At 36.4% G+C, this 72,089-nt stretch overlaps 1 protein-coding gene across 2 annotated transcripts; it reads right to left on the bottom strand.

Moving 5' to 3' along the window:
• Nucleotides 1-18,194: 18,194 nt before the first annotated feature.
• Nucleotides 18,195-61,791, bottom strand: LOC131033480 (probable U3 small nucleolar RNA-associated protein 7). Of its 2 annotated transcripts, none has more exons than XM_057964718.2 (8): nt 61,285-61,791; nt 60,643-60,729; nt 60,364-60,453; nt 33,363-33,495; nt 33,094-33,212; nt 32,601-32,668; nt 19,523-19,571; nt 18,195-19,394 (listed from the first exon to the last, which is right to left on the bottom strand). In XM_057964718.2, the coding sequence occupies exons 2-8, from the start codon at nt 60,721-60,723 to the stop codon at nt 18,378-18,380; spliced, it is 1,557 nt and encodes a 518-aa protein (XP_057820701.1). In that variant the 5' UTR covers nt 60,724-60,729; nt 61,285-61,791; the 3' UTR covers nt 18,195-18,377. The 2 variants fall into 2 exon arrangements, with proteins under 2 accessions (XP_057820701.1, XP_057820699.1); XM_057964716.2 differs by having other exon boundaries at nt 61,274-61,790.
• Nucleotides 61,792-72,089: the final 10,298 nt, after the last annotated feature.

Below are 72,089 nucleotides of genomic sequence, written 5' to 3'. Positions count from 1 at the left end.
CCAATTTTCCCCTTCTCGCCCTAATATACCCTGTCCAGCTCTACCCCTACTTCACCCCTCTCACCGTTGTGGACCCCGGGAAATTTCGAGCCTCACTGTTTCTCCATTTTAAACCCATTTATCTCCATTCTTTCGCCATTTAATCCATTCTTCTTATCTATCATCCCCACACTTCCTTCTATTTTTCTATTTTTAGAGAGATCACCCAAATTTTTGAAATTTTCTGCCCATCTCTCGAGGGAGCATACCAACCCACTAACTAGCATCTCTGGAGCATCCTTCTCATGACTATCATTTTTTCTTTGAAATGGCACAATGAACAACACTGTCTCAAAGAGGGGAAAATATAGACACATAAATCTATCCACTGATTAAATGAATATTTAATATTTATTTGATACACTAATATACCTCTATTAATTAAATTTACATTTAATTAATTCACCATTATACTATTCTTCTATCCTACTTAAATAAATTAATAAATTTAATTAATTCCCCTTTCCTCTTATTTAAATAAATTAAACATTTATTTAAAAACCCTAACCAAATCCCTATTTAAATAAATCATTATTTATTTAAAAAAATCCATCCACTTGCATTCACCTACAAATGTAAGTTGCACTCCCTATTTTAATTAAATAAAGCATTTAATTAAAAGGCCCATTTATCCTCACCCACTTGCCAAACCCACTTGTTCATTAATCCCCTTCTAGATTTGTTTAAGCCCTTATAAATTAGCCTAATCCCTCTTCTAATCATTTGCACAATTCTAAACCAAAACTAACCCCCAACCTATCATCTCAACCATTTAAGACTCTTACAAAGTCATAAATGCTTCCCCTTCGTCAACACACTAACCCACATGGTATTGACCCTTTAGTCAAGGCTTAACCATGGGTAAACTTTTCACAAGAGTTTACCCATTGGATAATAACCTTACTTTTGGATAATAGCTTTATCCAATAACCCAACCCACATGAGGTTACCCGCATGTCTTCTCAGGCATTAAATGCTCTTTCCCTCTCCTCTCAAGCCATCTCATGCTGACACTTGTCATCATGGGATTGGGTTGAAAACCATCACACGGATCATGAATCATGCAATCTTGGCCCTCCACAAACCAGATCAATCTTGATCGTCTAATCTTCTATTTTGCCTATAAATAGAACCATTTTCCTCAAGCAAAGGAGGAAGAATTAGAGCATTGTTACTATACTGGAATTAGCATAGATACTTAAGCTTTCTCATAGCATTACTCTTTGTATTTGCATAGCATTAGTGTTTCATTTTTCAACCATCTTGAATCTCCATTTGCAATCCATGGTTAGTGATAAAAATTGAGAGCTACACTCATTTGGATCTTGGAGAGGAGACAAACAAGGGAGGAACAACAAAGGCATCATGGAAGCATCTTAGGGAGTCTCTTATCCCTTCTTTTATTTTGTTCATGCTCCATTTATGCTTTTAATCTCCTTTGGTATGTATTGGAATGGTTCTTAGTTCATTTGTTTTAGGTTTTATGGTTGGAAACTAACATACTAACATTTGAACATTGTCTTTGGCTTGTCCTCTTTTCCATGCATCAATAACAGTATCCATGAAAGTTGTAACCCTTATTGTTTTCTTCAACCGGATTATAATTATGATTCACAACATGATTTCTGCAGAGACTTGCTTTATGTCCAAACCTCTTGCAACTATAGCACTGAATGCTTCTACAATTTACTGCCTTATGTCCAAATTTATTGCACTCAAAACAATAGCCATTAAAAGATGGGTACCTCTATGCATTAGGTTGTTGAACCAGTGCTCTTCTTGCATTAGAATTCTCATTCCGAGATTTTCTTTCATCTTCTGTCTTTTTCTCCACTTCAACTTTGACTTCTTTGTTTTCTCCTTTATCATTCTGATCCTAACACATACCGAGTAGGAAACCAAGTCTGGTTTTGTCTAAATTAACTTGTTGCGTGTTGATCAAATCTTCCATGAGCTTTCGATTGTCAAGGTTCTTATTTTATACTATTAGATTTTTCTCTTGCTCTAGATTTTCACATTCCTCACACTTATGTTTTCATTTTTCTTTCACGGATTGCTTTGTCTTGTATTTTTCTTCAATCTTCTGCATCAGATCTTTAATAGTCTCATTCACCTACTTCAACTGATTGTTAACCTCCTTATGCCTCAATTTGAACTTCCGGATTTTCTCTCTCAGCTTCTGGACACACTCTTTTGCTATTTTCACATTCTCCTGCAATTCTTCATTCTTTGATTCAACACTTTCCACATGTTCAAGAGTTGTCTTCAAATCTTAATCTAGCTGTAAATCTTTGGTCGTGCATATAGGTGTCATGATTCAACCAACACAGATCTCCCTCGAGCAGTTAAGCTTCCAAGCAAGGGACCAAGGCTCTGATACCAATTATTGACTAGGTTGAAAGCACCTGACTACTAAGAGGGGGGGTGAATCAGTAGTCCAAAAAACTTTCTTCTAACTTTAGCCTTCCACAAAGATATCAAACTTCATCCAACAAACTTAACAGAAATGAAATAGCAAATGTAGAATAAACATGAAGAACACAACCACGAGTCAAATACTGGACTTTATACATGGAAAACCCAAATGGGAAAAACCACAGAGAGTGTTAACTCTCAGGAGAATATAACTAGTTATATGGTATTTACAACAGGGGTGGGTCACTGCCAGATTAAAAAAGTGACTCACTACAGACTGCTCATTTCAAAGATACAAAGGAACGGTTCACTATCAGAATGCTCACTGCAACATAAAAGGTTGAACTGAAAAGGATTGCATCTTCAAATGCATGGGATCAGTTCTTAGATTAAGCTCAATTTACAATTCACACACTTTGCAGCAAATCTAATTAGAGATCAATGTAGAATTGTTCTTATAGTAGGTTTGATGAAGGATTATTACACCACTACAATATTGTTTGCCTTCACTGTTCGCAGCTCACACTTTACACACTGCTACCTTCTCTGCTAACTCTCCTTCACATATCACATGAACTTCCTTATAAATCTCCTTCTCACACACACCTTCATAAGGACAAAATAGTGTGTTGGCCAAGCCCAACACGTTATCCAATAAAACCTCGACCAAATCAACCTCCACAAGATATCAACACGCTTTCTTTTACATACCTCATTTGCCAATGCATATACCGAGATTATCAGAATGGTTCAGGGTCATCTGGACCCAAGAATATTGACCCATTATAAGCATAACATCTCCAATCTCCAAAATACAGATTCCACACATACCAAGAATGCCTCAACAACTTTCATGACCAAAATAGTTGATACCGGGACAAGTAACTGATACCAAAACTAGAGCAAGCACAATACAAAATTCCAGAGACAAAGATTTTTCAGATATCTCTCCATTATAACAACTCCATCTTATTACAACCAATAGTTATACCAGAACGCACAACACCAGCTCATAACTAAAAAAGAGTTACGCATACAACCTGCATACAATATTTGCCCATAACTGCACATACTAACTGCACATAGTATCCAGACCAATCCGAATAGCACGAAACTACACATACTGTCTAGTCCAAACCGGATAGTTGGTTTGACATCAATGACAACAATATCAACAATATTCACACAAGTCTAACATAGTTGATATTGAGTTTTATATGCAGTTGTGTTAAGATATTTGCTCCACGTATCTTTAATATTGTACATCTATTCATGTGGCCTTGATATGTTATTAAGAAGTGTTTAGAGATGCTATATTCATGATTTGGTGCTCTGGATTGCACTGCTAGGGAAGTTGTGTTCATCAGTGTGTGACAGTGTTTTCCATGTGAAATGCATGCTCCACATTTCTTTGTGTTATGGTTTCTAGTGTTGTGGTTTTGGAGATAAGGTGATAACGTCCTTAACTTCATTCTATTCAATTGGAATGTGTTCTTGGGCTTTGGGGTGATCCCATAATACAAAGGTTACACTTTTTGCCAAACTTGACATGGAAATCGGCATTTTGCATAAGATCTTTACTTTCTAAAACCTATAGAAGCTAAACCATTAAGAATTTGAAGATGAAGTAAACTACTAATTTGTGAGATTTTTCATATAGATTCTAAATATATTTTTTGAAAAATAATTAGAAATTAATTGTCCATATTGTTATGTAACTTTTAATAACTCAATATTTACAGTAATCCACATTTTTTTTCAGAAGTGACATTTGTTTGGTAATGCATAACATTTTTTTATAGCAAGAAGGAAACTCTAGTTTTTGAAATATAGAATTGTCACACCAATATCCAGTGAATGGATATTTTTTCATAGCTTTTTATTACATGCATTTTTTTTAGTTAATTTTTGAAGACAGAGTAATTTTAATTTGGACAAAGGTGTATTTTTTAATGCTTAAATTTTTTTGTATGCATTTGAATTAACTTCTTCTTATTGTGTTGAAATGAGGATATCATTACCTAGGGAAAAGATATTTTTTACAATTTTTTCCTCTAATTTTCAATTTTTCCACGTGTGAAACACAATCCTTAATATTTGATGAAAAACATGTTGAAATGTGGCGACTGATCAGCAAAGTACTGTGAACTTGATGATTGTTGAAATGTGGAAATTGTTGAAAAAAAAATTTGTCGTTTTTCATTGATGAAAAGCGACATTGTAATAAAACCCTAAAAAGGCCGACTTTGTTTGTTGCCCCAAAAAATGCATGTTATAAGCGGTTGGGATGCTTAAGGCATTGTAAGGTTGATGTACTGTTTTTGCTGGATAATAAGAAAGATTGGACGACCGTGTATGGTGGACGTAACCCATTCTGGGTGAACCACGTTAAATCTCTGTGTTATCTGTGTCCTGTTTTATTTCTTTATCTTTTGTATTTAAATCTGCATATAATTGTTAGTTCATATTTGCTTCGGATCTACTTGAAACCCTAACAATTGGTATCAGAGCGAGGTTTTCTATAAATTGGCAGGACTTTCAGATTTGAGTGGGAGCAATGGAGGATTCCAAATTCAAGGTCGAAAAGTTTAATGGCCAGAATTATCAGTTATGGAAAATGCAGATGGAGGATTACCTATATCAAAAGGATTTGTGGCGGCCATTGGAAGGAAAGGCAAAGAAATTGACCACAATGTCAGATGAAGAGTGGGACATTTTAGATAGAAAGGCACTGGGATCCATTCGATTGTGCCTTGCACCGTCTGTAGCATTCAATATAACAGAAGCAAAAACAACTGTAGATTTGATGGCAACATTGGCTAAGTTGTATGAGAAACCCTCGGCTTCGAATAAGGTATTTCTTATGAAGCGTCTGTTTAATTTGAAAATGAGTGAGGGAGGATCTGTAGCGGAGCACTTAAATGAATTTAATACAATTACTAGTCAATTGTCTTCAGTAAAAATTACTTTTGCAGAAGAGGTTAGAGCTCTCTTGATTTTATGTTCTTTGCCAGAAAGCTGGAATAGCTTGGTTATGGCTGTAAGTAACTCTGTCTCTGGTAAAAATACTTTGGTATTTGATGATATTGTTGGTGTTATCCTAAGCGAGGAAATGCGAAGGAAAAGCACAGGTGAGACTCCAACATCATCAGGTAGTGTTTTGAATGTGGAGAACAGAGGAAGATCAAAGGAAAGAGGAAAAGGCCCTGGGAATGAGAAGTCACTGAGGGAAGTCAAAGAAAGGATGCTCTCAATCTAGAGGAAAGAAAGATTGCTGGTACTGCGGAAAGCCTGGTCATCTAAAGAAAGACTGTTGGTCTCGGAAAAACAAAGGAGGAGACAAAAATGAAAATGACAGTAAGGAAGCTAATATTGCAAGTAATAATTTACAAGATGCTTTAATCTTATGTTTGGATAATGTTAATGATTCCTGGGTAATAGATTCTAGGGCTTCATTTCATGCTACACCCCATAGAAAATATTTTCTAGATTATGTTCAAGGTGATTTTGGACAGGTATATTTGGGTGATGATGAGCCCTGTCAAATTGTTGGAAAATGAAAGATAAAAATCAAGTTGCAAAATGGAAATGACTGGTTTCTACAGGAGGTAAGACATGTTCCTAATTTAAGAAGAAATTTAATTTCTGCAGGGCAACTAAGTAGTGAAGGTTGCATAGTTACCCTCTCAGACACTATGTGGAAGTTCGCTAAAGGATCATTAGTAATAGCTAAAGGTGCGAAGGTAGGCACATTATATCTGTGTACAAGTAACACTTACTCTACCCTAGCTGCTATAGATAAAGTTACTGTAGGGACAACAACAATAAATGTTGCAAGAACAGATTCGATAATGTGGCACCATAGGCTTGGGCACATGAGTGAGAAAGGGATGAAAACCCTTCACTCCAAAAATCTATTGCCAGGACTAAAGAAGATTGATTTAGAGTTCTGTGAAAACTGTGTTTATGGTAAACAAAAAAGAGTCAGATTTCTCAAGGTTGGGAAAGAGAAGAAGAGTGAGAAGTTAGAGCTTGTACATTCAGATGTATGGGGACTGGCTCAGGTATCATCTCTTGGTAGCTCTTGTTATTATGTTATATTATCCTGTTGCTTTATGTTGATGACATGCTTGTTGCTGGGTCTAACATGCAACATATAAATGATCTTAAACATAAATTAGCCAGGTCATTTGCTATGAAGGATTTGGGTGCAGCTAAGAAAATTCTTGATATGAGGATTACCTGGGACAGGAAAAATAGAACCTTGAATTTGTCCCAAAGTGAGTATATAAAGAAGGTGTTGAAAAGATTTAATATGCAGGATGCAAAACCAGTTAGTACACCTTTGGCTAGCCATTTCAAATTGACTAAGGAGATGTGCCCAAAGGCACAGGAAGAGGTTAATAAAATGTCTAACATTCTGTATTCATCAGTTGTTGGCAGTCTGATGTATGCAATGGTATGTACAAGGCCAGATATTGCACATGCAGTGGGAGTTGTGAGCAAATTTATGAGTAATCCGGGTATGGAACATTGGAATGCTGTGAAATGGATTCTTTGGTATTTGAAAGGAACTACTACGAAGGCATTATGTTTCAAAGGATCTAATGCTGCTCTGAGTGGATTTGTTGACTCTGATCTGGTGGGTGATATTGATTCACGGAGGAGTACTACAGGGTATGTTTTTACTATAGGGGGAACTGCAGTCAGTTGGATTTCTAGGCTGCAAAAGGTTGTTGCACTTTCAACCACTGAAGCTGAGTATGTTGTTGCTACAGAAGCTAGCAAGGAGATGATTTGGTTACAATGTTTTTTGGAGGAATTGGGTCAGACACAAGAGGATCGCCCATTGTATACTGATAGCTAGAGTGCCATTCATCTTGCGAAGAACTCTTCTTTTCATTCAAGGACAAAGCACATTCAGCTCAAGTACCACTTCATCCGGACTGTTTTGGAGGAGGGTCAGTTACGGCTTGAGAAGATTCACACAAGTGAGAATCCTGCCGATATGTTCACAAAGGCAGTTCCACGGGAGAAGTTGACTTCTTCATCAGTTTCTGTTGGTCTTCTTGATTGATAATTGTGGAATTTATACCAGTCGAGTCCAAGTGTTTTATCCAGCGGATGTTGCATGTACAGTGGTGTCATGTAGTATCAGTCTCCAAGTGGGAGATTGTTGAAATGTGGCGACTAATCAGCAAAGTACTGTGAACTTGATGATTGTTGAAATGTGGAGATTGTTGAAAAAAAAATTTACCGTTTTTCATTGATGAAAACCGACATCGTAATAAAACCCTAAAAAGGTTGACTTTGTTGCCCCAAAAAATGCATGTTATAAGCGGCTAGGATGCTTAAGGCATTGTAAGGTTGATGTACTATTTTTGCTGGATAATAAGAAAGATTGGACGACTGTGTATGGTGGACGTAACCCATTCTGGGTGAGCCACGTTAAATCTCTATGTTATCTGTGTCCTATTTTATTTCTTTATCTTTTGTATTTAAATCTGCATATAATTGTTAGTTCATATTTGCTTCGGATCTGCTTGAAACTCTAACAAAACATACATTTGTAAGAAATAAAACATAAATATATATTAATAAAATTAAATATATTAAAAATTATACTATTTGGAAAGCTTATAATAAGAACTAAATACTTAAAAATAAATAAAACTTCTAAATGAATTCATTTGACCCTCCAAAAGCTAATGTAAAAGTGGTTTTTTAACAACATTTTGATAGGTGTGAAGGAAACTCCATTGCAAGTATGATTGAGAAGTAGATAGGTTCTATCCAAGAAATTTTGATCTAAGAGACTTTGATCTAACTCTCCTCAGTTAATTACTTCAAATGGGACCTCTTAAAGCTTAAATCATTATATTTTCTAAAATATGTATGATTTCAGCAAAAATCAGGATGTACTAAAAAGTGTAACCCAATATTGTGAGATCACCCTTTGAAAGCATGGTTTCAAAGTTTGATGGTGTTTACTCTAGGTTTGGTCGACCTCAGGTGTTTACACTTCACATTATTTCTCTAATGGTTATGGATCATTTTGTAATGTGTTTGATGCTTATTTTGGTCTCGATTAAGATGTGTTGTGGTCCACTCTACATTCTTTTCCACCACGAGAATGTTTAGTGTCAACCTAATTTGAATTGTGTTCGGTTAAGATTCTTAGCCAACCTTCGAAGATTTTGCATATGTGAGGAAGATATAAATAAAGGATAATTTGTTGAGGATGGTGTATGTATATGTGAAGAGAAAATGAATGTGTCTTGTGAAAGAAAGTTAAATGCGATGAAGGTGTGTGAAAGAGGATCCATCTCCCTGATCGTTTGATGAGTGTTGTTTGAGTTGGTGAAAAGTGTTGAGAAGTGTGGACTTTCATGTGTTACCTACTGAAAGCAGTGAGCCGAAGGAATCTACAAATCTTATGGTTGTAGAGGTACATTAGTGGTGGATTCTTTCGCTTGTATTCTTCTTCATCTAGGAAGTGAGCCTTTCCTTATTTCCTTCGGGCAATGAGCCCTTTGGTAGTGAGCCTTTGGTAGTAAAAATCACCTTAACCAATGTCATCCTAACATGTGTTTATATAATGAGAATAATATTCTTTGCACGGTTTTTCGCCTAATAGGGTTTTCCATGTAAAATCTGGTGTTACCTTGTGATGGTGTGTTCTGTTTTTCATGTTCTTTCATGCTCATATCTTTCTGTGAATTAAGTCATAAATTTAAGTTACTATGGATCTAATTTGAGGAGAAGAGTTTGAGATTTGTTTGTACAATTGATTCACCCCTGAAGGAACACAATAGGACATTGAGAGGGGTGGTGAATTAGTATATCATTAAAACTTTGAAAAATTAGTGTGTAAAAACCAAAGAAGTAGATAAATTAAAAGCACACGCACACACAAGGAAAAGCATATGACACCAGATATACAAGGAAAACCTAATGTGGGAAAAACCTCGATGAGAATAGCTATTGGAGTCTACTGCTCCAATCCAGACTCACAAGAAAATCACTGATTACAATATGTTTAGGGCATCAACCCAAGGAGCACCAACCCCTAAATTTTGAGCACCTACTCAAGGAGCACCTACCCCTGCTCTGAGCACCCACTCAGAGAAATACAATAATATCAAATTTTCAAAATAAAATAAAAAACCTTGTTACAAATGTGTTTTGTAACACTTACAGATTCTACCTTTCTTTATTTGCAAATCAGTCTTCTTTTTCTAACCTCCTCTGTGTAACTAACATGTTGTGTTATCTGCCTTGGCTTTCCACTCTCTGGTCTCTGATCTTTGCTGCTCACTTTTTTTCTTTTTCTTTTTTCTCTCTATCTCACTCTTTGCAACTAAACTCTCTCATATCTCTGCACTTCAACAACTTTGCAACTCCTTATGTCTGAATGCACTTCTCTATTTTTATCACCATCCACTTGTTTGCCTCTTCTAGCTCAGCTACCTCATCTGCATCTGTCAAATCTCATCAACCCACACTTCATTCGATCATCTTTGTAGGCATAAGATTTTCCCTCCATAATGGATTCAAATATATCTTCTCGAGTCTCTAAGAGATCATATCTTCCTGCTAATTGGATACTCTGTACTCACCTCTCAGACAGATAGACACCCATATTATATGCATCATTTCTAACTTCAAATCATTCTTTGTGTACCGATTACTAAGTTTAGTAATCTTCATCTGCCCGATGAGATTCGATATCCTTCCTTGAGCCACACAAACAGTCTGTAGCTTGGTTGCCATTAATGCATTCTCCATCCTTCTGTCTCAACCTGCTCTGATTGGATCGACAACCACCTCATTTAAGATCCACCATCTTTAGGGACTGACCTCTGCACACCATATTTCCTTTCAACGTCCTTGCTTGCCACATGTCTTCATATTCGATGTCCAAGTCTCTCAATCAACGTCGATCAACTTCCATGTGAACCTCTGTATCTATTGGCATGCATTGGATTCGTTAAAATCTTCTCTTTCGACATCCAAATCACCTGGTCAATCTTGGTCAACAGCCACATGGACCTTTGTGTCTATCGGCATGCAAACATGGCGTCAAAAACTTCATACATGTCTTCTGGTCAACATTAGTCAACCATCTACATGGGCAATTCATCTATCAGGACGCATACATGGCGTTAAAAACATCCCGAACAGTTGAAAAGTTAATTAGAGTTTACCAAAAACCCTATCACTAAATCTCTGGTAACTAAAATCCCTTTGGCAGCTTCTCTACGAAATGGCAAAAAATATGGGCAATCAATAACACGCACATTATGCGCTTCCATATTGACATGAAAATCCTTCGTTGAATCTCAAAGTCCCTATCTGTCAACTTGGTCAATCCTACGAAATGGCAATGTCAGTTATCTCTCCACCTCCCGTGATTACATATCTTTTTTCGTTGAATCGCAAGGAGCATGGTCAATTTGAAGTTTGACTCGCGAGCTAATGAAGACCCCTTTTTCTCCCCGCGGTTACATAACTCTTTTCATTGTTTCTCGGGTGATCAAAACACTTTGGCAATCATCTCAGCAAAATGGCGAAAGTCCTCAACATCAATCAATAACACGCGCATTATGTGTTTTTCGTAGTTTCGCAACCCCCATTAGTCAGTGCAGAGAATTGTTAGCGAAATGGAGAAAATCAAAAACCTGTGTGTTATACGCACCTTCATTGTTTCGCGGATGCCTTGGTTTGCGTGAAGTGTTGCCCAGCGAAATGGCAATGACAATATCACAGTGTGTTATGCACATCTCCTAACTCATGTCGTTATTTCGCAATGGCCTTTGGTCAACGCAGAAACTTGACAACGAGATAGCGATAACAATAACACGACATGTCATGCACATATCGATGCAACAAAGTGCAACTAACACGACATATTAGTCAAACTGCAACCATACTTTTTCTAATTCAGATTAGCTCACCCAATGCATTCACCACACTATGACCTGTATCATCCTTATCCAATTGCACGTCCCAATGACACAATGCATGCTTTCCTTATGTATCCCCGAGTGTGACTAACACGTTGTGTTATACAATTCTGCAACTGCACTTTCTCTCTACATTTTTTTCTTCAGAATGTTGACATCAATGACAATCTAATTCCAACAACACCCCCCACCCCACCCCCTCTCAATTATCTTGTGTGTAAGAACATTCAACAAAATTACTTTTGGATCTCATTAAAAACAATCTTGCAAGAGAGTTTCCTCACAAAATACTATAGGACCTTATTTTTGTTGCAATGAAATAGTCAAAATTATCCACCACCTATCACAAAATTAACTTTTATCCACTTTTGTTAACACCGAGGATAGGGAACCTCTTGCAAATACCATGGAGGGGTGCAATAATTTGTGGATCAATGAACAATGCACACAAATCATATTTCTATTATTTTCATATCTAAACAATAACAAAATAATTGTTGCATATTTTTGGTTTCAAAACCATTACATATATTGAGGAAATCATTCATTAAATTCCTCATACAGTTCAACTTGGTTTTGATATTAGCAAGCTATTGAAATAATTCGTAACGATTTGAGCATTAAATATAGATTTCCTAATGTTCCTCTCTCGGTGTGAACATGGTAAAATTTTGCACTTTCAACTACAATATTCCCAACTCTTCTGGCTCATGATCTTGATTCAGACGAAAGACACCTCTCATTACCCTTTCATGGTTTTCAAACAAGTTTACCACAAACCCATACACGAACAAGAACACTCATTTGTTCACGTGATATGGTTTTTTGGATCACCACTAACCTTTTCAAGATCCATGAACTATATTACACTAGTGGTTTTGTTCATTACAATATTTTACACTAGGAGGTTACATAAGGAAATAACACACATAAGAATAGAAATGCCCATTGTTGTTGATCATGTCACTCAACCCCCAACAAAATAGGAAATTGTCACTATCATTGGAGATGGCATATTGGTGTCATATCCCATCCCTCCTCCCCCCACTCCCATGATGTGAATTTTTTAATTGTTAAAAAAAAAGAATAGATCACAATAGATCTCAAAATGCCACTAAAGTTAATAAGCAGCCTTGTCATTGGTGATTGACGAGAGGACACTAAATGTCGTCCTTCCTCCATTATCCCCTACCTCCAAGCTTGAATTTATTTAAAACACACATTCTTCATCACTAAGACAAGATAGCTCTTCATCATTGGCATAGATTTCCCAATCTTTTTCTTCGACCAAGGAAGCATGTTGATCTAATTTGTCATCTAATAAATCTTGGGCCATCTTCTTACAATTAAAAATTACATATCCCACTTCATTACAATAAAAACATTTTATTTTTCCTTTTGAAGGGAAGTGCTTGAATTCGTACTTTCTCTTTCTTTAGAGTGAACTTGCATTGTTATGTACATATAAGATTTCTTTGGATTCTAAGTGTTCATTATGGTCTTGTAGAGTTGATATTACTCCTCCAAGACTAATATTTACTTTGTTCAAGGCTAATGTTTACTTTGCTTAATGTAAACATCATACCAGACATATTCTAAGGCAAATTATTTAAAAGTATTGTTTTGGCATCATCATCCTTTAGTTTCTCAATAATGCAAGCTAACTGACTTAGGAGAGGGTGAAACTTACATGATCTGTCATTTTTGTACCTTTATCCATCTTCAATCTATACAATCTTTGTTTCAATGTCATTATGGCACTTTCTGCTTCAGATCTAAAAAGCTTGCTTAATGACTCTCAAATCTCTTTTGTAGACTATGGGTATGCTTTTCACAAACCATGGCCAATAGTCCCTAATACTTTTTAATTTTTAATAATCCACTTGGTAAGTTCATTTGTATTAATTGGAGATTTTTTATGAAATGCAACTACATCTATATTTGCCATGTATGAAAGTCTCTGACCTTCAAATTTTAGGGAAGTCAAAATGTTGAACACTTACTTCTTTCTATTACAGACTCTATGCTTGCATAATAGTAAAAGAAACAACCTCTACAATAATTTATTTCCACAAGCAATAACAGTAATCTATATACCACACTAGAGCATTCGTGAACATGTGGAAAATCTACCGAGATGAAACACTTTTGAAAGAAACTGAGGAATTCAGGCCAAAGAGATTTCATGGTAATAGCTTGGATGCCAAGGGCAAAGATTATGAACTGCTACCTTTTGGGTCAGGCAAAAGGATGTGTTCAGTTGGGCTTCGCCAATCTCCTCCATGACTTCCACTGGAGCCTTCTTAGTAAAAATACCCCCGAGACCTGGATAATCCAGTTTTCTGATATTAAGCAGTATGTGGCACACAAATATCTTCTATAGTTGATGAAAAAATATGATCACATAGTTGGAAACGCTTTTGTTGCAAGCGCAACATACATAAGGAAAAAATAGACCTGTAATTCATCTATTCTCTTACAAACTACAAGACATCAAACATCCCATATGTAGAACACAATCTTCACATGCTACTCTAACACAACTTAATCATAGTGGTGCAGTGGCTCAGATTAGCAAGAAAAAAAGGCACCACAGGAGAGGAGGTAATGCTTAGTCCTTCTTTGCTCTGAGAAAATCTCACGTCTCCCTCAGGTTAGCCATCTCTGATACCATACTAATTTCAGAGCTAAACACTAACAAAATAATTGTTGTATATTTCTTGCTTCAAAACCATCACATATATTGAGGAAATCGTTCCTTAAATTCCTCATACAGTTCAACCTTATTCTGATATTAGCGAGCTGCTAAATAACTTGTAACAATTCTAGCACTAAATATAGATTTCCTGACGATTTCAATATTTGGTGGCATAATATTGTCTTGCTTCATCCCTCTTGTTTGGCCATGTGTTAATGTGGCCACTCATGGAATCTATATGAGAGAGAAAATATTCTAATGAAGTGGCAAGAGTAGATCGATAGGAACTAGATCTACTTAGATTTTTCAATTTTTCGATCAATGTTTTGAAGTTATTTTTTCTAAGAGGTTTTCTTGCATCTTAGGAGGATGTTGAGGAGTTATTGGAGGAGTTTGCTAAGGTTGATCTTCATCAAGATTTTTGTAAATTGGTGAATCAAGTTTTTTATGAATCAGTGGGAGATTTTCAATATCTAAAAATTAAATAAAATTGAAACAAAATGAATTTTAAATTGCTATTTAATTCAATTTTATACTAAAAACTAACAAAACCTACCTCCTCAATCTCATAGATGTCAAGGTGACATTTTGATCACTCGATTGAATCCAAAATGTGTGTGCATACTCATGGTTTATCATGCACGATTGATAGGCCAAGCTGAAATGAACTCAAACTCTATACAATTTATTTTTATGTCAAATAAAATGCAAGCTCATTATAACATGCTCATATTATGTCCTAAATGGACCAAAAAGTGTTTGTGGCCACTTTGGGCCCCCATAATTTTTTACACACCCTTCAATGCTACTCAAATTGAGTAAGAATAGAGGTGCACCCAAGTGTTGACATTTAGCTCTCTCAACTCTTGTGACATGCTCTAGATTGTCTTTGAAGGGTGACTAAATATAGATTGATGAAGATAGTTGGTGGCAATGGCTTAAGAGAGGTCGAATTTATAGATTTGAAAATGGAAGTATTAAGCGGTTATGTATGATTGAAAATCAATGGTGGAGGATTAGTGAGAGGCAAGGGTTGAGGAGAGGATGTTAAGTCACTATATTGATGGATTTGGGAGGAGAGAAGATTTGAGAAATGACTATGGGCTAGGATTGGCTTGACCAAATCCAATGGTTGACAATGAGTTGTCTCACACGTGAGAGGATTCATATGGAAGAAAAGGGATTAAGGAGAAGTGTCCTCTCACATATGTGTGAGAATACATTAAGAGGAGGAAATTTGGCATGTCTCTTCTCACATGTGTGGGAGATCACATGGGGATAAATTATGGAGACATAAGACTTCTCAAACGTGAGTTACATGAGCTAAAATGGAGGGTTTAGATTTTCTTGAAAGAATGAATGGTCATGATTTTAATGTGTTTTTTAGTATAATTAGGATTAGACGTTTGATTAATTAGAGTAATTACATTCAAGTATAGGCAAGAATTGATTAATTAATTAATTTGATTTAACTAACTAAATAAAATTGAGGTGAATGAAGGGAATTAAATGAATGTTTTGTATTTATTTAATTATTATGGGACAGAAAGACAAAGGTTGAACTTAATTAAATATATTAAATATATATAAAATTATTTAATTAAGGGTGAAGAATAAGGATAAAAGATTAATTAATTAGAATTTATTTAATTAATAATTAAGAATAGGATAAAGTCTAGTGTGGTTGTGTGTTGACAAATTTAGGTGTCCATAAGTACTACAACATCTAACTTAAAGCTTAGGGATTAGTGACATCCTTGTTATCAAATGAAATGAGGTGTAACTCTATGGACAAGTGTCTTATTGTGAAAGGTTGTTCCTAAGATTGTAACAAAAACAATTCAAAGGATAGAAAATTAAAGTATAAAGGTAAATCTAATCAGTTAGTTTTGGTTGTTTACCAGATTCTTAATTTGTGTGCGTCTTTGGATTCTATTACTTTCACACATATCCCTCAAGAGTGGAACGGAGTAGTGGATTGTCTAGCCAAATGGACTTATGATCAAATGCTAAACTGGAATATTGTGGATAAAGGTCAATGACCCTTGGGTTTGTGGCAACAATTAGATCACTTAGTGGAACTTGATAGGATTGTTTGATGCCCTGCTTTGTATTTCTTCTTGTTTGAATAAATTTTAACCCCTTCTTTATTGAAATCTCCAAAATCACCCACAAACAAGTTGCAATAAATCTCAATTTTAGAAGCAATGTAAAATATCTTTAAATATTGACAAGGCAAACAATTTGCCTTCCACTAAAACAAAAACCCTCATTGAAGAAGCAAGAGATGTATGCCACCATCTTCAAGTGCATACTAATGTCATTATGCATTGTTCATTAACTCAAGTACTTTTTTTCATTACTCTCCACAAGGAATGGTTTTGGGAATATGAAATTTATAATGGAGGTGCATTGGGTTTTCTCATATTCTAGGATTGGTTAGTAATCCAACCTCTGAGTAAAATGTGTGGTACAATTGTATGATTAATATTAAAACAAATAGTCTCAAGGTGGCTTGAATTGCTAAGGTTTTATCAATAAGACTCCACACTTCAATACTATTCAAGGTTGAGGCAAATCCTTAGTGATGGATGTAATAGCTTTGTTCTTGAGGTTGATTTAATAAAACGGATAGAACCCATATTTTTCTTATAAAGAACATAAATATTTGACAATACCCAATATGATATATTGGAGAGGAGGGCCTTCCATTTTACACATTAAATTTGTTACAAGAGGAATATTAGTTGTTCCTTAATATTTTTATTTATTTAAACATAATCAAATAAAACTGCCTAGTTGTGATACAAGAGCATATAAAATTCAAATACGTAGAGATGTGTTCAGATGTATGTCTATTCCGTTACTAAGAAAATATTTATGTTATGTTCTTTTTTAATTTCTCCAAGAAAACATATATATTTTGTTTGCCAAAGATATGAAGTTTTAGATCAAATTTGTGGTTCTTATAGATAAGTACAAAGGAAAGATAAACGAGTCGAAAATGGATAATGATAAAATGCTTTTTAAATGAATTCAAATAATTTTGTAACCAATATGGAATAGAAATGCAAAGGGAACACACATGTCATAGCACATCAAAGTTGCTAAGGAAATGAACAAAACATGGAATAACTATGCAAAGAGAACACATGTCACAGCACATCAAAGTCGTAAAGGAAATGAACAAAACATTGATTGAAAATCAAGGAGTATAATCAATAGTTTGGGTTACCAAAAAAAAATATTCTAGGTAGAAAAATATTCTAGGTAGAAGTAGTATAAGGTGTACGTTACTTTAATTAATTGATCACCCACACAAGTCTTGATAATAAATTGTACATAAGATAGACGAATAAAAAACCATCTCTGACATCATCGAGTTTTTAGTTGTGATACTTAATTGAATGTTCAAAGGAAAAACAAAACTATGGTGGATTATAAAGAAAAGTACATTTATTTGTGTGACAGAATAAAAGCATAAAAGGTTTACAATCCAAAAAATGTAGCATAATAATTATGGTCATAATTTAATCGTTAGAGACGTAAAAGCTTTCAAAGTACAAAGAAAACCATAAATGGTTGATTAGAATTAAAAAATAGAATATTAATATTTGACTATTAACAAACAAAAGACGGTGAACCAAAAGAGGAATAAAATCATGCCCTCGTTTTGAGAATATAGTTTGCAAAGTAATGCAACTAAAAAGGCATAGTTCGCTTAACTTTCAATTTACTTTTGTTTTTGTTGTTAATGATAATCCTGGAACCATTTTAGAGGCACTCAAGTTACAAGGGAACGTAAATTTTGAGATAAGACCATGGGTGAAGAAATAGTCTTTTGACAAAATATGACGTGGGATTCCGTAATATTGTTTGGAAAAGGATCTTCAAGAAAACATGTCAAATAGATTTTGACGACAAAGTTCAAATGCAATATATGAGTAGAGAAGTAAGAACCTTGTTTGGTGATAATGGAATATTTCAAGTTAGGAAATTGATTTTGTTGGATTTTCTCATATTATTAAGTTAAAATTCTTTTCAATTTATTTTGGCTCTTAATGTTGCTCTTGATCTTGAAGGAAAGCAAATGAATATGAAGATAGATATCTCCTTGGAGAACTTGAAGAAGAAATCTATATGTATAATGTCTCAAAGTTTCATAGTTTAAAATGTAATCTACCTGATCTGACATCATACAGTGCAGTAACTGCAATGGCAGATAAAATTGAACATACAACTAATCAAAATTTTGGATTTCACTTGCGAACAAAACGCTCAAGAGCTTTAGGCAGATCTAAATCACTGATCTTCGGCCTTTTATTAGCTTGTTCGCTCTTCAACTTTTCCTCAACAAGTGGCCTTTTTGCTCTAATAATGTTTTCCTGCTTTTTGTTATACCGTTTGCTTGGTTTGTTCCTCCCCTTTGTTTTATTCTTCAAAACAACACTTTTACCAGCAGCAATGGCTGCCTGCATGTCAGCTTCCCTGGCCTTCTCTCTCTTAATTTTCATGTTCTCTGTTTGTGTATGTTGTACAGCACCAATACTCTCTGGGTCTAACATAATCATTTCTGGCTGCAATTTATCAAGGAGTGAATGAACCTCTTTTTCACGTCGCTGCTTCACTGTTTCAAATGGATTTGCAACAAATGTGTCAAAGTTTGGCTCCCCTGACCCAGGCACAAGAATGGAGGATATCCCTGTAGCATGTCCAATGGCAAGCACATCTTCATATGGGCAGAATCCAATGTCTTGTACCTGTGATCCATTTGCCAACCGGTGTCTCAAATATGGCTTGTTCTGCTTAGTGATTAGTGCATCCTTCCAAATTTCAATTAGTGACCCACATCCCACAGCCAGTAAGCCTCTTTGGCTGATGTCCACACTTTTTGCATGACAAGAGTAGCTATGGAGAGGTGAAAATTTTCTCAAATCCCAGATACGTAGTCTTCCATCATTGCCTGCTGTAACCATTTGATGTCCTTGCAAATCAAATGCCAGTGCTGTAACAGGACCATGATGGCACAGTGTACTGACTAGCGGAGTGCCCATGTTGGGGCTCCACATTGTAACTGTACCATTGTTGTGGCCCAATCCTAGCACTGCATTGTATGGATTCATGCGCATTGCAACACACCGACCTAGTCGTGTTCTGTGAGTGGCAATCAAATTGCCAGTACTTGTGTCCTGATATCGGAGAACACCAGATTTACTTATAGATGCCAAAAGGAAGTGTTTGGATAGAAATTCAAGTCTTAAAGGCTCTCTATGTTCCTGCAAAATTTGAGCAAAGCATTAACTTCATATAAAAAGCAATCATTTATAATTAGAGACCTGACCGGAGAAAATGAACAATCATAGACATCCAAATGAAATGATTTTACCAAGAACATATTTCCTACCTTGAGACAGTGAATTTCTGTACCATTTTTGTCATAGATGTAAACATACCTGCAAAAGAGATTTATGAAAAAAATGAATTTTACTGTAGAAACCAAAAATTTTGAATTTTGATTATGAAACATAACTGATATGTGTTACTTTACGCCTATGGAGCACATGAATTGAAGAGCATAAAATCTAAAGTGTCTTAGATTATTATAGAAATGGAAGTGTTGAATTAGATCATCTGAAGAAAACTTTCAATAAGCCCCATTACAAGAAACAATACTTATGCTTGGACCTTGCTTCCCCATTTTTTTTAACATAATCAAAGTATAAATTTAAACAAACTATGATAGATCCCCTACTGGATTGTGAACCAAATTTTTTGCTTTCCTCTTCTCAGTAAATTTGACAATATAATATGATATTCAGAAAACAAGGAAACAATATCTGCTCTATTAACAGTAGCTGAAACCACACAGCTGTTACTAACTAATCATATACTGCAGTAAATACCCAGATTAAAATATTTTCTAAAAACATTATAATCTGACCATTATGGCAAATCCTTTAAGAAAGCTCACAAGTTCTATCAAATCTTCGATATTCAGTGACGAATACTTGCACAGACAATTGTATTGTAGATTTTAGCTCTCATTAACAGAGACTAAGAATATATGCACCAGTAAAAACTGAAAGTGTAAGAAATTTCTGAATATTCAAATAGCTATGACTGGATTGTAGATATGAGAAATTCTACAATCGAAAACTCTTCAATAACACACCCCATGTTACCTTCACAGCTCGAGAGCTTACGCCAGGGTACAGGTATGAACCAGTTCTGAAGGGAATAGCAGTGCCTAGCCTTCCTTTGCAGCAAAAGAGATAAATATATAGCCTTACGTCCAGTAAGAGTCAATAGCACTCTCACAGGTTGTCAAGAATAGCTTGACCTTGCACCATTAGAAAATGAGGAGAGACCCATGTCTAGGATTTAATGCCCAGCAAATATGGGTATGGCGATTCAAACCAACCTGGAGTCTTTCAAACTCACCAGAAAACACCACATATGGATCTCAGATGGTATTACTCCACATAGGCAACCCAGAATGAGAAGGCTAATGCATCAAATCGGCCCCTTTGTGGCCACAAACACCTCCAGATAGCTCACTCTCCACTGAAAGTGTGTAACCTTGCTAATATGCACAGTAATGAGTCTCCACAATGTAGATATGGAGCTCACAAACCAACCAACTTCCTTCAGAAAGAATCGTGTCAATAACAGAGGATGCTGGTAGAAGGAGTTGGTTAGCAGGGAGAAGAACATAGCCATGCCTTTCAATATTCAACAGGTTACCCCAATATCCAACCTTTCATAAATCACAATTCCTCAAATTCCAGCGGCTATGGCAAAATATTGAGTACAAACCAGGAATGGAGTACTGTGTCCAGAAATGAAGAAAGAAGGTGTTCACAAAACCAACTGCATTCACCGACCAGCATCTTCAATAATGGCAGCCCGCAATAACGACAAGTTCAACTATATGCTCAGCTGCACTGAAGACATTAAGTAGCCAGTTGTCCAATAGTTTGAACCAAAGTTCCCAGACTCGGACTCAGCTCTGACTCGGCAAGGCTGACTCGACTCGTGACTCGGCTCGGACTCGGCAATGACTCGGCAACGACTCGGCAAAATAAGAAAACCCTTGAAATTTAGAGATTTTTAAGGATTTAAAACTTGTTTCATACACCCATTATTGAATTAAGCTTAAAGACACTATAACATCATCAAATAGAAGCTAATTTGATCACATACATAAACATACATCCATCACATGCGTAGAAATGTAAATTGTAGTTGAAGGAATTAGAAAACATAGATATATAGAGTTATAAATGTTGTCCAATATATATAAAATCCATGACTTCAAATGTTCCCAAACATATATGTAACTCTAAAGTGTAAACAAAAACAAGTCTATGGCTTAGGCTCTGGCTCAGCCTCGTCTATCTGCCTCCTAGAAAGGCGTCTAAGGTAGGTCCTGGATGACTGAGTAGCCATAGTCTCTGCCTGTGATGTGCCAGTCTGAGCAGCCATAGGTGTGTGCCTGATCGTGCTCTATCCTCCTCCTCTGCCATAGCCACAGCCTCAGCCTTTCTGTCTGCCTGGTCAACCCACTCAAGGTCCTCATTAGTGAAGATTGGATCGGTGGACTCAATGAGCCAATCGGACTGTAGTGTTGCCCCAATGTGATTTGTGCAAGCTTTTTACCTCTTCCTCTCAGCTGGTTGCAAAACTATGGCTTCCTATTTTTCCAGTGTTCCACGGGCGTTGGGGACGAGGGGACGCGTTTCCAAGACGGGGGGACCAAGGGCCTAAGTTTGGGGACGGCAGGGGGACGGCGACGGGGTGGTGGTGCTGATATAGTTATACATATACATATAGTACTTGAAAAACTAGTTTTGAAAAGATGTATGACACTATTACAATATAAGAATTACATTGTCAAATGAGACTATAGGAAATTTGAAATACTAAATCTAAATACCAATTACCAAGATTTCTAAGTTGTGTTGTTATGTGGAGCCTAATCAGACTCGTAGGTTAGATTTTCCCTACTTCTATCGACACAGTTTCCCCCTATATTTTTCAACGGGGGTTTGGGGGCAGCGCCCCCAAGTTGGGGTCAAGGGGCATCACCCCTTGCGGGGTCAAGGGGCAGCGCCCCTTGCGCGTTCCCTGTCGCGATACAGGGCGGGGTCGAGGGGCAGCGCCCCGCGAGGCCAAAAAATCATTAAAAAATGTTTTGTTTTTTTTACTGCACTGTTTTAAGTGACACTGGCCGGGTCATGACCCTCAGACTCGGCGAGTCAGGGAGTGACTCGCTGACTCAGCGAGTCAGGGAGTCACGCCCCCTGACCCGTCCGAGCCCGGGTCAGGGTCACCGTGACCCGGCAAGGGTCACCCGGCCCGTTGACTCGCGTGACTCGCCACGAGTCACGGAACTCTGGTTTGAACTATGCATTCACTTTAATTCTTGTGCTCTCGATTTTATCCAACGCAACCTTTCATATTCTCATCACACCCAAATACATCTTCACTTGATTTTAATGTGGCAAACATAGCGACATTTCATCAATTATTTAGCAAACCCAAAATGTAACACCCAAAAATAAACTTAACTAATCTTTAATGGTGGCACGCCAATGTCCATGTCTTCCTTTGCTTCCATAAAAAAATAACCTTTATACTTCAATACAACCTTAAAATATTCCAAAAGGGGGGGCGATCAATGAATATGGGTGGTACCTTTATTTATGTGCATATATGTACTCTTCACCATTAATCAATTCCAACTTATATAAAATTATTTCACAGTGACATCCAATCTAATATTGCAAAGGAATACCAGCTATTGCAAAACCGCCTTAGATTGCAAAGGATATAATATTACAAGATGAATGCCAGAATTTCAATAAACCCTCTTATCAAAAGAGACTTCACCAAATTTCCATTTCCTGATCGTTAAACTCCAATTGCGAAATCCGATTGACTCCACCAATTATCAGCTAGGGAGGAATCTTTCACCTGCGAAACTGATCTTCCCGAGAGGGTTTTTGTCCTCCAAAGGCTAAGGGTTTTACAATTATCACTGCTCTTTTATAATCCTTCTGAGAAACTCTTCAAAAATTCAGCCTTTCAGCTTCCCTTTCTCTTCATATGTCCCAATCTTTTCATTTTAAACTTTAACTTGGGAAATAATAAAGTGGTCCACTTATAATTTCACATTGACATAAAAGTAATCACTTAAAACTTGGGAATTAATGAACTTAATAAATAATTAAAACATAATTTTAGTTATTTAGTTATATTTCTAGGCCAAGTAAAAGGGGCATTACAAGCTAGTGGAGTTACTCGTCATCAGACAACCTAAGTCTTCTTCTATGGCTACTAGTGTATTCCACTATGTTTTCTACATCACCATTCATGGTTATGCAGTTTTCCTTTTGACTGAATTGTCTTAAAAGCTTTCAACGGAAATATAGTAGATTGCTAAACATTGTCATTTTCAGGGGATATATGCCAGCTTGCCATTGCATTTTTATAGCTGGGACATTTTTGTTAGGTCAACAAGGGTGTTGAATTTTGTTGTTTGGATTTTTTCTTGGTGAATCAATACCTCCTTATGGACCTCAAGTCAGCCATATACTTTTAGTGCCAAGGATAGGGTCAGACCAATATATTACAAGTTATATATGAGTCTCCCTTAGTTGTAAGTTACATTTAACTTAATCACAAGTTACATATGACGCCCAATTAGGGCCCGACTATTAATGTCTTCTAAGGCCGGCAGGGCCACATGCACGCTAGGCGAGCTAGGTCGGCCCTAGAAGGGCTCCGACCTAGCTACATACATCAACACTCCTTCTTAGCTAGGGAGGAGACCTTCTCAAGATCCGAGATACATGGCTGCTCCCATTAAAAATGTAAGTGAATACAACCACCATGGCTACTCCCATGGATGATGTTCAGCATAGCTCCTTCCAGAGGGTGAACAAGCACATCATGGAATTTCTTCCATGATACCCACCATACCTACTCGCAGAGGGTGGGCTCACCATGCCTACTCACAGAGGGTGGAAGAGGGCTTTCACCTCAACCTTCTCCCAGAGAAGGGTGCATTACCACCATGCCTACTCGCAGAGGGTGGCTCCACCATGCCTACTCACAAAGGGTGGAACAAGGGCTCTAACCTCAGACTTCTCCCAGAGAAGAATGCATCTCCACCATGCCTACTCGCAGAGGGTGGTTCCACCATACGTACTCACAGAGGGTGGAACGAGGGCTTTCACCTCAAACTTCTCTCGCAGAGAAGAATGCATTAACAAGGGATTGCACCTCTAACTTCTCCCTCACAAAGAAGAACTCATTAACAAGGGATTGCACCTCGAACTTCTCCCTCACAGAGAAGAACTCATTAACAAGGGATTGCACCTCGAACTTTTCCCTCACAGAGCAGAACTCATTAACAAAATTTTCATGATGACGTGGCTCCCTCTGAAGCTGAAATGTCAGGCTCTCTTTGAAGCTGAAATGTCAAGCTCCCTCTGAAGCTGAAATGTTAGGCTTCCTCAAGCTCCCTCTGAAGCTGAAATGTTAGACTTCCTCAAGCTCCCTTAGTTGCAAGGATAGGGTCAGACCTATATATTACAAGTTATATATGAGTCTCCCTTAGTTGCAAGTTACATTTAACTTAATCACAAGTTACATATGACGCCCAATTAGGGCCCGATTATTAATGTCTTCTAAGGCCGGCAGGGCCACATGCACGCTAGGCAAGCTAGGTCAGCCCTAGAAGAGCTCCGACCTAGCTACATACATCAACAGACTTATCCCTTGGCTTATGCTTTTGTTGATAAAATCACAGATCCAGTAGTCTCTCACAAATGAAACCTCAATAATTTTCCCTTTTGTCTCCATGAAAATCCAAATCCAAGAAGTTTTATATGTCTAGGTTTAAACTTTTTTTGTTTTTCACATTTGAGATTTCATGTTTCACTCATTTTCTTTATTTCTGGAATTGTTCAGATTTTATGTTGTCATAAAATGTCTCTTCATTTCTAGTTTCATTTCAGAGCATCAATCCCTTTGCTTTAATCTTTTTGCTTCTATTCCATATCCTTAGCCAAAATGAGATTCAATCCAAATTTGATTATTTTTCTGTATCTGGATTTCACTTTTTCCTTTGAAGCCTTTTCAAACAGTCAGCGATGCAAGATACTGACAAGTGTTTTCCCAGAGAGCACAAGCAAAATGCAGGTGTTCACCCCAAGTTCATGTTTCAAAGCTGAGATTAAATAAGGCAAACATTGGATTTGATAACCTTGTTTAACTTGTTTTCATCTTGCCTGTGATATCCCCATTGGCCCGAAATGAGTATAATCCAGGTTTCAATCTGATTTCACATCCAGAATCATCTCAAAGGGACATTTTAAACATATACAACTTTTTGTCTCCAAGATCATCCGAATCTCAAAATTATCATATTCTCTAGTGTAAAAAAAAATTCATCTATTGAGTTAAAAGGAAAAGAATGGGGTTTAATTTAAAATTAAATGTTTCAGACCTGGTGAACCCTAAAAACAGATTTAAAGCAGATTCTGCATCCAATTTCTCATATGGAAAAGAGCACCTACAGACTATTTTTGAAGTCTGAGAAGCAACTGGAGCAAAACTTTAGCAAACTGAATTTACTTGGATTTGGCTCTGGAGTTACAACTGACGTTAGTCCAAAGCTTAGATTTGGATCTCTGTGCTGTGCTCAAACCTTGCTAAACTTTGGCCTAACCACAGATGAACCTTTGGACAAACTAAACCAAGTTTCAATAAAAATATACATCTAAATTGCTATCAGAGCACCTTTGAATCATTTTAAGTTATCTGGATTTGGATCTATGTGTTGTGCTCAAACCTTGCTAAGCTTTGGACTAACCTCAGAAGAATAGTTGGACAAACTAGACCAAGTTTAAATAAAATTTCACATCTGAATTGCTATCAGACCACCTTTAAATCATTTTAAGTTATTTTTCCCTGTGATGTTTTTCTAGACCCAAAAAGCAATAAAGTCGGATTTAATTCAATATTTTTGATCAGATCTTTTAACTAGCTGTGGTGGCCTGGATACCATGCTATAACCTTGATTAGATTCCAATGATTTAGCCACACGGCAGAAAATTGAAAGCCTGATAGCAATAGACTTCTTGTCATGTCACTCGCCAGACTATATACACATAGGATTACCCTGAGAAACAATTTGATGCTCTTTTTATAAGAAAATCAAGAATTGGACCTGAGAATCTGCATTGTTAAAACCTTGGAAATATTTTGACCACCAGAAAGCAGGGATCAAGTATTTAAATGATGAGCCAGACAGAGATTTATACAACTTGTGTTTCATTTTCACGAGGTTGTTAGACTAGATAGCCTTCTTGATTTCCCAAACCCAGATTAAATCAGATTCACTCTTCAGACTCGTAATTATATTTCCATATGCAGGAAGTCCAGGAAGTCACATGACATTTTCTCTCAAAGGAATTTTATATTTTGGTTGTAGATCACCACAGACTTCCTATTTGCTAGAGACTAGTGGTGGTGATAAATAATTAAATTGGTAATAGAAAAGCACAATTGGATAATAACAGATTTGAGGTGATTTTCCAATACAACCACCTGAGAAAGTGAACGGTCATCAAATAGTTAGGTGAAGTGAGGAGACAAATTGGTTTTCAAAAACATATTGTAACCAATCCATGAACGGCTCCTTCACAGAGAATCCTAAAAATATTTGATGCAAGGTGGCCACGTGTAATTAGAACAAAGTACCCACCGATAACAAGAATAAGCCTGAAAACTCAAAAACATATTTTCTGATGAAACCTCTCTTGAGAGTTTGTATTAAGTTTTCATGCACCATGTCAATACGTGACCATTATATATGAAGAACAGATATAGCAGGATACCAAGACAGTCATCTACAAGTGTGGGGACTGATTCATCCAATTTCAACATGTACATAGATCAAGGTTGCACGGTACAGCAAACAGTCATTGATGTTGCCCATTTATCCAAGTAATAGGATCATTTTTTGGAATTAAACAGGCAGTTGGCCACTGCATACTCTACTTTCAAATCCAGGCATAAGAGGAGAGGGCAACAGCCTATCACAACTGGTCATTACAACTGTAGATCAAAAGAAGATGCAAGAAAGGTTGACAAAGAAATCTCTAGTATAATTTGAAGGCATTTGAAGATAGGTCGTCATTTACCCAAAAGGCTTTAAGGAAGGAAAGCTTGGGAAACAGAAAAAGTATGCATGTGTAATTCACTTGGAGGATTTTTGGGCAAATTGTACCAATGAATCACAAGTTAGGCAACAGAATTAACGCCACCTGACTCTAAATCATCAAAGCATATCAATTGTTCAAGTGCCCATAGGAACAATTATCAGATGGTGAAGGTCACAGGCATATGAACAAGAATGACGAGCAATGGAACCCTTCCCAATGAAAAAGTGTGCTTACTCATCTATCATTTCTATGGAGCAAATGAGCACAAACATAATACAAAGGACATCTTACTGGATCAAGATGAAGACAGCAGAATAAAAAGGGACCAAGTCTGCAGCTGCTGCTTCTTCCAAGGCCCTAAAAACTGCCAAGTATCAGGTACCTAAGCAGCAGCCACTGGTTTATACACAACAGCAGCAAGTTGCAAAACAAGTTTAAGTCATGACGACACTTCCAGTTTGAGTTAAACTCTAAAGTGGGTCAAAGGAAAGACAGGTGAGCAAGGTTGCTAGTGAAGTGTGAACTGAGGCAGAGCCTAAAATAAGGATAAATATTATAGCAGAGAAAAGGATAAAATCTCCTCCATTTATGCAGATAGTCACACCTCAGCAAGAACCCCAGAGATGACCACTCCAAATTTCTAAATTGAGGTGATACAATCAGCATCAAGTGCTACAGTTTCAATTGGAAAGAAAAATACCTTTCTCCTACACCCATCCCTATTCCTCCTCCTCCTTTTCCTTTACCTAGGCTTCACCCACTTCCACACCTTCACCTTCCCATTTGCTTCCATATTCACCTCCACTATATCCAAGAACATCCTCACAGCTCACCATTTCCATTCATGTCTCTCCTATCATTGGATGACCAATAGTGCCTCCCACCTATAACTGAGTCCACTATTGTACCCTCAGGGCAGACCACCACAGAATTAGAGAAGGAAAAAAGTAAAGAGACTCAGCAGCAAACGCTTTAGTGACTAACAGAAATTATTACCCACAAGAGGAAAATAACAAAAATGGCACCACCAATCAGCATTAAGGCCATTTCCTCCTTGCTGAAGAGATCATCTGCCAAAGGCTAAAGGGCAAACAATATTGAAGAGGGATGAACAAGAAAATATCTTAACACAAACAGCCATACGACCACATGACAAAGATACCCAAAAGGTGCAGATAGAAGATTATACTGTCAAAGAAACTCTGAAACAGCCATCCACAGCCAACCAGAGTGATGTGTTGGATGCCTATTAAACCTTGCGTCTACTAATGACTAAAGCAGTGAATCAAATAAACAAAATGAGGTTTGATGTTCAGCTCTTAACATTGGTATGTTAAACTCCACTTTGAAAGCCGCTCCCTCGTGAATCCTAGCCCAGCTAAGACAAGTGACATTCATAGATGTTCATTAGGCTCTTATATTCACTCTCTCAATAGAGTTGAATATGGACACCAATGATAGAGCAAAAACGTCTACCCTTCTTGAAGGACTCAACCTAGCTCTCTCAAGGAGTCAAGTGTCTTGAACTAGAGCACAATTCTTAGACTGTGAATGAACTATGTCAACAAACCATTTCCAAGATTGCTTGCTCAACTACATACTTAATGAGGATTGATGCAAATGCACTTGGGTCCACAAGCAATCCTACATCACCCATAAACATCGCTGTCTCGATTTGGGATTTATTATCTAATTGTAGGTGTGCATGTGTAGTTTTCTGTTCTTTTTTTGTTGGGTCAGCTTGTTGTTATTACTCGCTAATGCTATGCATATATTTCACTCTTTATCTTGCTGCTGATTGTGGGACCACCAGCACCTATACAAGTTCCCAAATTCCCCTTAATTACTAGAACCCACAAATTCATTTTCGACTAGGCTACATTTCTACTATTGAAGTCCATCCCAGCTGCCACTAGGGCCACCCACATATCATCTTGTTCCTTTCTTTTTGGTTTGAGGGTAGAAAATTATAATGTTAATCTTTGTTGGAGCCCACTCATTCCTAACGCTACCTCCCTAATCGATTAACTTGTTTTCTATAGGGGCCCACATATCTTTGTTTTCCTTTTGCCCAAGTACACCACTTGTCTTGTCTGGGCACTCTTCCTTAGTGGGAACCACCACATCTCCCATTGGGCATTTCTATTATATTGTAGCTCATAACACTTTTAATTTTAGAGCAAATAATCTAGAACTTGCGAAGATAGTAAGGTGCTGCATAACAAGTAGTTATTCCCACATGGCTCCATTTAAATCCAAATGAAATAGGAGGCATTTGAGATTCACAAGAATTGAAGGTCACAGAAGTTTATTTGTTTGCCTTTATTGAACCGACAGTTTATAAATGTTTGACAAGCATTAAATTCCTTCTTACCCTTCATTCCAATCGTTATGACTGGTGACTATATCATTGACCATTCCTACCATACTTGGCAACCACCTTTATGATAGCAGTTTCTTCTTTTAAACGGAATAGTGGAAAAACCAGCAGCCATGTCAGATGTTACAATTTGTAATAATCCCTTTACTATTTTTGTCTAGTGATGGTGATCATGCCTATAGTGCTTGTTGATAGGTTATTTGTGGGATGACTTAGCTATGTAGGAACTGATCCATTAAAGAATCGAATGGCTATTCCATATCAGGGCAAGGGGAACAAATGAGCATAGTGAGCAGGATTGTAATCACTTCCTTCTTAGCTATGGACTGAAAAATGTGTATGGGTAGGTTTATAAATTATGTCCTTCCTCCCAATTGGTTGTAATACAGAGTTGAGTGAAAGGGCTATTGATATAAGATGATCAGTCCCTACAGGACTCCCTATTTGTGTATGGATTTAAAGGCAAGGTTCTAATATAAAATTGCAGAATAAGAATCGATTTTAATTGCGGAATAAGAATCGATTTTACTTTTTTGAGCACTTTCATAATGCATCGTAAGTCATTTTATGTGTGTGGCTGCAATCAGCACACTGTCATTCATTTGGCTGGCTCTCCTTGATCTGCATCAAGGATAAAGCACTTGCTTTACAGTTCAATTTGAATACTTGGTCGCACATCTACAAAGAGGACAATAGTGAAGCAAACCTTCTTCCTGATCTGGGCACCCACCTGTCCTCATCCTGAACAAGCCTCGAGGATATTACATCGCTTGAAACAAGAATCGCTTAAATTAAATCCATCTTATGTAGAAATCTCAACTAAATGCACATGTAAAAAACCTAGAAATACTCCAGCAATAGATTTTTTTCGTTTTTTAATATTTCCTTTAAACAACACATGCAAATTAAAATTTACTAGTCTGATAGTTACATGGCACACCCCTACATGCAAATCTGATAACACCTCTAATGACCTTGATGACACTTTGAAATTCAGTCAGCTCCTTAAGGGTTTCCACCCTCAAGATAGTCTAATTGCCACAATTGAAGGTTTCCATCTCCACACACCACAAGGTGTTGTACACAGCCATCATACTCCTAAGAATAAAATTGTTTTGTTTTTTTTAAATCTGAGAAGTGTCTTGTCTTTTCCACAATACTTCTTATATTCCATGCTTTTCTTTTTTCAATTCCTCAATTACAGTCAATCCCAATCAATTCACTAACAAGTTTGGGATAACTAAATCTGATCCATTCCTCAATCATAAGCAATCCAATTAACTAATAAGTCTGAGATGACTAAGTTGAGCTAGATAACTAGCAGTTCCGAAAAGAAATGCCCACTCCTACTCAACTGGCTTATTCCACTAGTTAACTTGCTCCTAACTGAAGTAACTAAAACCTATCTATCTGCTATTCCTATACTGCCAACCACTCAATACTACAAATTCTGGGAGTGGACCCCACATTCCATTAATGTCAAAAGGGGACATTACAAGGCATTTTCTTTAAGCGCTTTTCATCATCTTTAGTAATGGGTTTGTGAAGTTTGAAAGATGTCATAGCAGGCACACTCCATCCACCAAGTGACAAATTTTCTATCAATATTGTAGCACTCAATCCATCAATGGCACTAAATATTCGAAAACAAAAACACAATTGCTTCATCATGCTCTTAACTTTTGCCTCACCTTTCAACATTTAGCTTTTCACAACAATGACAACCCATTCACAGTTACATGTGACTACACAGTAACTGAGAGATGCATTCAACCTACTTGACACCAAAGTTTTTGCACCGAGGGCATACTCTTGACCAACTTTAGATGAGTTTCATGCAATGTTCTGCAAGCATATGAACCCTCCAGTTAACAACACAAAGGTTTGTAATTTATTATGTTTTGTTTCACAATGTCTCTGTTACTCCTAATGATCCAAAATGGCACCAAAGATTTCTTTGGAGAATAAACTAAAATCCTAGAAACGGGATGAATGAAATGTTCATCTTAATTAAAAGTATGTGAGATTGTTCTCCTAAATGTCTATGCTTCTTGCATGCCAAATGCTGTCCTACATTCTTGTTTCGTCTATAGCCTCTAGCCCTTAGCAGCCTTTCCCAAGCATAAAAATGGAAGGCCCTACTCTCAAGAAGCCAAGCTTAGAGACACTTAAAAAAGTTGTTTCTTCTAGGCACAAAACTCCACTGTGGTGGTGACGAGGGTCCCAATGGCAGCTCATCTCAGGCTTAATTAACTAGTGGAATCAAAGCTAAATCCCTGACTCCTAACTGGTTTGGTTGATTAGTTTGCTCTCAAATTTTATTATGGTTTATATCCTCCTTGTGTCTAGTTTTGGATTTCATTGTAAGCTCACTTGTTTTTAATATAATAATTGTATGTCATTGTTGTTGACTTTAGGCCCTTGTTTAGCTAATTTCTACAGCCTATAAGTGAGAAAAGTTAGACACTAGTCGTTTGGCAAAGTTAGAATTCTGTGCTCACGTTGGGTACTCATTTTCTCTTTCCGTAAGGGGAAGGGTCCCACAAAATCACCAACTTGCATAAAAAAAAATAAAACTTTACTATGCATTTGAACTTAGTATTGTACCTAAATCAGATTTTTTGCAGACATACATAAAAAGATATCAACCATTAAAAGCATTAATTATGAAGTTGATGATTGAAAATTTGAATTGTACTCATGAACACTGATAGCAATAGAACCACATAAAATAATTCATGTAACTTCAACATGCATATGAGCTCTACCCAACCTTTGCACAAATTCAAATCTCAAACAACTAACAGTGATTGATGTCCAGAAGCGAGGAAAACGATCAACAATGTATAGAAATATAAAAGGCATACTTTTTTTGAGCAGTGGCAAAAAAGAGCTCATTGTGTAAGAACTTCACATCATGCACTGTCTCTCTGACCTACAAAAATTTTATCCAAAAATCTTATGTTAACATCTTAAAACATACAACCCGCAAAGAATATCAAGAAAAAAGTTCATCATTTTCTGTCAATAAATTACCTAAGATAACCTCAAATCTTTAGAGCTATAAGAATCTCTATTTATACTGGAAAGGCAACAAATTAAAAGATCATGTTGTAATCTTCCCACGTAGAAGTAAAAATCCCTTTTAAACAATTTTTTCATTGATATAATTTTTTCATCAATAAAATTTGGCAGGTTCTTTATGAGCATTAAAATCCACCAAAAACTTATCAAAATTATTGCAAGTATAATAAATGAAAATTAATTGTCTTTTATTTAGGCTAATTACATAAACAAATATAAACTCTAATGTTTGCATGTTTGTCAACATTATATATTTTAATGAGTGTTAAAACTAACTTGAAGTTCCATCGTGAGTTGAAAATTCTTCCACTCCATCATTGAAATATGACCCTTACGACCAGCAATTACCATGTGACGACCACTCAACGTGTAGTCCACTGCATATGGCCCAAATCCTGTTGAATCGGACAGGCTCTCAACACTCAGCAATGAAGAAGCCAATTTTGTGATTATAACTTGCAGTCATTATGTGCATTCTACACTAAAAAGAAATCTATTTACCAAAATTAACCTCCTGATAGGAACCCTGCATTAATGAAATTTACCTGGTAGCTTGAGATCAAATGCCTTTCTTGAACTTAAGAGATCAACCTCACGAACAATATTTTCCTGTCTGAAGTTGCTAGTCCTCTCTATGCCTTCTGCCTCCAAGTAACCTCCCTCACTTGGGAGAAGCCACTGACAATGACAGAAAACATCTGTAAGAGAATAATTCCAACCTGTGGTCTGCTAAAAGTTGGTTTCTGCTGGATGTACAGGACTCACTAACACGAAAAGTATTAGATGATCTTTCCATCACTCCTGACTTAATAAATTTACTGTAACTTTTAAAAGCATTATCAATAGGTGTGGCCGAGATGTCATTGTAGGTACAAAGCTAAACATTAGAGATACCATTCATACGTTACTTCCCCTGAAAAGACAAATTTAATCATGCAGAATGATGATATGTTACAATATCTATCAAGGAAACAAGCAAACATAAAGGTGCATCACTACCAAGAAAATGGAAAGACTTCTTGCAACATTTGTTTCATACCTGCAAAGGAAGCAAAAATCATGATAACTATTTCCTCCTGTCTCCAGAAATTTTATCATTATTTGAATCATAGTTTTAAAAACCTTCAAGTTACTTGCAAGTACACATGGGCCAACAGTGCTTGTCGAGTTACTCAACAAAATCTCAGGTGCCAAGTTTTTGGGAATTACCCTACTAAGTTTTGCCAAGTACCCTCCAAACAATCTCCAGCTAGCATAATGATTTTTTCTACAATTATTTTTATTTCTCTTTCTTTAAATATCTTTCCTTTAATGTCCCCAATTTAAGTTCTTCGGAAATAGGTGATTTTCAAATGATGTGCAAGCTGAAATGATGAAAAATTGTCGATGCAAAAACGTGACTGAAATTAACACTGGTCAGGACTGTATGATAATTGCAAACCTTGTTAAACCGATTCCCAAACAGCAAACACACTATCCCATAATGTTGATTTGATATTGAGACACCCTCAAGTACAAATTAATTGACTTCAACAGCAGTTCTGAAGCTAATTATGACAGCTGATCCATCATTGATATCATATGAACACCGTATGTCACACTAGGGACCAATTTCATGCTCAGATCTGAACCATGGTAAATAGATTCAGAATGTTTATTACCTATATTGTAAAACAGCAATGTTGATGTAATACTAAACCTCCTTCAACACTGACCAATATCATATTGTCAAACTTTACCAGCACAGTACATCAGTAAACTGAAATTCCAATGATGAGAACAAATCAGCAACTTCTTAAATTTTCAGAACGTCAATCATCAATCAATACAATGTTACCGTACAGCTATAAAATCAGTGCTGTAAGTGATCAAGGGATAACTTCAGCATTACTGTGCTAGAACCCGCAGCTACTACAAACAAGTGCTGTGATCCAATGTATATAGTATATACTGCAATCTAACATGTAAATGCTGCAACCAACCTCCCTTTTGCCTGGCATGTAGAGAGACTGGTGTAAATAAGGGCTGTGCCCAGAAATTGCTGCTAAATAGTAATAGATTGTACAAATCCAACCCCCTAATGCTAGGATGTCAATGCACAGTGGCTACGGTTCAGAAAGGAGGGTGCAATCCAGAGTTTTGAATGCCATGATCTAGTCTCAAAGGATGTGCTCCAATATCTTTATGCTTTGGCAGCCTAAACTCTCAATTTCTACATGCTGTGATTTGTCCCTTTGTGGTGCATCAGCAACCTGTATTTCCACACCATATGGTGCAGCAAACTCAAAAGATTCTCATAAACCCGCATCCTAAATAATAAGATTTGCTGTCGCAACAGCAAATAACAATTAACAGCGATCCGTGAAATTCTTATTAAGCTGGAAATGTCTTCAAACCCTAAAACACCACAACCAAACTAATAACATAGAAAAATTTCATCTCACAACACAAATCTTAAGATCTTCATTAAATAAGCTCCAAAAACGTTGACCTTTCTGTACAATTGCAATGCAACTACAAATGGAGATCATTTGAGAAGGACATTCATACATCATCAATGGAGAATGAAGGTAATCAATTTGGAAATGAAGTATTATTCTCAAACACAGCAATGAAGGGTGCTGACTCAATTCTTGTGAACGGTGGTGGCACATTCCTTGTGAAGGGTGGTGACTACTTCAAGAAATGGGTATAAAGGACAAACCAATCCTCCAAGCAAAGAAGGAAGGATGAGTGAAGGGAGAATCGTCAATTCAGGATTTCATCATCAAATATCAATTCTTTCAGTTATTTATAAAATCAGAAATCCATTCAAGAATCAGTTTATAAAATCATCTCATCAAATCAATCAATCAATTAATCATACTAACAACAATCATTCAACAACAAGCAATCAATAAAAAAATTATAAAAACCTCAAACATTCAATTTCAAATATAAACCATTCGACAACAATCAATCAATCAATCAAACAATTATACAAACCTCAATTATTAAAATATCCATCATTCAAACATCAAACATTCATGCGTCAATTCCTTCAAGCAACGTTTAAGCATCCACTCATCAATCATTCAAGAAATGTCAATAAAGAGAGATCTATTAAAGTAATTATTGTTATATTTAATGGTCATATCCATAATATTAGAAACTCTTTGTTTCTCAGTTGATGATTGTTTCTGTTTTAGAAACATCATCTTGTAATTTGTTATTTATGGAGCCTTTCGTCTCCATTGTAAATAATCAATTTACCATTTCAAGGTATCAAAACCAAATAAATATTTTGGTGAGATTTTTTTCTCGATAAAATTCGTAAATTTTTAGAAGTGTTTTTTGTTGAAAATAATAACTAGATCGGATACCTGATTATTGAATTTTAATGTTGTCAATGACAATTGAAATTCATATGTATTATCTCTCATGTAAATCGAATTATTGGGCTGGACCCAAACATGTAACGTGGAAGGCAAATAAATGTATTATTGAACTGGACCCAAAAATGTAACGTGGAGGCAAGTAAATGTGATTTTGGGCTGGACCCAAATATGTAACGTGAAGCATGTAAAACGTCAATGTAATTTAAATAAACAAACATGCAAGCCGACTTGAGGGTTTGACGCCAAAGGTTGGATATAAATCCAACAGCAAATGTGTTGTTTATTTTTAACTTAGGGAGTAAAATAATATTGTAATCAGATTCTAATTAGAATCCGAATGGGGCTGGGTCCATACCTTCAACACGTTAGGCAATCATAAGGAAACGTGTGCATTCAAAGTCTAAATAGGGCTGGGCCCTTCTCTCCATCAACACGCCAAACACATAAACTTAACATGTGCACACTCCTATAGGGCCGACCCTATATCAGCAACATGAAGCATGTGAAAAGAAAATAATAAAAAGAAAGAGGTTGGCGCCAAAACTAATATTGGGCCGACCCAATATTAGTTCCCCTTCCACATATAAATAAGGATTCATTTGTATGCTTTTATTTATTTTTTTATATCAACACATATGTGAACTACCTCTGCAATTTTGGTGCGAAATCTGATTGAAGGTGAAATACATCTGCTGCTAGTAGGTGAAGTATACTTGCTGCTGAGTGAATTAACTTCAGTCACTAGGGCAAGTTTACCATACAAGTATAATGCGAAATATCTCTGCTCATAAGAGGGTGCGAGATTATCCTTCTAAAGGTGTGAACTATGTGTGCACTTGGAGCTTCCCAAGTGTGAAGAAGTGCAGACCTTAGTACAAAGGATGGTGTGCAAATTAGTACACAGAGAGTGCAGATGCAAGTATGTAGGGCAGATTGGTGCGCACCTTGGTGCGAGCTGGTCAGTACACAGACGGTGCAGTGCAGATGCAAGTATGAAAGGAAGATCTAGGGCTGTTTGTGTACTGACCTAGACATCTGGATCTTCTTGTTGTTCATCCTTATCAGCCTAACAGATAAGTGTGTAATCTGCCTATTTGTGAATAATTCATAATCAGATCTGAAGATCTATTCTGGCTGGGTTTTTCCTCCTAGGAGGTTTTCCCAGGGTAATGGTGTTTTGTCTTATGGTTGTTCATTTTGCCTACTTATTGTTTATTACTAATCTGTAACTACTTAACTAACTGCAAACAATCTGAAAGTAGATATTAATTTCTGAATTCTGAACTTACTGTTAATCTGAAAGTGGAAAAATTCAATATGGTATCAAAGCCAGGTCCAGGCTAGGACCCCCAAGCACACGAGAGGTGTGGCTTAAGGGGGGGTGTTGGTGTTGGAAATAAGCCACACCCGGACCGATGATGGACTGGTCCAAGAGGGGCCAGTAGCTCAGAGGTAGAGCACTCCAACAGCGTATGGAAGGTCCTAGGTTCGAATCCTAGCTGGTCCATGTCTCAACAAAATGAAGTCATTACATATTCATTTTCTGTTAAACGAATATACTCTTCATTCAGCAGCACTGATCAGCGAATTATATTCCTATCAACAGTAACCTTCTCCTAAGGTCAGCGAACATCTTCCAAAGTCAGTGAAGATACACTAAAGGACAGCGAAGATACTGTCAAGAATAGCTAAGTCATTCCTAATGACAACGACTTTATTCTAGGGTCAGCGAACTTGAAAGACAGCAAACATTCTCCTTGATCTCCAAGTTGTGTTCCAAATAAGTTCTTATTGTGTTATGCTACTGTGCTTACCCTGCTGTTCTAAATGCTTCAAGTGTTGAAGTAAAGTTGTAAAGTCTTATACTGATTTGCCTAATAAAGATCTGGATTTAGTTGTTGGGTTTTTCAACTCCAAGAGGGAGGTTTTCCCAGGGTATTGGTGTCTCTTGTCTTATGTTTTTCATTGTTGTTACTGTTCATTCTCAGTCTGTTATAATCTGATTGCTTAAAATTAACATCTGATTGTTAAAATTAACATGGTATCAAAGCTTTAGGTTCATTCTAATCAGATTATTACTTGTCCTTCACTTTCAGTTTGTTGTTTTAGTTTTGCAAGATGGTTACAGGTCTGAAAGTAGAGGACAGATTTGAAGGTGCCCTCAATTTTACATCATGGAAGGTTCGTGTCCTCCTTGCTCTTGAAGAATTAGAGCTGTTACAATTTGTGGAAGACATGGATCTGACTGAACCTTCGGATCCGGAAGAGCTAAAGCAATTCAAGAAGAATGCTCTCAAGGCAAAGGAGTTCCTTATTGATTCTGTGAAGGATCATCTTGTTCCAGTTGTCTCCAAATTGAAGACAGCCCAAGAGATGTTTAAACATCTAGAAGGGATATATGAGATCAACAACATCAGTCGGACACTTACATTGAGGCAGCAACTTCTTCAAGTCAAAATGAGCAAAGGAGATTCAGTCATGTCCTTCTTCATGAAGATTTCAGAATTGAAGGACCAACTCAGCGCCATTGGAAGCGAGGTTGTGGACAAGGATATTGTCATGATTGCTTTGAATGGTCTTCCTGACCCTTGGGATCCCTTCATTCAAAGCATAAGTGGAAGAGTTGAATTCCTTTCCTTCGATCGCCTCCAGTCATATTGCATTCAAGAGGAGTCACGCCTTGCTGCCAAAGAAATGCATAAAGGCTCTCATGGAGGAGATCAACATGTGCTTGCATCTCAACATGTTAGAAGAAAGGGAGGCCATTGGAAGAAGAACAACTTCGAAGATGGAGACTTCAGACCTCCTGCTTACGATTCAAGGAAGAAGCAAAGGGATCTTTCACGTGTCCGTTGCTTCAGATGCGACAAGTTTGGACATTACGCTAAAGAATGTCAGAACCCGCCCATGCAAGGAGAGGCCAACCTAAATGAAGTGGCAAACTCAGAGGATAATGAAGACTACCTCTTCATTTTTGCCTTGTCCAGCAATGTGCCAACCGATAGCAACACTTGGTTGATAGACAGTGGTGCATCTAGACACATCACAGGATTTCGAGAGCATCTCTCAGACTTGATGGAGAAAGAGTCCAACCTTCATGTGGTAATTGGTGATAATGCTCAGTATTCGGTAAGAGGTTTTGGTAGCACTTCTTTAAATTTAGAATATGGCATGTCCTTGCATCATAGTGATATTTTATTTGTCCCTGGAATTAAGAGGAATTTAATTTCTATTTCGGCCCTAGAAGATAATGGTTATCAAATAGCATTTTCTGAGGATAAAGTACTTGCATGGCCTAAGAAATCTAGTATTAAATTTGCTCGTGTTATTGGAAGTAGATATGATAGTTTGTATAAGCTTTCAGCTAACCCCATTCGAGCACTCATTCATGAAGCTCCTGAATCTAGAGAGCTATGGCATAGAATGCTCGGTCATCTTCACTATCAGGCACTTCCTTCACTTGAAAAGATGGTTAAAGGTATGCCTAAACTTAATCAATTTCATGATGATGCTTGCAAAGGTTGTGCATTAGGTAAGAACACTAAAAGTCCATTTCATAAAAGTGAAAGTAGAGCTAAGGAAAAATTAGCACTTGTTCATTCTGATCTATGTGTACCCATGTTTGTTCCTTCACCTAGCGGATTTTTATACTATGTTACATTTATAGATGACTTTTCTAGAAAGACTTGGATTTACTTTCTAAAATCTAAAGAATTTGATGAAGTGTTAAGTAAGTTTAAAGAATTTAAAGCTCTAGCTGAAAATATGTCTAGTAAAAGGATTGAAGTGTTAAGATCTAACAATGGAGGTGAATACACCTCAAGTAGCTTCAATGACTTTTGTGTAGAAACAGGAATTAAGAGGGAGTTATGCGTTCCCTACAATCTTCAACAAAATGGTGTAGCTGAACGAAAGAATAAAGCCATTGTTGAAGCTGCCAAAGCTATGATTCACGATCAAGACCTGCAAACCTTCTTATGGGCTGAAGCATCCAAGACTGCAATGCACATTCAGAATAGATGCCCTCACCATGTCCTAAAGAACATAACTCTCGAGGAAGCTTTCACTGGAGTCAAACCAGATATCAGCCACCTAAGGATCTTTGGAAGTCATGTCTATGTTCATGTGCCAAAGGAAAAGAGGACTAAGTTAGAGCCTTCCGCGAAGAAAGGTATCCTTGTTGGATATAGTGAATCTTCCAAGGCATTTCGCATCTGCATTCCTGGTCAAAGGTACATTGAGGTAAGTAGGGATGTCACCTTTGAAGAAAATATTGCTTTCAAGAAATCTAAAGGTTCTCTTATTGATATTGATAAAGAAGTCAATGAAAATCAAAATATGGATATTGATAATAACCCTGAGATTCAGAGGGAATCTATTGAACCTCCTGAACCTATTGAGCATGATGATCCTCCTGAGCCTCTGGTTCCAACTGATGGACCTAGAGACATTGCAGTTAGCAAGAAAAGACCTCTTTGGGTTAGAAGCACAATTCAAGATGCAGAAAAGTTTGCGGCTCCTTATGGCACTTTCAAAGAAAATAAGAGACCTCAGAAGCTCTCCAACTATGTTGCAATGATGTGCAACATCATTGAGGCTGAACCATTCAGCATAGAAGAAGCCACGAACCAGCAAGCATGGAAGTTAGCTATGGACGAAGAGTATCAATCCATCATCAAGAATGATGTCTGGGATATTGTGCCTAGACGTAAAGGTAGGTCTGTTGTTTCTTCCAAATGGTTGTTTAAAATTAAACATGTTGTTGATGGTACTATAGAAAAATATAAAAATAGATTTGTAGCTCGTGGTTTTTCTCAAAAGGAAGGCATAGATTATGAAGAAACATTTGCTCCTATAGCTAGATATACTTTCATTAGAACTATTATAGCTATTGCTGCAACCAAAGGTTGGAAATTACATCAAATGGATTTAAAGACTGCCTTCCTTAATGGTGTTATTGAGGAAGAAGTCTATATTGAACAACCTGAAGGTTATAAGATTCATAATAGAGAAACTCATGTGTGCAGATTGAAGAAAGCTCTCTACGGCCTCAAGCAAGCTCCTAGAGCTTGGTATGAAAGAATTGATAAGTACTTAGTTAGTTTAGGATTTTATAAGAATGATGTTGATCCTAACATTTACTTTAAAGTATTTAATGGTGAAATGCTAATTTTGGTTCCATATGTAAATGATTTATTTCTAATTGGTGAAGATAGTCTCATCATTAGGTGTAAGAAAGAATTAGCTACTGAATTTGAAATGAAAGATCTAGGTCTAATGCATTGCTTTCTAGGGTTAGAAGTGTGGCAAAGACCTAATGAAATTATTCTAAGTCAAGGTAAATATACTATTGATATATTGAAAAGATTTGGTATGATGGATTGTAAACCTATGTCTACTCCTATGGAAACTAACTTGAAGAAGTTGAGTATTTCTGCAACTAACTCTGATTTTGCAGATCCTTCAGAGTACAGGCAATTGATTGGATCCTTGATGTATCTAGTCAACACTAGACCAGATATCTGCAATGCAGTGAGTGCACTTAGCCAATTCATGAACCTGCCAAAGCATGTTCACTTGGTGGCAGCCAAGCACATCCTGAGATACTTGTGTGGAACAGTTGGCTATGGACTGAAGTATTCAACCAACACAGTAATCAATTTGGAAGGCTACTCTGATTCTGATTGGGCTGGAAGTGTTACTGACAGAAAAAGCACTTCAAGAATCTGCTTCAGCTTGGGGTCCGCTATGATCTCTTGGGCCAGTAGGAAATAGTCCTCAGTTGCACTGAGTACTGCAAAAGCTGAATACATTGCTTCAAATGTAGCAACTAGAGAAGTAGTTTGGCTTCGCAAGCTTCTTGCTGGGTTGTTTGGACAACCTTGGGAATCCACTGTTATTTATTGTGATAATCAGAGTTGTATTAAAATGTCTAATAATCTCGTGTTTCATGACAGGTCAAAACACGTGGAAACTCATTATCACTATATTCGTGATATGGCACAAAGAGGTGCCATCCAGCTGAAATATATCAGCACTGATGAACAGGTTTCAGATGTTCTCACAAAGCCTCTAGCTCGGGTGAAGTTTGAGTACTTCAGAGAGAAGCTTGGAATTGTGGAGAACACGGCATTGATTGAGAGGGAGTCTCAATCTTAGTGATGCAATTCAATTTGCATCTTCCACCCTCTGCAGGCAATGCAAAGTGGAGTCGCCCTCTGCGGGCAATGCAATGTGATATTGTATCCTTCTTTGGGAGAAGGCTGAGGTGTAAGACCTCTTCCACCCTCTGCGGGCGATGCAAGGTGGATCCATCCTCTGTGGGCAATGCAAGATGGACATCATGAAATGAGTTCATGATATTTATGTGTTTTGCTGCAGGTAAGCTCTATGAAGCTTATGCATTCATCCTTGCGGCCAATGCAAGATGAAAGTCATGAATGGATCATGACAAGTGGCAGATATCCTCCCTAGCTAAGAGGGAGTGTTGAAAATAATAGCTAGATCGGATAACTCATTATTGAATTTTAATGTTGTCAATGACAATTGAAATTCATATGTATTATCTCTCATGTAAATCAAATTATTGGGCTGGACCCAAACATGTAACGTGGAAGGCAAATAAATGTATTATTGAACTGGACCCAAACATGTAACGTGGAGGCAAGTAAATGTGATTTTGGGCTGGACCCAAATATGTAACGTGAAGGATGTAAAATGTCAATGTAATTTAAATAAACAAACATACACTTAAGGACAGCGAAGATACTGTCAAGAATAGCGAAGTCATTCCTAATGACAGCGACTTTATTCTAGGGTCAGCGAACTTGAAAGACAGCGAAGATTCTCCTTGATCTGCAAGTTGTGTTCCAGATAAGTTGCTTACCCTTCTATTCTGAATGCTTCAAGTGTTGAAGTAAAGTTGTAAAGTCTTATACTGATTTGCCTAATAAAAATTTGGATTTAGTTGCTGGGTTTTTCACCTCCAAGAGGGAGGTTTTCCCAAGGTATTGGTGTCTTTTGTCTTGTGTTTTTCATTGTTGTTACTGTTCATTCTCAGTCCGTTATAATCTGATTGCTTAAAATTAACATCTGATTGTTAAAATTAACATTTTTAAGTCGATTTAAAAAAAAAAAAAAAATCAAAGGTCTATTCTCTGCAAATATTTGAGGGGTTTGCTTGTCCGGAAACCGTGTTGAACTTTAAAGGAAAATCGCAGGCTTGCCAAACACGAAAATTCGTGGCGAATTTTTTTGCCTGAGTTCCATTTTAATCTGCTTGCAACAAGATTCGTTGTGTTTTGCACGCAGGACGGGTCTGCAGACCTTTCTTGACAGGACTCAGATTCCCAAAACATGTGGTTTTTGCGATCTGGACAAAAGTTTTCCATGTGATTTTTGTTCCTTTCAGGTTGTGTTCTTGGTGTTTTTTTCTGTGTGCGACAGTATTCTCAAACAACAGATCGTGGATTCTGCAAGAAAAAAAAACATATAAAAATGGAAGACTTTCTTCCGGGCTCATTTGTTTTGTTTGGCTCTAAAAATAGTGATGGGGTGGTCTGTGCAAAGGCTTTTTCCACGCGAGTGTGTGTATTTTTTCAGACAATTTTGCAAATTCCTGTCTTTCCATGCCTGGGGTTTCAGCAACTGATGTTTTTCAATTTTTGAACAAAATCATGGGTTCTCTGTATTTTTTTGCTTGATTTTTTTTTAATAAAATCAGAGGTATTAATTTCTGCAATTAGTGCCTTGGGATCTATACCACACAAGTTTTGTCTAAGTTTTGACCAAAAAAATCAGACTTTTTTTGAAGTTTGTTGCTGGTGTTTGAACTCGCTATTCGTGCATTGGAAGGCGGAAGGGATGGCATCATTGACCAAAATCATGTTGGAAGGCAATCAATGCTTCAACAGCAAGAATTACAGTGCGTGGAAACAAAGCATGCTCATCATTTTTTAATACCGGTGTTTGGACCAGATTGTTCTAGGTAAAACTGTTCATCCCTCAACAACAAGAAAAGACCAAGACAAGTTTGATGAGCGCAATCAGGAAGCAATTATGCTCATTAAGTTGTCAATCACCGATGACATGCTTCCACAAGTGTTGCCTAGCAAGACAGCTACGGAGATTTGGACACATCCGAAGGATCTCATGGACTATCAAACAAGGGCAAAGCATTCTTTTAGAAAAATGTGTTGTTTTCAATCATGATGGACAAAAAGATGTCCCTACAAGAGCATCTTATGAAGATCAAAGATATTCATGATCAACTAGAGGCCATTGATCGCCATATGGAAGAAGAGAATATGGTGGTTATCATACTAAAAGGCTTACCACGATCCTACAAACACTTCATTGAAACGCTCAACATTATGTCCACCAATGTTGACCTGAAGTTTCCTGATGTGCGCCACAAGCTCCTACAGCAAGACAAGTAGAAATAGCAGTTTGGGAGAAGCAGCAAAACACCAACTGCAGAAACTGCCAAAGATAAAGGCAAAAGAAAGTCCTTTCAACCAAAAGGACAAAGAAAACCTGAGGCTCCAAGAAGGTTATCACATGTCATTATTGAGGTAAGCTTGGCCATATGAAGAAACAATGCAGAAAACCGTTGGTTGATGAGAAATCCAACCGGGGAGAGTCTCAGCAGAAGACCCATGTTGCAAAGCATTCTGAGCAAAAGGAGTCTGCCTTCTATGTGTTTATGTCCAAAAGACCAACAAACCATGTCAAATCATTTGCCTGGTATGTTGATTTTGGAGCTCCTTGGCACTTTACACACAGGAGAGATTGGTTCACGGTGTATAAGTTGCTCTGATTGAATGATCTTTGGTGGTAGTGAAGAGCATACAGTTGTTAACATGGGCAACATTCAAATTACCTTTGGTGGGAGAAATCTCATATTTCTCAACATGTACTATGTTTCGGGCATGGAGCTCAATCTCCTTTCTATTAGTCGGATTATGCGACATTGTCTAAAGTTGGATGTCGTCTTCAATGCACACAAGTGCCACATGTTGATAAAGATTCCAAGAAGACAATTGTCATTGGCTTCAAAGATCATGGATTGTATAGGTTGGTCGATACTGAAGAGTCTCAAGAGATTGCAATGGCTGCAAAGAGCTCTTCCATCAGCACTCTTTGCATCAGTTGGCTCGAGAAAATCTGATAGAAGCCTTACCTGAGATTCAACAGAAGACACAAGGTGTGTGCAAAGTTTGCCAAGCAAGGAAGCAGCATTGAACTCCATTTTCCCATGGACAAGCTTGGAGAGCATCCAAGGTCTTTGTTATGTCCTCAACCCAAAATTTCATAATACTCTAAGATCTAGAAATTAGATGCACAAATGCTATACCAAATTTCATCGAAAACACCAAAACTCACTAGCTAATCTTGCACATAAGAGGCCAATTTAAATGAAACCTTAGAGAATGTTATTGAAACTTATTTTTCTGATATGAGCATCATACAATCAGGTCTGAAACTGATCAATACTAGCAGCAACACAAAATCTCCGAAACTCCAAAATATTAGACAACCCACAAACTATCACTCCCACAATTTACCTGAATCACTTGAAACACCACCAATGTCACTGTTGACTTCCAAATGAAAATATACAAAATATATAGTCTTTTACAAATATTATAATATAACAGCAGCATACTGCTGTCATGCACCCACAAATAAGTCACAACAACAGCAAACACACAACTATGCTCATTAAACCACTCCAAACAGCTCTATTAAAGTCCTGCAAACTGAATTAAAGAAAATAACAAATATCCTATCTTCCTTCAGTCCAAATGCAAGCTATAGATGAGATTGCCCATTGTGAACAAAGGGTTTTTGTCCTCCGACCACCTGCTGCTCATGGGTTTTCATCCACAAGCCTTCTACTCCAACGGGGTTTCATCCGTTGAAGAATGTTCCTGCAAATCTGCAAATATGAGAAAAAAAGTGATATCAAATACCCTCCAAATGACCAAATTAACAATATTTGTATCTATCGTGCATGCATGATTTTGGCACCCAAATTCAACTTCTTAGGAATTCTTGCTAATTTGGTTATGACAATTGCCAAAAGTCTACATTGAGCTGTCCAAGATTCTTCTCCACTTGTAACAACAGAAACTTTCTAAAAATCATCCTACAGCAACTTTCCCAAAATGGTACAAATTCACATTCAAACTCCCTCCTTAAGAATTATTGGCAGTTGCCAAAAGATGTCATTAAGTTATCAACGATTGCCCTCCACTTCTAACGGTGAAAAGTTTCTAAAATTCATCCTTCAACAACTTTCCCAAAATAGCACAAATTCCAACACGCCACTAAGTGCTTCTAAAAATTTAATTTAATATTTAACTGTCCTTTTGATATTGAGATATCTGAAAAATTCTAAATATTAAATTAATTATTCTCTCTAAGCTTATCCAATTAACCCATGGAAGAACAAATGGATTAATAAATGCCAAAATTAGATTTTAAATAAAAGGGGACATGACAGTCTTGCAACTGGTTCATGCAAATGTTTGTGGACCAATGAATATGGCATCGGTCAATGGTGCCAAGTATTTTCTTCTATTTGTCGATGATTTTAGTAGAAAAATATGGGTGTTTTTTTCTAAAAGCAAAATCAGATGTGTTTAATGAATTTCAGAAGTTTAAAGCATTAGTTGAACAAGATTCAAGTCATCAAATCATAACTCTTAGGTCAGATAATGGGGGTGAATTTTGTTCCACTAAATTCACGAACTTCTATGCTAAACACGATATCAAGCCTCAACTTACCACACCCTATACCCCTCAGAAAAATGGTGTCGTTGAGCGGAGGAACCGAACCATAACTGAAATGACTAGGTGTATGCTAGAAAACAAGAATGTGCCTAAGAAAGTTTGGGCTGTAGCAGTGTATATTGTTGTATACCTTCTAAATCAATCTCCCACACAAGCAGTTAAGAAGATGACTCCTGAGGAAGCTTGGTCTGGGAGGAAACCAAAAATCAGCCCCCTCAAAGTTTTGGGTTTGACAACATATGTTTGGATTCCAGATGCAAAGAGGACCAAACTGGATTCCAAAAGTCAGAAGTTAATGCTTACAAGCTAGAGTGACAATCATAAGGCCTATCGACTGATTGATGTGGACACTAATCGTCTCACATTCAGTAGAGATGTGGTTTTTGATGAAGGTGGGCCCTTTCTGCTTTCTTCTCCCATCCAGCATCCTAAAAATCAGTCTCTACAGACAAAAAATATAGGTTTTAGGCTTCCATTAGCTCCACATGAAGGGAGGGATTCTAATGATTCTAAACCTGAACTTGTGGAATCTCCTAGGCATGACATTGCAGCACCAGAGTTCCCTCGGGACAACCTAAATCAGCATCCAAATGATTCCATTCCAGGCAGCCCAAGTCATGATGATCATCCTGATTTGGAAGAAGATGGTTCTACTCTCCGACCTAAATGATGGGAAAAGCTCATCGATGATGTTCAAGATAATGAGCTTGTTGAGGGTTGATCATCTAGAGGCAAGAGCAAGAAGAAAATACAATGAACTTTGCTCTTATGGTCAACATTCATAGTGTTTACGAGACCTAGACTTATTCAAAGACAAAAGGTAAACCTAAATGGAAAAAGGCTATGTAAGCTGAACATTATAGTCTTCTGAAAAACGACACCTAGTTTTTGTCAAATCTTCCACCAGGGAAGAAACCCATTAGCTACAAATGGATCTATAAAGTGAAGTACAAAGCTGATGGAACTCTTGATAAATACAAAGCTCGGTTGGTGGCTAAAGGTTTCTCACAGAAAGAAATGTGAACTATGAGGAAACATTTGCTCCTACAACAAAGATGAGCACCATCCAACTAGTTCTAGCCATTGCAGCACAGTCTGGCAGGAAAGTCCATCAAATGGACATGAAGAGTGCCTTCCTCGATGGTGATTTGGAGGAAGAAGTCTACATGATGCAACCTCAAGGTTTCAAGGTTGCAGGCAAAGAACACTAGGTATGCAAACTGGTGAAGGCTCTTTATGGCCTAAAACAAGCCCCCAACATCATACATCAAGATTGATCAATATTTGGTTGCATAGAGCTTTCAAAGAAGTCCTTCGGATCCCAACTTGTATGTCAAGAGTGTTGGTAATGTCATCATTCTTCTTGTCATCTATGTGGGTGATATCATCATTATTGGTAGTGGAGCAAGTTGCTTGAGCAAATCAAACTGAATTTGTGTCAGGTGTTTGATATGACAAATTTGGGACTTCTACATTATTGTCTCAGCGTAGAGGTTTGGCAAACAGGTGATAGCATTTTCATTTCATAGTTGAAATATGCCAGGAGTTTGTTGGATAAGTTTAGGATGACAGATTGCAAAGATTGCAAACCTTCATCTACACCTACGGAAAAAGGTCTGAAACCATCAGCCAAATCAGATTCACCTGTGGTGAATGAGTCAACTTTCAAGCAACTAGTTAACAATCTCATCTATCTTACAACCACTAGACCTGATCTTAGTTATGTTGTGAGCTACATATCTCATTTCATAAAAAGCACTTAAAGTAGAACATTGGGTTGCAGTGAAGCATGTACTAAGATATGTGAAATGGACACTTGGCTTTGGCATTCTATACAGTAGAAGCAAAGATCCTTGGCTGATTGGTTTTATAGACTCAAATTGGGCAAGTTTTGTTGATGATAGGAAGTCTACTTCTAGGTATGTCTTCAGTATTGGTACAGGTGCAGTCACATGGGCTAGTAAGAAGTAGCAAGCGGTAGCTCTTTCTTGGTAGAAGCAAAGTATCGGGGAACACTGTTAAAGCAACATGTGAGGCAGTATGGGTACGAAGGATGCTTTCTAACATAAAAATGTCTCAAGCAGAGCCTTCACCCTTTTTTGTGACCATCAAGGGGTGCTAAAACTTGCCAAGAATCCAACCTTCCACGAACAAACCAAACATATAGAGCTTCGTTGTCATTTCATTCGCCATTTTGTTGAAGATGGAACTGTGATCTTGCAATATGTTCCAACTATGGATCAGACTACAGATATTCTAACCAAGTTTCTGAGGCCAGACAAGTTTGTAAAATTTAGAGGGTAACTTGGTGTAGTTAGTATAACGACCATTAAGGGAGGGTATTAAAGTTGTTAATGTTTGTAACTTCAATAGATATCGTTTCCTGCCGTGGTTGTGGAATTCTCTTTGCTTTGCTGCATCTCTGCTCACTTCATAAAATTTGAGCTCTATATTCGTTGTGACTACTGGAAGTGTTTCAGTTCTTTTTGTGCTTATCAGCACTCTTCTTGCATTGATTTTTGCACGTATCGTATTCTCCTTGTATTTCTTACGGGAAGAAATTCTTTCTCATCTTCATTCGTGTAAGCTTCGTCGGTGTAAGATTCACATGTCATCACCTTGGTGTCTCTTGTCGGTGCTGGAGGAGTTTCAAGTTGTTTTGTAACTGTCGCCAAATTCTTGATGTCTTAGCTTTCCGTCTTCCGTCCTCTCAAGACATATTGTTTCGTGCACCTGTTCTTTCTTCTTCACGTGTATTGTAACAGGTTGTATGGGGAGTGCAGAGTAATTCTTAAGCAAGGCTATTTTATTATATGCTTTCATCTTTTGTGGACGTATTTGAAGGAATGATATCATCTTCAGCTATCTTGTAGTTTTCAATCTTTCAGTATAATTTTTCTATGTTCGATTGATATGTGATCTCATCATGTTGTAGAAAGGACATATTCTGAATGTAAGGTAGAAGTCATCATTTTTCAGAAGCTTCTTGACTTATTCTATTGATTGTTAAAGTGATAACAATCATTGCTTGTTAGGCTTAAAAGCATTGTATCAGATTCATATTGATAATAAAATTCAATTTTGGTGTGGCTGGGTTTTTCACCGTCGGGTGGAGGGTTTTCCCAAGATAAATCCTTGTGTCTCTTGTTTTGTGTTTTCAGATTCTGAATATTTAATGGTCATATTTGTAATATTAGAAAAATTTCATTCTCAGTTCACGATTTTTTGTTTTAGAAACATCGTCTTGTAATTTGTTATTTAGGAGCCTTTCATCTCCACCATCTCAAGATCAAGCAATCAACAATAATCTAGCAAATACATCAGGATATCAAGTTTGAATTCTAGTTAGGACTTATAGACCAGACGAGGTTCGAGCCCACGGGCTGGACTAAGGTTTGGAAGTACAGGGTCTTTTCCCACCCTTTGGCAAGCATAAACCTTGCAAATTGTTTTTTTGAATATCTCAAGCATAAGCAGAGCTCCAAATGCATGATGACCTTATGTTATGAGTGGCAGGGCTTGGAATTTAAATGGGGTCTTTAAAAGTGTAAAGAGACCTGTCCAAGGATTATGATATGTTGCTTCAGTTTTGAGAGTTCGAGTCAAAACGTCACAAACCCTGGACTTCGTTATCAATGGGCAACAGCTGAATAGCAGTTCTAGAGAGTTCTAAACAGACCATAGGACAGTCAATGACAAGTAAAAGAGGACACATTCATGTGACTGTTGAAGGGGAAGAGGTGATAGTCAAAGGACCCCGTGAAGAAGACCAGCATAAAGAGAAATGACAGCTAGAGGCAATGATAGACAGTGGAGTGGTTCATGAGTTTTTTGAGGAGCAAGCATGACAAAAATCTACCCAAAGGGAATGACAGTGACCAAGGATAAATAACAGAGGTTGCTGACTGTCAACACGAATGATGGATGACAAGATTTAAAGGATAGTCATAAGAATGTTCTAAAAAGTCATGCTTTACAGACCTAAGTTAACAGTGGATGAGTGAAACAGATTCAGAGAGCATGAAAAGACATCAGGGAAGAATAAATGGAGGGAGGTTCTCAAGAGTGAAATGCAAACTATAACGGTCATGGAGACAAAATACTGTGATAGGCATAGGAAAACATTTCAAAGTCAAATGTACAATGAACAGAGGTTAAATGAACAAGAGGACAGTTGGATAGAGGTCCCTGCCATACTCACTTTTGAAGATCAAGTTTATTGTGGTGTGTAACAATCATGACAAGGAAAGATAACAACCTGTTATGAATATGACAACAGTCATCCTAAATTATGAAAAGCCAAGACCATGTAATGTATGGAAAAGACAACTGTTGTGGAGACCAACTATAAAAAAAATTGTTGTTGCATCTGCACTTCCAGGATATCTCTAAGAAGGCATCCTAGCTTGTGGCTAGCTTCTGGTTACATGAGGACAAGCAGTACTGGGCAAGGCGGATTGTAATGTCCTCTTTTTGAGATGAGATATAATAATAAATTAAAACATAAAAAATAAAAAATAAAAAAAGATAATATAATTAAATTTCATTAAGTTTAATGAATGGTCAAAAGGCATGAAATGAAGAGTGGTGACTCCCTCAAACATGAGATATAAAAGGGAAACAATTTGAGAAGGACATCCATATATCATCAAAGGGGAATGAAGGTATCAATTTGGAAATGAATTATTATTTTCAAAGGCAGCAACGAAGGGTGCTGACTCAATTCTTGTGAAGGGTGGTGGCTCATCCCTTGTGGAAGGTGGTGACTACTTCAAAAAATGGGTATAAAGGGCAAATAAATTCTCCAAGCAAAGAAGGATGAATGAAGAGAGAATCATCAATTCAGAAATTCATCATCAAATACGAATTCTTTCAAGAATTCCAGAATCAATTTACAAAATCATCTCATCAATCATCAAATCAATCAATCAATTAATGATACTAATAACAATCATTCATTTATCAATTATTCAACAAGCAGCAACCAATCAAACAATTATACAAACCTCAAACATTCAAATATCAATCATTCAACAACAATCAATCAAACAATCATACAAACCTCAAACATTCAAATATCAATCATTCAACAACAATCAATCCATCAAACTGTTCTGATTAATCAATGACATTGTTTATTCTTCTATGAATGAATTGCTATCAGAAAGGAAATAATTTATGGAGTAATTTAAATTAGTAGCAAATTATGAATTTGACCAAATGGTTAAGATGTCACTAACTGAATTTTCTTGTGATCAAGTGTTTGCAAGAGCCTCAACACCCTCAGGAGGAAGGGAGAGTATCATCAAGGAGAGAGTCACAGATATTAGAAAAGAACATTGCCAATGAGTCCTAAGTCCAGTTAATAGGACATCTGCCTGACCAAATGGTTAAGATGTGACTAACTGAATTTTCTTGTGATCAAGTGTTTGCAAGAACCTCAACACCCTCAGAAGGGAGGGAGAGTATCATCAAGGAGAGGGTCGTAGATATTAGAAAAGAACATTGCCAATGAGTCCTAAGTCCAGTTAATAGGACATCTGCCTGAGGATCTTGGCCTTGGTAGGGTAAGGTTTGTACCACATTATTGTTAATGTTGACCTAGAGTCATCTTGTCACCCTTGTACCAACAAGTAGTCAAGTATCCTTGGTCTGTATCTATTTTCTTGATGTGGTGTTTATCTTGCTAATTGTATCTCGTTAATTTGAATTCTAGTTAGTACAAGGCAAGGACCCTGTATGTCTTTTTTATTATTGTTGGTATTGTCACCGGATGGGATCCGGGCTCACGGGGAGAACTAGGGAGGGACGATGCCACGACCCAATTTAGATGAATAATTTTTAGTCTAAGTTGATATGATAGATACTGATATTATGGATGATTGATTTAAATTTTGACATTTATATTATAATAATGTTTGATATGTTTGGCAACATTATTTATGTTTGACATTAAATTGTGATGCTATTTAATGATATTTTGATGCTATTTAATGATATTTTGATGCTATTTAATTGAAAAACAATATGATGATGTTATTAACGACATTATTTTAATTATGTTGCGAATTTTAATATCGTGATGATTTGACGATTTTTGTTGAGTGCGAGGTGGATGCAGGGTCGACCATCGAAGGCGGACAAATAACCAAGGAGTCTCCTAGCTCGTCGACAATAACCCAAGGAATATGACCTGTGCATTCACACACACGCACACGTGTAAAAATTAAACAAATAAATTAATTAAATAATAAAGTCGATTTGGGAAGTCGATAATAAATAACATTATGATATAATTTAAGCATAAAATATTAAAATTTGATAGAGAGTTTAACTGTCTGTATCTTCCTGTCAACTCTCAAGTTTATCTTCCTGACTGGCTAATCAATCCAGTCCCACTCTTGATCAATTTTCTTAACTGGCTTAGCCCTCTTCACTTCAACTCTCCAATCACCTATATTTACTGCAATTAAGATTCATGTATTCTGGATCAAAACTTAGCCAAACGTGATTATAAAATAAACCCTCTACCATTCTCGCCTTCATCGAAGTTCTCTCAATCATCGAATTTTTCTCTGTGCTGATTTTGAATTTTCCTGAAGAGAGGCTGACACGTCTCATTCTCTTCCTCTCTTTTGTTTGCTGGGTATGCAATAAGGAGAAGGCTGCGATAGCACCTCCTCTCTCCCTCCACGTGGACTGCAAGCTGGAACCTGCAGAGGGGAAATTCCATGCCCTTCCCTACCTCCACTCCACTGCATACCAAAGGGGTCAATAGCTGTAAAGGGGCGATTTCTTCTGCAGAAACTCACAGCTCTCCATCTCCTTTCCACGTGTTAGGCAGGGTAACAATCCCTCATTGCCTTCTCACCTCTCCAATTTCAGCAATAGTTCGAATTCTTTGTTTAATTACTGACACAGTCGATCAAGCTAGGAGAGTATTTTGTTTTCTGTTGATGCTAACATTTTAAATGTGCTGTGCAAGGAATTTGCTAAATTCGACTTGTGTTAAACACACCCCCTTCTTATTCTTCTGTTTTGGACAATCTGCCCTTTATACTGATCTGACTTAGTTAATACTTAATATTGTTTTGTTTTGCATGGTCGATTTGGTAGAACCAAATCGATTTTCAGACAGCAAGAAGGTATCGCCCCATTTATTCTTCCTTCTTTTTATTCTGTAGGCTTAAAATATGGGTCGATCTGCATACATATGGTTTTGTATGAAATTATTTAGCTATTTTCTATGCCACTATTCTTCTTTCCCATCTGACACAATTTTTGTAGTAGGTCGATTTAATTGTTTTACTATCAAGGCATTAGACAGGGATCGATAATTTTGTAAATCTGATAACTTGACAAAGGAATCGTTGTAGGTTGGCATGGATCGGTTGAAGCAGGCTTAGCCGATACCCCTTGTGGGTTAAATCGTTCCTCATCTCCTCTCTTTCTTCCATCTGTGTTTTTCTTCTAAGGGTCGATATACCAGTTATATAATGGATCTAAATTTTGATTACTGATAACTGAATTATTTCTAGAAGTTGATTAAATTTCCTTCTTATCTCTGCAACTAACTACATAGATTGGTGATAGGCTAAGTCTATTTTTGAGTCTATCAATTTATTCGAAGAGATTCTAACAGTTATATAAGCTCCATAATTAGGAAATTTTGAATTATTAACACTAATCGAGATTAACCAGGAAGGGTAAATATTCTCTTTGGTCTATAATGGATATAAATTTTCATAAATGGATATATATATATGATGTGTTTTTATTGAATGGAATCTAAATCCCACAAATGGGTGTAATTTAACGAGAAGTAACCAACATGATACATTAATTGTAAATATAAAGAAAAATATATATGTACCCGGGAGGGGTAATTTTTATCTTTGTCTATGAGGGATGTATAATGGATAGGGTGCTTGATTATGGGTCAAACAGGGCAGGGTGTTTTTCACCTACCCCAAAAGGGTTAAAACTTAGCCAAGTTATTTATTTCTCCCTACCAAATCACATGTAGATAAGTTCAACAGGTTGTTGTTAGATGCTACATGCACGCACAGGTCCAATCCCGAAAGTTGATGTCGGCTTGCTAGGACACTCCATCGTGAGGGACGGGAGCTTGTCATGAGTACCAGGAAGCGCAAGCTTCAATTGGTTGGGCGGATAAAACGCCTGGGTTATTTGTTCGTCTTCCAGATCGCAGATGGAGGTGAGTCCGATGGCGAGGAAGACACTACATCCGGAGACAGAATTATGTATATCATTGTAAAATCTTATGTACTAATGATTTCTTGTAATAGAACAATGTGGTCTCAAAATCAAGCTAAGAAAGCTATGTATGATCAAGCTGTGTAAGCTGTGTAAAGGGGTCTATAAGGCCTACTGTCAAAAATGCAACAGGAAGTCGCCAAGAAGATGTAACTAACAAAAGTAAGGAAAACTGCTAACCACTAACATGTGTCCTACTTGTGTATGATTTGTGGTTTGCATGTTTTCATGCTTAGTCTTCTTTCATTTCGTGAATGTTTGTTTAAGTTTAATGCATACTTTCAGTTTGCGTTTATTATACGCATGAACCATTACATAAGCATTTCTCTTTGATGAGTTTCTTCGAAAGCATGACGCTTGGATTAGATGCCTGTCGTATTTCATAGTTTTTCATATACATTAACATGTGGTTATCTTTATTTTAACTTGTTTGTATTTACCTAAGTTATTCATAACTTATGGATCTTACTTCATATCATTCTTTTCAATGAATGCACTCATATTAATGGTAATAGTTATTCATTTGTTTAAACACATTGCATTTATGTAAATGGAAATTTACTTAGATTTAATTGGGAATCAATTATGTTAGTTTTTCTAAGGTTAGGACAAGTGGGTCCCTACAGACGAGGTCTTTTCCTACCTTCGACAAACTAGGGACAGGGTCCTTGGTTTCATCACTGTTGAGTTAGGGACGGGGTCTTTTAACTCAGCTGATTTGCAAGGTATATATGGGGAATTCATGATTTGATCAATTGAGTATTGTGCTATGATTTATTGATCTGAGTATTGTTGATCTTTAGCAAGACAGTTTGAAGAACTATTGCAGAAAATCAAGATAAGTTCTATTTTCAGAATTATTTGTAGAAATATAAATTGAATATCATAATAAAGTTTCATCATTTTTGATAAAGTTATATTTATAAATATAATGATATTCTCATTTTGAGTTGGAATTACTGTTTTAGGGCAGAACTCAGGAATATCCCAAAAAGGGACATTACAACCTTTAGAGTGGTCAAGGCTATGACACTTGTCACCATCTCATTTTGCTGATCCATCAAGCAACATTTCTTGAATGTTCTTTTCATCTTTCCCTCAAATTAAGAGAGATAATAACACTTGTCACTTGTTCTCTCTATCTACTTAAGCTTGTTTGTATTAAGGTTTTCTTCCTTTCTGCTTTCATTTCAAATGAGATGAAATACTTGTCAATTTCTCCTTTTGCCATGTATGATGACCTAAAATTTATTTTCTCTGGGTGTATCAATGATCAGTATTTTCCCTTGATTTGTTTATTTAATTCATATATTTGTTTGCCTTTGGTTTCAGGTTCTTGATAGTCAAAATTTAACATTGATACTGTGAAAGATTCAACATTGTTCATTTTTCCCAAAAGCAAATTCATTCCCATAAATGAAGGTGAATATAGCCAACTAAAAAAAATTGCTTCTTTGAGTGAAATGTTTGTGGCTAGTTTGAGACCTCAAAGATGAACATGGGATTAAGAAGCAAGGACAAAATTGTTGATTTTAGGCAATCAGATGTTAATCTAGTTACTTAAATTATAAACAGACTGAGAATAAGCAGAAATAATAATAAAAGCACACAACACAAGACACAAGTACCCTGAGAAAACCTCCCTCTTGGAGGAAAAACCCAGCATCAAAGATTCAGATCAGTTCCTTATTTATAAGCAGATTACATGAATCAGATTACTTATCTGATTGAGTGCCAATCTAGGGCAGACTGAACCTAGTATATGCAGTTGTAGTATGTCTTCAGAGAGAGCAGAATATCGACACCATTTGAAGAGGGAGATTACTGAAGTATAGCGCACTACCTTGCCCAGCAAGTTGTCCAATGGATTCGCTAAAGGATGAAGATATGGATCGCTCTCTACCATGCCAGATTCGCTGACTGTTCTTGCATAAGGCTGACGGCACTTGATGATGATAATTGTTGTGTAGAATGAATCTTGTTTATATACAAGATTCATGTTCAAGTTTTCCAAGTCGGCTTTAACCAAATTTCCTTTATTTTACATATTTAACTTTGCACTTTGGCGCCCAATTTGGGGCCTACATAACTTGCAACTTCTGACACGTTTCCTTTTGGGCCCAGCCCTATTAGACATGAAATGCTTAACCACACGTTACATTTGGGCCCAGCCCTATAGACATAAATTGCTTAATCCACACGTTACATTTAGGCCCAGCCCTATTAGGCATAAATCGCTTAACCTTATTACAATAAGATAATATATTTTGATTGCCACAAGGCAACATTAAAATATGATCCAAACTAGCTAACCATTTCAACAAAAATACAGAGATAAATCCAACAAATTAATCTTTAAATAGTTGTACTTTCATGACACAGGGGGACAAAATGAGCAAGCAAAGCAAGAGGAAATTCATGAAACATGATTACAACTGTTTGGTTCACGTTCCTTATTCCTCTTTTTACTTGAGCCCATAAATTTGCAATGGAACTTGGGCTAAGAGTGCGAAGATAGAGCATTAATGATCAAGCGGAAACAGTATTTTTGGAAAGAAACTGAAGTAGATTCAGACTTTAATGTAAAGGGGCTTCATTAGTCTGAAATCTTTGGCAATTATATCATCGAGCATCTTTTGCATGTTGGCATAGACTTCAGCATTCATTATGGCACTGTAGTGAGTAATATCATATTACATTACATTAAGCATTTTGTGTATTATTCTTGATTATTTGCATGAGCTTATGTCTATGCCTTCATGACTAGGAATTGTGTTTAAATGTTTATTATGTGGCTCCACAACTTCTTTACATTTGAGCCTCTGCTATTTGTGAAAAATTAATGTGGGTCAATCACTTTGATTAGTAAAATGCTTTGCTTGGGGCTCTCCTATTCAATTCCTAAGCTAATCAATTTTAAGTTGGACACAAGACCATAATGAATATAGAACTTGATTATTTTTATTACAGATGTTTCGGCAAATTTCATTATTAGCTCCCATTATTTATAAATTTAGTTACTTTTTACTCCAAAAGCACTTACTTGTTTCTAATTCATTTATGTTTCCACTTAAAACATTTTTTTAAGTTTCAACCGCCTTCTTCAGAGTAGGATCTCGTGCTTAGTTTGTTGCAGACATTGGTAACCTGTACCCAATGGGTAAAGCATTAGAAAATGGGAAACCTTTTGACAAGGTTACCAGGAGACAGGGGTACTTGGAGACGTTGGAGAATGATACCGGTACTGATATGGCTAATTTTCATCAAAAATAGGAGACGGGGGTACTTCGAGATGCCAAATTTTTTTTAATATAATTTAATAAAGGAAAAAAATCATGACATGGAACTTTGAAAACAAGAACAGTGGTAAAGTTTAATGTTAAATTTAAAATTGAACAAAAATTGAAATTAAAATTGCTTATACTGCTGGTACCATTGCCAATCTAAATGGCCTGTGCATCAGAAAGTTTCGGAGACATCTCGGGTATGGGAGACGCATCTCTGTACTGTGTCTCATGGGGCTGTACTGTGTCTCATGGGGCTGTACTGTGTCTCATGGGGTAGGAGACGCGTCTCCTGGTAACGTAGCTTTTTGACCTATTACTGTATTTGAGTCAAAACATAGGAGCAGTAACGATGTAATGGATCTAATATATTCATCACCCCATATGAAAGTGTTGACCTGATGTGCAAGTGATGCTGAAAACTATTTTTTCTTCCTTCTTACAAACGTCGACATTACAAAGCTGCTACAGCAAAATGCTTTGACTCAGATAAGACTGTTTAGTTGTCCGATGGTCAATACTCCTCAAGCAGTTAAGGGTGTTAAATATGAAGTTAAAGCTGCTGAAATATATGTTATTTGAATAAAAACTGTAGTAGACAGTATCTATAAGTCAACCAGATTATGATTTGTTTGTTTTTTGAGATCCCAAGTGGACTTCTAGTTATCAGATGGATTTCCTAGTTGCATTTTTTTCTGATATGTAATTACAATTGGTAGTAATTTGTATATTCTTTGACCAACTAGGGATATAATCAAGATTGCTGCATTCTTTACTTCTGGAATAAAGCTTTTTAATAGTTTGAGTTGTGCTGTGAGTATGGAGTAGATGATGATGCATGTTATGAATACATTCAATAGTGTATCTATAACTTTAGCCGGAAGTTTTATTTCCATTCACAACATAGGTGTATGTATATTAAAAAAATACTTGTCATTTCACAACACCCACCAGATCGCAAGAAGGTGTTTATTACATTTTGGCAAGGCTTCTTCTGTAATTTTGTTGAGAAACACAACATTTCGGCTCCATTATGGTTTCTTGGACCAAGCAACGTTGGTATTAACAAACAGCATGCAAAACATGGCCATTTTGGCCGGTCATCTAGGTCATTTCTTATACTTTCTTGGCCATTCCTGGTCGTTTTCTGAAAATTGGTTGAACATTTGCAGGTTATTACCTGTCCATTGTCTGACCATTTGCAAGATCATGACGGCGATGTTTGAATTTTTATGATGTCTGAACCACTAGCAATGTGCATACTCGATGAAACCCCAAGAAATTTTTAAATCCCATTCTAAATACATCAAAACCTTTCCAACCCCAATTGTCACATTTCCCATTTCTTGTCTCTGGAAACATAGAACCTGGTTACATCCACGTGACTTTAACAGACAGTAGATTTTAATAGGCCATATTGACAATGAAAGTGATTATATTTCTAGCCAACTTTCATTTTCATAGATATAATGTAGCTTTGAATTTTGATATCTGATCCATCAAAAACATATCATTAGCTAGTGCACAACCATGTCAACCGTGTCATTTTAATAAAAATAAACCTCTTTAATGCATGGACAGTCTGATCTTTAGGTATTTATGAGGTGAAATTGAGCTGAAGACGAAAATTTTCCACTCAAGTCTTACGATTTCAAATATGGTTTTAGCATTCTTCGTGTAAATAAAGATTGATAAGAAGTAAAGACTTTGACATAATCTCCCTTTATTTCAGGACTGAGGCTCTATTTGTCTCCAGTTACAGTTAGCCAAAAATTAAAAATGGTTAAAGCATAGTTATGCTGATCTCAAACCTGTTCAACTTTAGCTGCATTTCTTGCTGATTTTCCATACAATGCTTCCTTAGCAGCCAATTGCCCTTTAAGCTTCTTATCTTTGATTTCCTAAAACAATGAAATAACAATATAACAATTACGAATACAAAAAAGAAGCATACATAGTCTAGAATAAATGAGTGAATCCTAAACCCTAAACTGTCCAGACACATTACATTATTGAATTCCTTCCTTCTCTTCTTCTCATGACATCGTTTCATAATAAAAACCAGTTTAAAGGCAGTAATAAATATTTACCTTTAAGTGCACACCCTTTCCTCTCAGATATTTCTTGACCTGCTTGCCATTCACATTCTCGTTGTCTTTTTCTGTATCCATATTTTTCTGCAAATCCATTTCAATAAACATTAATATATGCTTATATGAAATAACATTGAGGTCATTTTTAAATTACTAACTAATGGGTTTAAACTTTAAACTAAGTTGTATAAAGTCGAACTAAAAAAACCCTAAAAAAGCTTTAAAAGTTTGATTTTGCATTGTATATGGCCAATATCATCCCCTAATATTACTAAAGCCTCTAATTATAATTTTACCCATTCATATTTGTACCACTAAAATTGTGTCAATAGAATTATAATAGTATCGTAGTGGCATTCCATGAAATGTCCCCGACTGGTTTCCAAACCATTAATTTGCTATCTTCCCTTCGAATAATTTTGTCAATAGTTTGCTTGATGGTTTAAATGTCTTATTTCAGGTTTTGCAGAGGTAATTAAACGATTTGGTGTTTATGATCAAATAGAAATAAAAGCATGCATTTACTGAAAGACAATAACTTTTCGATATAAACTGAAGCACATAACATTTTTTTAATTGCACCAGCAAATAAGTTTACAAGAGTAAGATATGCATATATATTTCTGACCTCTTATCAACCTGAGATAAATAGCAGCAATTACATTCACCACTTCTGGAGCATACAACAGCAGCTACGCTTCATATCAAGCTCCAATAATTTCTCCAAAGCAGTCTACGTCCAGAGAAACGGCACTGATGCTTCCAGGACTCTTCACCCTTCCACGCGCTCAGGAAAAATGCCCTTGTTCAGCATAATAATCACCCACAAGCAACCAAAGAGAGCCACGCCTGAGTTTGAAGAGGTAGCGGCTAGGAGAAATGAGCAAGTCGAACCCCTTATACGTCTGCGTTCCAGAATGGGACCATACACACAGCAAGACTACTGGTATGAGGCTTGATCGACCAACTTAATCTTCCCACGAAATGTTTGATTTCTTCGACGAACTGCCCTAGGATTAGCGGCCAGGCCAAAACGCCTTAATCTTCACTTAGAATAAAAAAACCTAGGATGTACAAAATAAGGACATAAGGAACTTGAAGTATGCCCTTCATCTTAATCTAAGATATACTAGCAATTGCATCTTGGTGTGCAATAGGTATGTCTAAAGGTGTGGAAAGTCAATTCGGAAAAAACATTGATATATTTTTGGTATATATCTGTGCAATATATGAGGTCAATTAGTAGGTCATTTAGTAAATGATGTTTGTGCAAATAAGGTCTCACTAGAAAAGTAATAGTTTGAAATTAATGATACATATACTCTTACACATCAAAATACAACTTAAACAAAACCTGGAAGATAATTGAACTTCATTACCAATAAGCTCTTGTTATGTTTGCAATAAAGAGAGGGGGGGTGGGTAAGGAAGTCGATGAAAAAATAGAGTGAGATATAAAAAACAAAAAGAGAGGACATAAGAAAGAGATGGATGTTTAACATCTAACAAAATTCTCTTCCATGATGTTATGGTAGATGACATACCGTATTCTAGATCTCTTGTTTTGACACAGTTAAGGAGAAAAAGATAGGTAGAGATTTTTTAGTATCAACTTTGATTGCATTTTCTTGAAAGTTTCCAATGAATTTTCAACAAATTCATTTTGTGCATATTATATGAACATACAAAGCCATGACAATATATCTTTACCAAACAATTAAGTCTCACATAATTTGATCGATTTAATTAAAATTAACATTATTTTTCTACTTACAAAATAATTTTAAATTAATCTATAAATTATAATGAAATACTAAGTAAGATTTTAATGATTTATTATCAATTAATAGTTTAAATAGAAATAAAAAATGCATACTTAAATTACTATATGATATTTTAATAATATTTAGTATCAATTGGTATATATATATATATATACTCTTTATTATATTTAATTTTATTATATATTATATTATATAAAATATAAATAGTATTCTATAATATATATTATCTTAATCATTATTCATATTTTTATAAGATAATATTATACAATGTAACACTTACTATATAATACACATAATATATTATTGATGTACATTATATAACATAAAATTTAAATATGGGGATGACCCCGCAATCTGACGGTTAAGTCACGAGCCTCCCATTGAGGAGGCCATGAGTTCAACTCCCACTACCCCTCTACACAGAGGAGTGCTTAAGGCGATAGTGGCACAGTCAATCAGCTGCTTAAGGTGAAGCAGACCTAGCGCAGCAGGAGGCAGAGCGCCCCAATCCCAAATATTGTACAAATAAGGTGTTGCTTGGGTGTGGACGACAGAGCTAGATGGCACAAGGGGATATAAGGGTGTAATAATTGTCGAACATAATACCGCTTCGACTGTGGATGATCAAAAAAAAACATAAAATTTAAATATAAATATAACATATATTTTTTACAATATCTAATATAAATACATAAATAATTTATATACATTAAACTATTATATTATTTATATATTATCTAATTTATAGTAAAATACATGTTTTCTGAAGTGGGGTGTTGGCAAAATTATTAGTGGTTGCTAGCAATAGAATGCAAATCATGCTCTAATCAAGATGATAGGAGAGTGTGCCAATTCATTGGTTGCATATAATATAAATATAATGAATAATTAGTGAATGCCTTTTAAAATGTATATGCTAACAAAAAATTAAAGTTAAAATGTTATCAATTGGCAAGAGCTTCTAGTTGTGAAGCACGAGGTCTAGTCTCCCCCCAGCCCACGTGGTATTGTCATGCCAATGTCATTGGTCATGTTAAAAAGTTTACCCGGTGCACTGCAATTTATAGGGGGGTGATATACATGATTCCTACAGTCTAAAAAAAGAAAAATTAAAATGGGAAAGCATATATGTATAGTGAAAAATGTCACATATGATAGATAATTAATAGCATGACAAATATTTATATCATATTCCTCAAAATTAATTATTTGATATTTTTAAACATAGAAAATTTTATATAATATATATATATTGTAAGTAATTTCGATTATTTTTTTTTTAAATAAAAATTATTATTTATGTAAATGAGATAAAAAATAGTAAAACAATCTTCTTAAAATCACATAATTAAAATTAAAATTTCATTTCATTATTCTTTTAAAATTTTATAGATTCTGAAATTATCTATAATTAAATTGCTAAACTCACTCACTCTAACTTCTTAGAATCCTATTGACCAGTTAAAAATATAATTCAATGATTGAGATTGCCTTTAAATATAAATATAATTAATAATAATACCTATCTTTATTACTAGGTATTGTAGAATAATTAAAAATACCCAAAATTACGGTGAACACATATTATCTTTAAGTGTGCCTTTTTTATAATATTAACTATTAATAACTTATTGTTAAAAATTATCAAAATTATAAAAATAAAACTCTTAAAATTAATAATATTTTTTTAAATTAATAAATACTCAAACAATTAAATTCTTAGTATTATTGATAATATTTTTTTCATATGAAAATTTAAAAAATGAATTTGTTTTTTATAATATCAACTATTAATAACTTCCTGTTAAACTTTATCAACATCATAAAAATTAAAAACTAAAAAAATAATATTAAAATCTTAAAAATAAAAAAAGAAAAAAGAAAATACTCTCATTCACGGAAAACAAAAGAAAACATCGCATCTTTAGTTATATCGAAAAAAATCTTAATCTTGTTAAAAATGTTAAATAAAAAGCAAAACGCTTGTGAATTGCTTTATAGGCTTCTAATCCCCTTGCTTGTTAACCCAGTGCATGTGGGATTTAAAATATGGAGGATAATTAAATCATTCCAAACCATCAACGGGAACAACACTGAAAATTTTGAAAACGAACAGAACGACTTTCATAATTTCAAAAATAGACAGCAAAAAGATGGGATAAAAGGGGAACTGTGGGCCCGACCACTATTTTGAGTGAGTGGCTGACATTTTTATCCAAAACAAAACTGATGACCTGAAAACAAAAAAAATTGGCAGCTAAAAAATCTGACATAAGAAAAGCAGCATGTGTGAGACATTTTCGGTGGACAAAGCCCACGTAAAACAAGCCTATCAGCTAATGAGGTAAAGCTTTGAAACAAAATTACGGTGAACACATATTATCTTTAAGTGTGCCTTTTTTAATGCAGTACAACGCTGGTAGAGTTTAATGCAGTACAACGACGGTCAGAGTTTGCAGGACGGTGGACAAAATTTGCAGTAAATATCCTGAAACCCTATGCAAAGTAAAAATGTGCGAAAACGATTTGCAGTAAAATATCCTGAAACCCTATGCAAAGTAAAAATGTGTGAAAATGATTTGCAGTAAAATATCCTAAAAGCTATGCAAAGAAAAACGTGTCAAAATGATCAACGGTTGCAGGTGTCCCAATCATCTTGGATGCTTCTAAATGAATGCTCACAATTGATTTTTCATATCAGGTTGTGCATCTCAAATAAGGAGATGCCTTCGGCGTAAAAATGTATTTTATATATTTCATTGAGTATATAAATATTCATTCACATGGCTTAGAGAGGCTTGTATAGTTTGGGAAAGGACTTTTACAAAATAAAGGTCTATTTTAATTAATATATCTCTTCACGATCTATTTCAACTAATATATCTCTTCACAGTTTGTTTCAACTAAAACGACAGTGTGAAGCTCTATAATGGGCCAGTCCCTCTGTCTCGTCACAATGCTCAAGTATGTGTCCCTTTACACTAGATCAATCCACAGCTCCTCGTAAGTTGTCCACAATTGTGCTATAGGCTAACAACTGGACATGTCGCTTGGCTGACCAGTGAGGCCAATAAGCATAGAGGATGAGACTGCAAGTCTAGATGTGAGGGATGACCTCAAAGAGTATCTAATGGATGAATCCTAACCATTGTGTGACTCTCTTTGTATATACAAGGGAAAAAAATATCAACATATATATCATAATGACCATACAAAGTATCTACTACATCAAAAAAAAAACCTCTAACATACTCAAAATCATAAGTATACTTGGATCACCCATCTGCCAGTCGGGGTCTGATGGCAGAGACTTGCTACTTGAAGCCCTCAGAATCTCTACTACTATGGTAGTGTCCTAGTTTGTGATGGTAGTGTTAGTGGTCCTACCAATGGTGAGGATGTTTGTGAGCCTGAAGGTGACCTGGTTGTGATGGGGGTGGCCACTCGTTGTGTCGTCTAGGCCTCTTACTCTTTGCCTCTATCAACTCCTCCTCGTGTGGCCCTCATTGTTGTGCATTATTTGTATCTCCTCCTAGCGGACCTAGGCCTCCCTCAAGTGTGTTTGTAGGGAAGATGGGGGTAGGACCCTCTAAAATCCACCAGTCTCCAAAGCCCTATGTGACTCTTATGTCATTGATATCTAGCTATGGTGGGACGTTGTCATCGTCACTCTCTGGTGGGCTCTCTAGTGCATCCCCTATCATCGGTCATGGATAGTCGTATGGCCTAATAGCACTCCTCACTGACCTCACATATGTGGGGATAGCTATAAGAAAATTCTATACCTGTATGAACTATTACATGTGCCATTGCCAATAGCAGGGGATAATGATGTGATCATGGTGATTGGTAAGGAACCAATCGTGTTGCATTTGGGGTAGTTGTGTCTGTTGTGTAGGCCATGTAACCATGTCTTGGTAAGGCTGCCAAATGATATTGTTGATCCTGATATGATCTATGGCGACTCTTGAGTACATCAAGTCATTTATCCTCCACTCATCTTGTCGTAGTGGGTAAGAATGAGCTCACAACATGTCCATGGGAATGGGGTACAAATATCCCACCAACCTCATGCAAGTGATATGCTCGAACATCCATACCTGCATACAAGCAGTAATGCTATGGTACTCACGATGCTTATACCGGTTTAGATCGTGATATAAGTGGGTGAGCATGTTGCATCCTCGCGCAAGCATTGTACCATATTCCTCTACCTCTCTAATATATGTTTCAAGGCTTACTAGCAGGTAGGAGCCTCGTCCATCTATTGTGAAGTGTCACTGATGTGATCATGATGCGCCAAACGAGTGGCATTGGCACATGCGCCTACTCAATACATTAGAGCTAGATGTGTCTGGTTGTGTCTATGACTCAGCTCATGCACCACCCTTGTTCATCTCGAAGCTCCTAAGTTGATGCAAGCATATCTACTAACACTAATTGACCCTAGATGGGTAGACAAAGGATCTTATACACATCAAGTAATATCATGGTCATCTCCCCCGTCAAGAGATAAAATTCCATTGTATTTGCATCCCATCCCTCGATGAGTGCTCTTAGCATCAGGGCATGAAATTGGAACTCTAGCATCTGATACAGCCACTATAGTCCTACCCGACAGAACTATCCATGATGTCTAGATGATATCTTGCTTGCATAATCACATAACAATATCAATAGATGTACACTATGTTGAAATGTGGCGATTGATCAGCAAAGTATTTGTACACTCAACATGTATCCTCGCCGGGGTCCGGGGCCGGGCTGGGGTTCGGGGGCGGTAGCCCCCGAGAAAAAAAAATTTGTCGTTTTTCGTTGATGAAAACCGACATTGTAATAAAACCCAAAAAAGGCCGACTTTGTTTGCTGCCCTAAAAACGCATTTTATAAGCGGTTGGGATGCTTAAGGCATTGTAAGGTTGATGTACTATTTTTGCTAGATAATAAGAAAGATTGGACGACTGTGTATGGTGGACGTAACCCATTCTGGGTGAACCACGCTAAATCTCTGTGTTATCTGTGTCTTGCTTTATTTCTTTATCTTTTGTATTTAAATCTGCATATAATTGTTAGTTCATATTTGCTTCGGATCTGCTTGAAACCCTAACACACTAGTATGCTTGTGAACCTCCAAAAGTACTTGCATCCATAAAACTCCATCAATTTCACATTCTAACTTATTTTACATCATAAATTTAACCACTATTCTACTCTATCTTTTTGGTCAGGTCTGAAGGACACTATCATGAACTTAGGATGCTAACTCATTTGGATCCTCAAACATTAGCATGGTGTTCATCACATGATGAATGTGTGGATCTGTTGGGTGAAAATTTTGTAAATTGATGAAGGTTACAAAATGTGAGTTTCATGACTGCACATGAGATAATATCTCTCAAAAGGCAAGATATGATCTCTCCTAATTGTAAGGGAAGGCTCCCCCTTTCTACTGCAATTAGTTTCTATTCTATCTACCTGCTAACTTTACACTATTCCAAGATGGCACAACAACTTAGTTCTCCTTTTTCAGAACAAGTTATATCTAATTCTCTTTTTAGAACAGATTTCTTCTTAACTAAAACAACTCAAATTTTGCACTAATATTAAAAACTAAACTAATTAGGAAGTAAAGTGTCTGTGAAAGACCAAAGTCTTCTTTTACTTCCCTTTTTCTTTTCTTTTTTTCTAAAAATGGCCTGGGGACGAGACTTGTGTACACCAAGAACTCAAAGATTCTTTTGAATACTTAAGTCTTATCAACCACTGTAACCCAAATATCAATATAATATTAGCTCAAAGACTGATTGGTATATTGCAATATTTTATACTCTAACAAGATAATCAGCACAACACAAGGACTTTACTTATTACCTTATCAATATAAACTTTGGAGATAACTTGTAAAAGCTCAAAGACTTTAAACAGTTGCCTCAACCTATTTCCAATCTTTGAATTTTCTAAGTAACACAAAGATTACTTGTAAAAAACTCAAACAACTTCAATATTTTGCATCAACAACTATACTCAACTTTAATCTTTCAAGAAAATATGACATAAAAGACGTAAGAACATTTATACCATACACAAGATTGATCTCGACACAAAGTTTGAATGCCAAACTTGTCTTCTCTTTGATTAAATTGCAAATTTACAAAATGAACACCAAGTCCCAATTTGCTCTTCACTTTGGTAGAGTTTTGTTGCATAAACAATGATGGAAAAAAGAACCTTACTACAATAATAACCCTCATATATATAGAAGAGGGGTGTAGCATGAAAATAGAAAACTACAACTAACTTAAAGACTAATTCAAAGGAAGAGTTTGATTTGACTTAGGACTTGTGCACCCTGTAGGTACCTAAAATTGTCCTGTCTAATTAAATAAATATTTTTTTATTTAATTATTTTATCCTAAGTCTTCTATTAATTAAATAAATTCTTATTTATTTAATTCATTCATTTATCTTCTTCTAAGCCTTTTTCTAGTTTAAATAAATACTTTTATTTATTTAAATGATCTTTTTTTCTAAATTAAATAAATACTTTTATTTATTTATTTGATCCCACTTCCTCTATTAATTAAATAGATCTTTATTTATTTAATTAATTCATTAGCCTTTTCTACCCATAACACATGTCATTCATCTCTTAATTCCTACACCACCTACCCTCTCATTATTTTCTTATTTCCTCTACCTACCCTTTAATCCTAGCTGACCATTTATCTTTATACCTCTTAATCTTATCCCTCCATTTCCTACAACGTTCTCTATATAAGAGGATGTCATCTTCCTTTTCAACCCTAATCAATGTGTCTGATCAATCATATGCAATCAAGCTTTCTTGCAATCAAGCTATCAACCACAATTTTTTATTTGTTGAGCTCTTGTGCACACATAAAATCTGAGAGCAAATATAATAAAGAAGATCAATGGATATAGGAGACAATGGAGATTGAAACCTTACTTGACATGTGAATGGTAATATAGCTCTATTTTGTTGATTTACATGATCTTAGGTATCTCTATTGGTGTATGGTGGATGTTTCATTGTAAGACTTAGATTGTTTGTGGTTGGTTCTTTATGGTTTTACAATAGGTTTTCATCATCATATTTTCACCGCATACATTTTGGCACGCGCGATGGGACACTTGTCCCTTTTATTTCTAACATTTTATTTGTAGATCTAGCTTCTTTTTTTTATGAAGTTGCAGGTTGGATTTGCGACGATTATAATTTCTTTCACGTCTGTGACTGGTTTTTCCGCATCTGCGTTCTGATTCCGTGTTTGTGCTTTCTATTTTCGTGTTTTTATTTTTTATGTCGGTTTTGCAGATTTCAAATTTCAAAATCGTATTTGTGCAATCATATTTTCGTGTCTGCGATTTTAAACCATGTCTACGCCGAATCTTTTCACGTTTTTGTATTTTTTGTTTGATTGCAGGTGCAGGTTTCAAGAAATCATGTCCGTGATTCATATTTTCGCGTCTTGGCCCAAAAACCGCATCTTTGTCAGTTGTTTTCACATTTATGTTGTTGGTCTTTTTTGCAGGTTCCAGATCTGTGATTCCGTGTCTGTGTTAAGAAGTCGTGTCTGTGTTCAGTATAATCGTGTTTTTATTTTTCAATTTTTGGCATCTTTATCATTTTTTTAGAGTTTTTCGATTTTAGTTTTGCCCCAACCCCTTACATTGGACTAACGAAGTGGTGCAACTATTTTGGAAAAAAAGAAAATATCGTATTGTTGAAGGCCCCCCTTTCACATTGGGATTTGGATTTTTTAAAATTTACCTAACTAGTGTGCTTGCAGGTGGGGGTAATCTATCAAAACTACTAATCATTTGTTGCAAGGGTAATCTAGGTGTGTGTCTTTGGATTTTTAGTCTAATCAGGGTCACATCTCTTTTTCATTTGGGGTTAAAGAACTTGTTTGAAGTGTTTGGTGCTCTTTGCACATTTTATGTTTATAACCCTAGAGTTGATAACAAAAGTATCCTCTCCCCTAGCCTTCCATTGGACCTTGGGTGTAAGAGAAATTGTTATCATCTTCTATTTAGGTAGGAGGGCCGGCCTCCTGAGTAGCCCATAAGGCCAAGTGAGAGGGAACGACCCAAGTGGTAACAGGCTAAAGCCAAACTCTTCTGAACCACTATAAATAAAAAGTGTTTGTGACAAAAGTTACAAGCAACAAGTGTTACATGCTACCATAACGGTGTTATGACTCCCTCAATGTCTGCGTGACACGTAAAACCTTATGGAGCGTAACCTCTACAAGACTGGGAGGCCTTTCTTAATGGAGCATAACACGTTGATTATGGCCACTCAAATGAATGCCCTTACTAAAAACCCCTTGTTTTAGAAGCCAAAAACCTTCTAGTTGTTGGTACAGGAGGTCAGACCTCTTATGTCATCTCACATTCTTACGGTTCTTAGTAGAGATACAAAGTTCACCATGGGGAGTTTTCATGGGGACTAGTGCTTGGCTGCCCCAGAGAAGTGAGTGTCGTGGAGTGGAGCCAGTGGGGTCAAGCATCTAAGTATCTGCTTTGAATAAGTGTAGTTGGGAAACCAAGTGAGATCCAACAACTATTGTCCTGGCCAGCCTTAGGATTTGTGCTTGCATGTTTTTTTATTTCAAATCAGACATTGTGTCTTCATTCTTTATTGTGTTTTCTTGTCACTAAAAGTCAAAACATTGAGATTTGGTTACATTCAACAACTTCACAATTGGACAGAATTGAAAAACATTTTTAGAATCGTGTTTGTGTTAGCTTAAATCACGTATGTGTTGGAAATATGTGTTTGTGTAGGGCAGAATCGCGTCTGGATATCAGAGAATTATATTGTCACATTTTATCAGAAAACTGTCAACATTTCGAGAAACTATGTTTGGGTTATCATAAACTGTGTCTTTGTTGGGAAAGCGCATATGCGCAGGGCATAATTGCGTCTGTGATTTTCAAACTCAAAACTGTCACTGTTATCAGAAACTACATATGTGTTCACTGTAATTGTGTCTTTGATCATAAATCACTTTTAGGTTTATTTAAACTACGTCTATGTTCAGAACTAAGAAATTACAAAATATTTGTCAAGAGAAAAAGGACTTAAGTTTTCAAATTCAAAGAGCTTATAAGGTTGCTTCCTATAGGGCTTCATTTTCCAGTCAACCTTGTCTTGGTTACACCTAGTCAATCATTTTCCTTCACTTGCACTCCTTCATAGATATCTTCCATAATTGAGTCAAAAGGTTACTTTGCTTGTCTCTATCACAATTTGCAAACATATTATAGAATATCACTAAGTGGTTCCCGCATAAGATCTATCATCTTAGGGTCCCATTTGGTCATCTTTAGTCAAGATCAACTTACCTCATCAAGAGATCTATCATCTCTTTGGAAGCCACACCTTACTTTAGATCACACATATCTTGAACCTACATTTTGGACATTGCAAGACAGCCCTAGATTCATTCCATCTCATATCCTTTCTTGGTCTTCCATAGTCTTCACACTTTCTTCCATCTTTCATTTTAGCCAAGGTCAAGTTCATGGTTTAAACCCATTCTCAAAGGTCTAGAAGAAAAGTCGAAGAAGCTCTAAGATCTCTCAACATGAGTACCTATGAGTTTTATGGAGATGAATTTTACAACCCATTTG

This window comes from Cryptomeria japonica, chromosome 9, assembly GCF_030272615.1.
Source record: "Cryptomeria japonica chromosome 9, Sugi_1.0, whole genome shotgun sequence".
Classification (NCBI taxonomy): domain Eukaryota; kingdom Viridiplantae; phylum Streptophyta; class Pinopsida; order Cupressales; family Cupressaceae; genus Cryptomeria; species Cryptomeria japonica.
The sequence above is the reverse complement of the archived record's forward strand: the minus strand, read 5'-3'. Positions and strand labels throughout refer to the sequence as shown.

What these genes read in the sequence shown, in the direction of transcription:
- LOC131033480 (XM_057964718.2), bottom strand. Translation starts at nt 60,723, where the DNA reads ATGGATACAGAAAAAGACAACGAGAATGTGAATGGCAAGCAGGTCAAG. An exon ending in TTTGCCACTGCTCAAAAAAA is followed by an intron (nt 19,572 to 32,600) that starts GTATGCCTTTTA and finishes TCTCTTTTGCAG; the next exon opens with GTATGTTTACATCTATGACA. An exon ending in CAGAAATTCACTGTCTCAAG is followed by an intron (nt 19,395 to 19,522) that starts GTAGGAAATATG and finishes CAAATTTTGCAG; the next exon opens with GAACATAGAGAGCCTTTAAG.